The 72,089-nt window shown below is 42.2% G+C and overlaps 1 protein-coding gene and 1 long non-coding RNA gene across 2 annotated transcripts; both read right to left on the minus strand.

Annotated features, from left to right (window-relative positions):
• Positions 1 to 2,078: 2,078 nt before the first annotated feature.
• BMP2 (bone morphogenetic protein 2) lies at positions 2,079 to 13,133 on the minus strand. The gene is made up of 3 exons (XM_008539269.2): positions 12,998 to 13,133; positions 11,513 to 11,862; positions 2,079 to 4,083 (listed from the first exon to the last, which is right to left on the minus strand). Exons 2-3 carry the CDS (start codon positions 11,853 to 11,855, stop codon positions 3,239 to 3,241), a joined length of 1,188 nt encoding a protein of 395 aa, XP_008537491.2. The 5' UTR covers positions 11,856 to 11,862; positions 12,998 to 13,133; the 3' UTR covers positions 2,079 to 3,238.
• A 1,521-nt stretch (positions 13,134 to 14,654) lies between these two features.
• LOC139078169 (uncharacterized) lies at positions 14,655 to 54,290 on the minus strand. Its single transcript, XR_011530982.1, has 4 exons — positions 52,103 to 54,290; positions 48,692 to 48,946; positions 23,757 to 23,977; positions 14,655 to 15,374 (listed from the first exon to the last, which is right to left on the minus strand). It is a non-coding gene; the product is annotated as an uncharacterized lncRNA (long non-coding RNA).
• Between the last annotated feature and the right edge of the window lie 17,799 nt (positions 54,291 to 72,089).

Genomic DNA, 72,089 nt, shown 5'->3' on the forward strand with positions numbered 1-72,089 from the left:
CTGCAGGCGGCCCAGTGTTTCGTTGGTTCGAATCCTGGGCGCGGACATGGCACTGCTCATCAAACCACGCTGAGGCAGCGTCCCACATGCCACAACTAGAAGGACCCACAACGAAGAATATACAACTATGTACTGGGGGGCTTTGGGGAGAAAAAAGGAAAAATAAAATCTTAAAAAAAAAAAAAAAAAAAAAAGTTCTTTGAATTGCACATTTTTCCACCTCTAATAAAATATGGAGGGAAAAAATATGGGACATTTAGATTATCTAGTGATTATATAGCTTGCAACATAGACCAGATTTACAGATCATCCCTCCACTTGGCCTCTGGAAGTACAATTTAAAGTAGTGACTGGGTAGGAATTATGAAAAGATGGAAGCACAGATAAATTTGTAAACCACTCCTCCTCCCCTCCCCAATTTTGTAGGCAAAAAATGAGCAGAACAATCTGGACCCCGCCATACATGTTAAAGCCATGCCAAGGAGGCCGTCATGCAGTCCAGAAAAGCACAAAACCAGATGATACAATTTAATCAATTTAGAAAGGTGATCCCCCCAATTGAGAAACTACTATTTTTTTTAAAGCCGAGTCTAAAAGGATTCGAAGGTTCCTACAGAATAGTGACTGAAGATTCAAGATTCAGTGTCATGGGTTATTCATGATACTTTTTTTCTCAGAATGAAGATGGTGAGTCAAAATGTCTATAAGATGGTAGAATGTATGTAAGCAGACTGTTTCTCAAATGAGCCGCCAAGAGGGTCAGAGTCCTCAATGATTACAAAATCTCTGGAACTAAACTGAAACTGAAAATGCCATCATCTATACATGTGTAATATATATTACATATATCTTCAATGTATATTTACACATATTACATATTACATATGTATATATATTTACACATATATATTTGTGTGTATATTACATATATATAAAAAACATGCAAGAGAACACATTTGAGTTGATACCATTGAAAACAATTTTAACCAAGAAAATCAGAACCAGTGAAGCAGAGAAATCAAGAATGGATACAACTGCCAAATGGATGGAAGTTCTTGTGCTATACTCTCCCACTCTCATTTAGAGTCTTTAGAGATGGGAAAACATGGATTACTATTTTCTAAGATGTCAAATCTGTGCAGTCTGTCCCACATTTACATGGCAAGAGAGTGTAGAATGGCTGGAGTACAGATGATTTTGCCCTCCAAAGTTGGGTCTCATACTGATTCTCCCCTATGCCAGAGCAACAGGGACAAGGATAAAAAGAGACTAAAGATTTTTAAAGTGGGAGGAGTAAAAGATAACTAGTATCCATTTAAAAATATGATCTACATAATCTCAAGGCAAGGGTTAAACCTATCACACCCAAAATGTAACTACATTCACGGTCATCCCGTTAATCCCTGCGCAGAATCTGATTATAACAGTCTGTTCCTTTACTGACACAGTATCTTTGCAGCCAATTCCAAGGCAGGGCTAGGAAAGGAGATTAGAACTAGGCCTCACCAAGCATAGCAGGGTCAAAGGTGACACAAAGTCCTAGAAACTGACCTAAAATACTCCCAGTAAAATAGCGGGGAGTTGTGAGTTCCCTGGCTGTCCAAACATACCTACTGAACTCTTCTTTGGGTCTGATTTCAGCCCAGAGCCCAGGAGCCATGCCACTGGTAAGCATTCGTTCTGAGCTGCCTAATTTGACTTCATTGTGCTTGGGCGTCAGTCCAACTGGCAGATGTCCTTGTAGAGGCTGATCTCAGACACTCTCCCTTTCTAATTTTTTGGCACCGTCGCCTCTGTTGCATGGGATATCATCTCTGAAACTTTGAGTTCCCCAGGTTTTGCTTGTTTTGTAGCTTTGGTTTCTCTTAAATCTTTCTGCCCCAAAGAGGCTCATGTGAAATGCTAAATCACTGGTAATTCCTTTGGTGCAAATATGAATTACCAAAGGACTTGCTTGCAAATTTCCAACCACTCCTTGCCTTTTCCCCACCTCCCTCCGAAATAACTTCAGAAGCAAAAATGCAAACACAAGGTGATCATTGTGAACGCTGTACAAACGCACCATTTTCTCTTATAGGTTGGATTTTATAGAATGAAATGCCAGAGCTTTGATATTTATTATCTGAAATAGGTTTAACATTTGGAGAAATGTGTTCAAACACACAACCTTGGAAAGAAAAGCAAGCCGATCGAACAGAGAACAGGGGGTGGGCGGAAAACATGATGGGCACAATTTCGCTATGTGTTGGGCAAAGTTAGAAAATTAGGTCCTTCTGAGCATAAAGAGCTCCCAGATGAGGTAAAAGTTAAATCCAAATCAATTTCCAACCCTCCATGAGGGCCACTAGATATCAGTTTTAAATATACATGACCACGATATCAATAATGAAGAAATCTTATGTTTTATTTAATACTTTGGCCAGACCAGCCCCTTTGAAGGGATCACTAGAGTTGAGGAAAGAAGAACAAACCATCATTCACTTTCCTGCAGGTTCGTCATTTGCCGAATTATTTCTATTGGTCCTGCTTGATTCTTTCTGCAAATTAAGGCGTGGGGAGAGGGTTTCTATGTTAGATTAGCAATGGCTGGTTCTTACCCAAATATTCCGCCTAACAAGGACGTAAGTTCTCATGGACTGGACAACCACTCCGCAGCATTCCTGAGAATTGAATAATATAATAATCTTGAAAGTCAGCAGAGTGGATTATCCACTTTTTTTTTTCTGGACTTGAACTTGTGACCTTAACAGTAGCACTGCAAAAAAGCAAATGTGCTAAGCACTTTGCCAGAGTAACCTTCCATGTAGACTTTTCATCTTAAATACACACAACTGAAAAACAACTACAATTTTTGGAAAATTATGTACAAACCCAATACTTCTTTTGATTACATATAAATACAAATTAGCTATTTTTCCTAAAAAGTGGTTATAATAGTAAATAAATACAAAATAAATCTGACCATTATACTTCATGTGCTGGGGTTGAACCCATATAAAATGTACAACTAAATACATTTTAAAATCTTTAAGGAATAATTCTCTGATTAAAATATTTGTTTTCCCAACTTCTTTTCGTAGATATAAATATATTTTCAAAATAGCTGTGTTTTTTTTTTTCTCCATTCCATTCCATAAATAAAGTCTTCATTGGGAAATATTAAAGTGTCAACTTGGTTTTGCTTTTTTTTTGCTTTTTTCTAAAATATATATATATATATTTATTTTATTTTGCTGTGCTAACGACACCCACAACCCTCCACAACCATGTCCTGATAGTTCTTTAGTACGACCTTTTCATTTTCGTCAAGGTACAGCATGGAGATGGCGCTGAGCTCTGTTGGGACACAGCACGCCTTGGGAATCTTAGAGTTAACTGAGTTGACCAACGTCTGAACAATGGCGTGGTTAGTGGAGTTCAGGTGATCGGCCAGGGGAAAAGGACACTCCCCATGGCAGTAAAAGGCATGATAGCCCGGGGGGGCTACGATCCAGTCATTCCACCCCACGTCACTGAAGTCCACGTACAAAGGGTGTCTCTTACAGCTGGATTTAAGGCGTTTCCGCTGTTTATGCTTTGCTTGACGCTTCTCTCGTTTGTGGAGAGGATGTCCTTTCCCATCGTGGCCAAAAGTTACCAGCAATGGCCTTATTTGTGACCAGCTATGCTCATCTTGGTGCAAAGACCTGCTAATCCTAACGTGTCTCTTGGAGGCACCTCGGTTCTCCTCTAAGTGGGCCACTTCTACCACAAATCCATGGTTGGCGAGGCCCTGGGCAGTCCACCTCATCACAGCAGGGGTGACGTCAAATCTCTCCCACCTGCTTGCGTTCTGGTTCACCAGCCTGGTGTCCAAAAGTCTGGTCACCGGGAACTTCGAGTTGGCTGTTGCAGGTTTTATAATTTCATAAATATTAATTCGGTGATGGAAATTGCTATTGTTTTCCCAAGGGTCTTGCATCTGTTCCCGAAAAACCTGAAGTTCTGCTGAGGTGATAAACTCCTCAGTGGGGATAGAAGTCAAATTAAAGAAGAATCGCCGGGTTGTTTTTCCACTCATTTCTGGCAGTTCTTCCAAAGATTCTAATTTGATATAAAAAGGTGGAAAAAAGAAGGAAAATCATTCAGTGAGATCAGTAAAGACAATCTGATTACATATTAGAATTTGGAAACCTCACTTCAGGGTTTGACTTCACCCATGTTAAAATCTGCAACTAGAAAATAAAACTTTCCCCTTTAGATAAAAAAAGGATTCTCTCCTTTCTGTACGTTTATGGGAACATGCAACATGAAACAAAATTTCACAGTTTATTGTTATGTTTCCAATCCAATCCATGTACAGTGCAACCAGGTGGCTGTAATAATGGGGGAAATGGTGAAGCACTTCTTTGGAATTCACAGACTTTAGGGCAAAAGAAAAAAAAGTCAGCACTATAGTTAGTAGAGGTCTAATGAGTGAGGATTTGAGGAAATTATTGCATTTCTTAAAAAGAAAAAGGCTTTAATGTCAATCCCTTAAGCGGTATTCTAAAACATTACTCTGCAATTTAGATGATTTACAAATCTCGATATACAGATTTCAGGTTCCTAATTAAAGACTCCGAAACTCAACATCAACGATGACATTTTGCAAAGCACACCCTACTATTTTACTCAAAGGTCCAGAGACAAAGGCATTTACAGGGATGTGCTTCTTTGGGAACGTAAGAGTGGTCCTAGGACACTGCAGTAATTAAGGCGAGACAATTTCAAAAGAAATAACTTCCAAATTTTGCCTGTTCTCTCACCTCCTTATGACCTCAAAAATCAAAATCTCATTTTAGATGCTTTTGGGAGAAAAAAAAATGACTCTCTTCTGTTTGTAATTCCTTTATATTTTTTAAAAAAATATACAACTATCCAATAATAGGCTGCAAAACAGATTCAAAACCAAAAAACAATTTTTGTAAAAATCTACAAAAATACTGTTATGATATTCATGATGTAAGGGATAATCTCATCATTCTATACCTATTATCATTATTTCAAAACAGTCATTGAAGTGGGCTGCGCATAAAAGTTCCTTCTGACTGAAGATTCCTTAATTTCAATTTTAAGGAGTCCTGCTTCCCAAGCAAACGAAAACATGACATAGCACCTTGAATGCTGTAGTCTGCAAATCATTAAAGGTACACGCATTATTAAATCGATGGAAAACAGCACTAGGATTTGAGATTCGGGGGTTTATTTTCTTCTAGCTTTACCACATCCTGTCCTTTTCCTCTCCAAAAAATTTACCTGCTTCATTCAGGATCTAACCTAAGTGCTAACAAAATCTATTTGGCCACAGTTCCACCTCCTCACCAAAAGGGGAAACCATATTTTCGTTAATTTTATGATTGTATTTCCTCTAAATCAAACAGCTATACTTTGTTCACAGTATGAGACGCCTCAGCAGAGGAGAATCACCTCAGATCACTCCGTCGACGCTTCCACCTGTGTAAACCTTCATCATCAAAGCCGCAGTCATCATTGTAAGCTTCGTGGAAGCACCGAGTTCAACCAGGGCACTTTAAACCAAATTATAGAGTGATGCTTTAAGGTGATGCTTCTCAAACTTTAACCTCCACACAAAACACCCAGAACACCTTAAATCTGCAAATGCAGATTCTGATTCAGTGGGTCTGGAGTGGGGCCGGAGAGTCAGAATTTTTAGCAAGCTCCCCCGGTGAGGCGATGCTGGGAGCTGGGGGACTGCCCTTGGAGTGTAAAGGTTTTAAAGGATGCTTTGCATATTCAAGTATAGATTGCCAGGAGCATATTTTAAAGTGCTTTTTTGTCAAATGACTTAAAAATGAGTAGAAGACCCATTAGCGCTGGCCAAGGAATGAGAGTTGAGGCCATGGGCGGGCAGCCGGGGACGCAGAAGAGATCTAAAGCTCATCTACTTGGATATCAAGACTCTCGGGCCAAAAAGTGTGCCCTCCATGGTCCCCTCGTGCCTGCTAATCCACACCTGTTGGGGACACCTTTCGGGAGTCATCCACATTCTAAACTTCACTGTAAGCTAAGGTACTTCAGCTGAGGCACTATTTTTAAAATAACCCTCCCACCAGTGGAACCAGGCCCCTCACTGGCTCCAGCAAGCAGCAAGGATTGTATTTAGCTCCTTCTTTCCTCTTCTCCCTGCAATTCAGGAGCCCTCTGATGTTTCCACCAAAGGCATTCTTTCAGCAGAGAAGCCAACAGCTACCAGGACAAAAAGGAGCGAGGTAAAAATCAGCAGCATCTCCCAGACTCAATGACACAAAGCCAGACCTGGGCCTGAGCGACTGACTTCTCTGATACCAGCACACCTAAGAACACTCTCTTCTCTTTTAAAGAAGGGGAAGGTTAGGAAAATTATCCAGAGCATTCGCTGAACAGCTATACTAATGAAGGTGCCCAGAGAAATCACAATGGCAACAAAAACCCTGAACTCAAATCCATAAATAAGAAAAAGAAATTATAAACACACAGACACAGGGACACACACAGACAGCCAGAGGATGACAATGAAGGGACAGTCTCCAAGGAAGGATGGGAGACAGGTAAATGAAGCAAAGAAAATGGGTATAAAAGAGGCATAAAATAGAACAATAACCCTCCAAAAGATAAGTATGAAGATGATATTGAATCATATAAAATTGCCACCGTTCAACCAGATTTGACCCATAAAAACAGCAATTGCATGGGCTTCAAAATCTTAATGGAAGTAGCTGAAAGGATAATCATTTAGCAACCTTAGAGAAGGAGGAAAATTGCACATTAAATAATAACAAGTAACGGGAAGACCTTTCTCCAACTTTCCAGCTGCATCTCAGTCAACCTGTTCCTTGAAGGATCCTTATCCCTCCTTAAGACAAGGGCCTCCATGACCAATGGCACCCCTGACTGCAGACTCAGGTCACAGAGGGAAGTCAGAAGTTCACAGAAAGCCCCAAACCCAGGAAAACAACCGCCCGAGGTTAGACGGCCATCTTTCCCTTTGATCTCCAAGGAGGCAGCGTGAATCTTTTCTTGAGGGTAGAAGAAACAAAGTCTATTTGATATAAAGTAAATTAAAGAAAAACCTTCTGCAAATTATCACAGCAAGCCTGGGGATTCTGATAATACAGAGCATCTACCTAAGTAGGTAATGGATGCTTTTCTGGAGGTTTACACAGTTGTCTATTCTCTATAAATAACCCTTGTTGAATAATTTGAACCTGACAATGGATTTGAGGAGTCCAGCCTATTTTAGAACTGAGTTCCTGAACCCCAAAGTTCTCAGCCAAACAAAGGTAGGCATGGATGCAAAAATGTGGGGTAGTTAAGAAAAACAAGGCAACAATGACATTTGACCTCTCCTCCCAAAGTCAAGTTCTAACTTAATCATCTACATCTTGTCAATTATTCATCTATATCAAAATTATCCAAAAGATGACACTGACTTCCTTCAGCCAGCCCAGGTCCAACCCTTCCCTAGACGAGGGGAGAACGCAACACAAAAGAAGGAAGTCATCGTGATCATGACAGCTAGTGTGCCGAACACCTTTTTGTGCCACATCTGGCACTGACAGCTTTATATAAATTATCTCAGAACAAATTGATTAAGAGGAAGGAACTGTTATCATCTCCGCTTTGTAAATGACAGTTGGAGCTCAGACAGGTTATGTGACTTTCCTAAGGTCACAGAGCTGGGAAATGAAGAGCAGAACTATGAACTAGAGTCTACTGCAGTTCCCAAGTTTCTGGCCACTAGACGGCACTACATAACATACAGGAGGAGTCAAAAACTCAAACAAGTCAAAACCATGAGGGACACATCGATGTTTAATACAACGATACTCATAGGGTGAGTTCTTCCCCAACTAAAGGGACGGAAATATACTACTCAAATTTGGTGGAGAGCAGACAAAACTACAAGAGCAGGAGAGCAGAGTGGCAGGGCCCGCTGGGACACGTAGATCTTGTTTGGAACCACTGATATTTTGTGGCTGCATTTCTGTCCTACATTACGGCAATTTTTGGCAAAAAAGTGAGTTATTTCTATGTTTTGAGAATTTTGCCACACTCTGGGCAAAAAAAGGTCCACTAACGAAACAACCTCAAGGGGGGTTGTTCTAGAAAATCACTAAGGTTGGAAATCACTGCCCTGAAATAAAATGAAATGAAAGTGACTTAGAATAATGAACAGTATTTTCTAGAATACAAAATAATGGTTATAGAATTGATACATCAAGGAGAAAAAAGACAAAATACGAAAGGTTAAAAGGAATCCGTTCTGTTTTTGTTCTTTAAAGACAATAAAGGAGATGGCAGCTAAAGGGAAGAGGATGGTCATCATCACTACCCCCGATTTGTCTCTGCCCACCCTTGGCCCCAGTGCCTTGGAATGAGGGCATGCTCTCTTATTGTCTTCTGAGTACTTAGTGAAATACACAAAGGGCAAGTTTAAAAAAAGAGACAAAACAGCTCAATGAGAAGGGATCAAGAGAGAATGCAGAGGAACCACGCAAAAAGAGGCAGAACAGAAAATGTTAGTGCATGAACCATCATTGGGCACCAAAGCCACAATCTCTATGAGCATTTCCAAATAGCAGGCTGCTCTATTTAATGGGGCCCTTCATAATCACTCTCAAATGTAGGGGAATGCCAGGGAAACACACCAGGTAGGTACTGGTTTTGGGGGTGCATGTGTCCAAACGCTTTGGCTGCACTGGGAATTTGTGATACAAGTTCTCCTTCACGGGGCAATGGTTGTTTCTTGAACTTTCCTATTATGTGGATATTTTCACGATAATTACATTGGTGGGAACAGGGTTAATCTCCATTTCAAAGCTTTAGTCATAGAGGCAAATAATTCAGTTATTTCATGCAAAAAGAAGACTGTGTCCTTAAGAGCCTGGAGAGCAAGCACGTGATCCTTCTATATTCCGATCTGACAGGAAAGCATAAAGACTTTTTTGCAGGGCTGATGAAGTCAACCAATTTCAATGTGTTTTTAACTAAGGGAAAGCACAAAACACTCTTTCCAGTCGGAGAAGTGATTTTTCTATGCTCAGTGGCAGTTTTCAAGGACCTATGTGGCTGAAGTACTTTTTAATGACTGAAAAAAGAAAATTTTCACAGCACTCGGACTCTGGCAGATGAAAGCCATTGTAGAAAGAAGACAGTTTCACAAGAGAAATGACAACTGCTAATTTTGTCTCAGATCGCCTACCAGGTGGTCACATTATCTTCACACATGGGTTGAAAGAACTCCATCATGATGTCTCTTGTCTCATAATTTCACCAAACCATCCAGAACCTACCCACCAATAAAACCAACAGGTATTTCTTATAATGAGGTCTTGTGGTCCTTTAGCAAATAAATGCCCGTTAATGCTGTAGGAACCAAATTCTGCTCTTAAGCCAGCAGCTTAGTCACATGGTTTACTAAAAGATTTTTAGTGCCATGCATGCCACATAGATATTTATAAAAACCAAATCCTGCCTTACACAAAAGAAGAAATGGTCTTCAAAAAGTGTAATATGTGACCTAATGATGATACACAGTCATAACAAGAAAAGAAATGGATTTGTTGAAATTTGGGGCAAAAATTACATAGCTTTTCTCTATCATCTAATTGCATTAAGACCTGAAGTTACCGCAAGTTGATTTTAAGGAAGCTGGAAACTTCTGTACTATTTTGCACATAACATTTACACTTTTAAAGATATAAATTCTGACTTACAAATTCAAGCATGCTATTTAAGTTAAAATAAGACACTCAAATAATTCGCAGCCTGTTCAGTTTTGATCAAGCCACTTCTAGAGGAAGAAACGTGCAGACTCCACGGAAGGAGTCCTCACGCAGCTGAATGTTGTAGGTGTCAAATGACTTAAAAGTTCTTCCCTTTAAGTTATCAGAGACACACAGTAGCTTCCTGGCCTTAAAAATAAAGTTAAGAATGGTTTCCATGCTAAATTTCCAGGAAAGGTGGCTAACACAGCCATTCCTGTTACTTTTCTCTCCAGAAAAACTATTCTCATCAGCATGAGCTGGGAACGACGAGCTAGGTCTCAAATCATCCCAGCGCTACGCTGACAGGATGTACACGACGAAAAGTTCTCTACATATGACAACTTCTGCTTTCCCTCGATGAGGCCTAAAGGAGTAAAATGAGATCTTACTGCCTTTCAAATCTGACTCTCCCAGCAGAGAGCACCTCACTTAGAAATGTGCTGGAGAATTTATTGATTATCAGTTCTGTGTCCCCTTCATAATGTATGGCTTCCTTGATGAAGAAATACCTTTTGTTATGTGACCTGCCTTTGGGACTACCTCTCACTATCAAGTGCTGTTCTCACAAGGCTAGGTCATCTTACACACTGGGAGAAAATGTGTGGCTGTGACATTTCTGATTTGTGTATATCAGAGCGCAGATTTCCACTTGAAATTTACCAGCTCATCAGGGCAAGGCAACAGAAAGGGAACCTCACTCCCATCTCCCCAATATCCTACCAGTGGTTGCCCTGTGATATACAGCTCTGTGCCCTTCTCTAGAACTTGAAGGAAACCTGTGCTCTTATTTATAATGTATTAAGCCAAAGGGGCATATAAAAGTATAGAAAAAGAATTGAGATGGAACATGTTTTTAACTAATTGCTCTAACAACTTGGGTACAACAGATTTCAATAGCTGCTCTAAGACATTTCAAATCCACTAAATGCCTTTCTGATGAAACAAGCAGAAATATCCTACCTTAGAAAAACCACATCCAGTATCATAAAAGAAAAAAAAGGTCCACAATGCACATGAAGGAAAACAGGCAGCTGCTGCAAAAGCTTTTATCTGAAGGCTTGCCTTGTCTCTACTGGGGAGTTCATCTCAGATTTAAGCACAAGACAAGAAAGTCATTGTGGAAACAGTAAGATTGATTGTGGAATTGATCTCCCACGGGGATTAGATAGGGATTCAAAATCTTCCCAACCAGGCCCAGATCAACTGTAAATTAGAAAGACTTTGGGGCCCTGGGCTTTGATTTTTCAATACTATCTCTGAAAATTCTGCCCTTGACTCTGTCTAGTCTGAAAGCCCAGCCGAAGCAGGAGCAGCAGATTTATAGAGTGAAGGTTTCCAAACAGACTTCAAGAGATCCCAATCGCCCCCTCCTTCTCTTCTTCCCCTGTGGAATTCTTGCACGGTTAGCTGACTAGGGGCAAGCCTTTCGCCCTCATCTTCCCCATCACTTGATTTCTCTCCAATTCCTGGAGGAGGAGTCGCTCTTCTGGCTGCAAGCCAGGAAAAGGGTGAGGATTTACCAAAGGGGAATCCCTGGCTCCCCCGCCACACAGGCAGCGCGTGAAAGCCAGGTTCCAAAAGGTTCTTCCAGAGGCAAGCATGGAAATGTCTCTGGCGCCCTGGCCAGGCTGCCCTTCCAGGGATGCCTGCCGTCCGCCCAGGCGGGCGCTCCACGGGCTGCCTCCCCGCCCCGTCTCCGCCCCCCTCCCTGCCCCTCGCCTCACCTTCGTGGTGGAAGCTGCGCACCGTGTTGGCGAGGCTGGCCGCCCTCTCCAGCCGGTGGTCCGGGGAGGGCGCATCCGGCTGGCCCGAGTGCCTGCGGTACAGGTCCAGCATGTAGGGGGGCACCACGGCGTCCCTGCTGGGGGTGGGTCTCTGCTTCAGGCCGAACATGCTGAGCAGCCGCAACTCGAACTCGCTCAGGACGTCGTCCGAGGGCTGCGACGAGGAGCGGCCCGTCGACGCCGCGAACTTCCTCCGGCCCAGCTCGGGTATGAGGCCGGCCGCGCCGCCCAGGAGGACCTGGGGAAGCAGCAACGCTAGAAGACAGTGGGTCCCGGCCACCATGGTCGACCTGCGGACAGGGCCGACGTGAGTCACCGAGCTCCCCGCCCAGCCCTCCCCCTTCCGCCCCCGCGGCCCCGGCTCCCGCTCGGTCCGCTTGCTTCCTCCTCCAGGGTTCCCACCTGGCTTGCAACAGTTGCGAGGCTACTTCGGAGGAGCTGAAGCCCGAACGTTTCTGAACCAGAAGGCTTCCCCTTTCCATCCCACTCTCAATCCGTCTGACGTGATTTGCACACACCCCACCCCCACCCCCACCAGCGCACCAGCGTCAATGGCTGTCACCTTTTTTTCTGTGACACTCGCGCCGACAGCCAGTTAAGGGAACCTGAGGAAACCACCGCTTGGTCTGACACCCCACCGTCCTCTAAACAAACCCAGACACACACTGCCCAGCTCTCGCTTGCATAGAAAGACGCACGAATGGTGCATGTGACTTCCTCAGAGGCACCGTATAGAACTTCCTGATACACACAGTCTATAACTTCCAGACCCAGGAAACTCAAGGCCACAACTTCCGAAGCCACTTGCAACTTGTGGCCCACGCCTCTAACTTCAGGGGTGTCAGGACGGGCCACTCCATCCCCCAACCCCTCCTAATGAAGTCAAGATACACATGTATCTTCCTGGGATTACGTAAATGGCTAATAACTATTAATTCACGTGTCAGTAACAAGGTGGCACTGAAGTACTGCCCCCCTCACATTCCTGGAAACAAACTTCCAGTATTTTCCCAAATGGGACGTGGCGCTGAGTAGAGAGCAGGTCTCACGGAGAAAACCGAATGGAGAAAGGATCGCATCGCCATGGCAGGGCGTACAGGTTGGCAGCTAACGGGTAAAATCCAGGGGCCACCCTCTGGAAGGGATTTGACCTTTTTTTTTAATCATCTAAGTGTTAACAGCCCTAATAAAATGCCGAAAAGAGGGGAGGGAGGGGGGCGGAAGAGCGCGAGCCGGGAGGGCGAGGCTGACGGGTCGCCGGGGGCGGTAGGACTGGGGCATCCCCGCAGGGGCTCGGCTGCACGTGGACCCGATGCGGGGTCTGTTTACGTCCGGCCAGGCCGGGCCCCGGGAGGGGCTCAGCCGCCGCGGCCGTCCGGGCCCCGCCACCACCCCTCAGCCCAGCCCGGGGCCCACGTCCTCTACCTTTAGGAGACCGCAGCCCGTCTAAGAAGCACGCGGGGACACGTCCATTGAGAGAGCCTCCACATGGAAAAAGCTCTGGCCGAAGGTGCTGGCGCAGGGACCGGTTCCCTTCCCTCGCCTCCTCCTCCTCCTCCTCCCGGCGGCAGGCCGGGCAGTGCCTCTCTTCACGCCGGGAACGGCGTCTCGGGGCCGGGCCCAGCCGCGGAGTGGAGGGGCGGCGGGCTTCGGAGGCGGCGAGGCTGCGGCCGCTGGGGCGACGGCACCGGCGCAAAGTGGGGAGCGCAAGTTATTCTCCCTGCAAGTTCAAGAAGTCTCCAGCCAAGTGCTGACACACAACAACAGCGAGCAGGGGGAGGAGTGCGGGGCAGGGAAGGGAAGGGAGAAAGGAAAAGCTGCTGTGCTCGTCGTCCTTAGGAACCAGCGCCCGCGGGACGCGGGGCCCGGCGCGGGGCCGGCTCCGGGACTCGGGGGGCGAGGGTCGGGCGCTCCGCGCTAGCTCCGCCGCGGCCCATGGCTCGGGGCTGCCATCCTGGGCGACGCTGGGTCCGGGGAAGGGCGCAGCGGCGATCTCGGTGCCGGGCGAGCCGCCCCCCCGCATCACTCTGCCTTCCTCCAGCGCGCCCCCATTAGCGCTAGCCAGTTGAAACCACCGCGGCTCCGGCGCTCCGGCGTCCTCGGGCGCATTCTCCGGCGAGTCGAGCTGAGTCCCAGGCCGCCGAGGCGGGTGGCCGCGCTCTCCCCTCGCTCGCCTAGCCCCCAGGCCAAGCTGCGGTGCCCTTTGTGGCCAGTCTGGAGTCCGATCACACCTCGGCCGGCGCGTCCCAGGCCCCCGAGCTCCGGCGGGAGGGCATCGGCATCGCGGCGCTCGCGCTCGGCTCCCGGCTCCCCGTCGCTCTGCGCGCCGGTCCTCGGCTCTGGCGCGGCCCGGGCAGCCGAGGCCACGGCGCAGCGGCGCGCACGGCGGGGCGCTCCAGCCCGCGCGGGGTGTGCGGCGCGCGGGTGCCTCGGAGCCCCCGTAATCCGCGAGGCGCTCGCCCCGGGGTCGCTGCGGCGGCTGATGTCCGGCGGCGGCCAATCCCCAGCGGGTGTGGGAAGCGGAGCGGCGGGCGCAGCGCGAGCCGGGCGCAGCGGCGCGGCGGGGCGAGGACTCCGGCGGCGGCGGCGGCGCCGTGGCGCGGCGCTCGCGGCTTTTAAAGGGGACGCCGCCTGCCGTCTCCCTCCCGGCAGGCAGAACACCTCCCCCTCGGCGGCGCGGCTTGCCGGGGATCCCCGAGCGGGCGGGAGCGGCGCGCAGGGGTGTGGACCGAGCGCCGGGGCAGCCGCGGCGGGGTGGGGCCGAGGGCGGGGACGCGCGGCCGCCGTTGGGGGCGCTCGCGCCTCCAACCCCTGCACTCCAAGGGGAGGAAAACTGGAGCGCCAGACCCTCGCTGGGACTCCGGGGGCGAAATCCCAGACAAACACCGGGTAGAGCCTTTATTTCCTCACCCGGCCCGTTATTCAACTTTCAGTTTGAAGTTTTTCGGTCATAGACGATTGAAAAAAAAAAATGAACTTAGCCAAGTTCCAGGGCATCTTGGCATAGACTTGGGTAGACACTTCTGTGTTTCCCCGGAGTGGGAGGAGGATTAAAAGAAAACTAGAGATTGGAAACTGGGTGTTAAACTCTAACACACAGATATATGTATTACATATGCAAATATATGCATACGCACTTACATTTAGAGAAATATATGTATACATTTATATTTATATAAATACGCACGTATTTATTATATTCAGATATTTATGTAATATACTAATATACCCGCGTTTGTTTCTATAAATATACCCATATATAAATATACGCTAACGAAGGCACACATTTCTATACATATATGTCGATATATGTGAAATTGACGTCATCCTGCCGCACATGACTCGCACAATGTGCACTGTGTGTCTGCGGCAGCGTGAAGAGAGGATGTGAGGGGTTTTATTTCTTTTTATGGTAGCTATCACTTCATGCCTTGTGATATTTATCTCGCCCAGCTCAGAGGCAGGCGATTAGCAGCTCAGGGGAAGGCAAAATAATGTGGCGTGAGCCAAGCGTACAACAATTCCGCTTTGAGGCCTCAGCACTCTCCGCCCCACCCCCTTCCACCAGGCCCCAGCCTCAGCTCTAGGACTCGTGGTCAAGTCACTTGTCTTCCTCAACTGAAATAGTCCCCAAATCTGCGCCATGAGTTTTGAGGCCAAGGCTTTCCATTCCTCCTAGGATTCCAGAATCCTCCGTGCATAGCAGAACAAGGTTGCCTAAATGATCCCAGAAGCTACCGGCAGAAGATTTTCGGAAAAGCCAAATCGGCAAAATCAAATTTGCCTGCACAGAACCTTCAGCCTGCAAAGCAGAAGGAGAAAAGTCTGAATCGGGAGCTCATAACAATCTATTATACATGTGTATTATTTTTTCAGTTGGGAAACTAAAATAATTCTAGGTTCCGCTCACGTAAATCGGATTAGCAACCCACAGAGGGGAATTAGGCACTGCTGTTTCTGAAAGTATAAAGGTCAAATAAGGTATTTCGGAGGAAGCCTGCCTACTAGGAAAATAAATTGGGGGCGGGGGGCAAAATATTCAGGAACATGCTACTTTATTCACTGAAAATGAAGCGCTGTGGAAGTTGATTGTCACTCTGAATCACTGGACACCAAACTGGCGGGCATTAGAATATATTCTACTCGTAGACATTGTCAAAAAGTGTTTATTGTGCTTTTGAAACTATTTTCTTCTCTCTCAAGTTTAACTGAGAAGTTAACAATTGTTTCTGTCATCAGTGAGATTTAAGAAAAAACTTATATAAGACAAAAATCAGTATGTAACCTTTAAAGAGGAGAAAGTTGATAGCTGTTGGATGCTCTTCAAGTAAACATGGAAAATAAACCTCTGGGGCTGATATCAAGGATGCCTTGCAGCTTTAGGCCTTCATAACTTGTGAAATGGCAACCTTGTCAGTTTATCCAACAATCTTTGACAGTCAACAAGCTAAGCGGCTATTGGCTCCTCTGCACACTCTATGTCATTTTAGTGTCTCCCATCACCGTACCTCGTTTATGTAGGATACGTGATTCCTGAGGGGCAGACAGTTGCCTTTCCCAAGCGAAACTTCCTAAATTTTGATCCTATTTCTCTCTTAAGATGCAGGCTCTCTAGTTGTTTTTTAGAGATGGCTGCCCTCTTGTGGTGGAAATGAGTTCAAACGCTTGGGAGAAAGAAGTCAATAAATACAGAAGTAAATAAGTAAATAAATAAACAAACTCCAAAGACTGGTTTGGGGTACAAACTACAGGAAGACCATACCTACCCACTTTCCAGGCAATAGGAATGATTAAAAATGATACATTTAAGTGGAGATGACCTCTTTTTATTCTCTTTGCTAATAGCCACGTTCCCCCTGCAACTCAAAAAGCAGGGTTGTTACTCTGAGCGTATGTTTGCCTTGAAAATATCACTTACTGCTAGTCATGGTCAACTCTACTTTTTCCAAAGGTTCATTAAAAGTTTTTCAACCCATAAGGTGAGATTCATTCTTTTTGGGTGTATCAAATTTGGTCTCTCTGCCAGATGTGGGGAGTGACGAGAGTGGGGATGGGGGGTTGTTTAGGGGAGGGGTGATGGTAATGGCAAATTCAGCTACCTCAGAGGGGACAGGCAAGTGACGTAAAAGAGCAAAGCGTCCCAGGTAAGGATTCTATCTAAAGGAGGTTGCTGCTGTTCCCTTCTAATGAATTCTTGCCAGTTTTCCAAGGGATACCGGAAATCCACATTTGATTATGTGTGGACACGACCTGAGATGAAATTAAGTGCTTAAAGAGTCATACTTTGGCAACTTTTCCTTTAGCAGTTCAGCCCAGATAATGTTTAATTTTATTGCATCCTGCAGCTATTAGCATTCACCATTGTTCCTGGTAGGTTAACCATTATGCAAATTAACATTAAAATGATGATCCTCACATATTGTAAAGGTCACAGTGGGCATTAACTGATCCATCTACTTTATAATTGTCATTCCACTGAAACCCGTGGCAACTCCCCTGAGAAACCTCTTAGCTTTTTGGGTATCCATCACTTTGTTACTAGTGTGACACCCAAGACTAATTCTGCTTACTTCACGGATGAAGTTCTTTTGCAGGAACCAGGAGCCACAGCAAAAGAGCAGCACCTAGTCAATCACCCTTGTACCTGTTTGATGTATGATTAGATGTGGTAGGAAGGACGGGCAGGGCGGAGGGACGTATTTGTAAAACTAGCCCTAGCAGGCCAGGTCAGGGTTATTAATTTTAGGCAAATATTAACTACATCTTAACAATAAAGAGAGAATGAATTTTGCGAATTGACTAGATTTTAGGATGCACACAGTGGCATTCCATAAACATGTTGATCACAGCCCAACACATAGTTGAATGACTTAGACTCCAATTCTGGCTTGGCTGGCTGGTTGGATTTAGAAGTCATCTCATGGCCTCATCTGTCGATCAGGTTACATGTATGTTCTGCTGCCTCAGACGGCATGATGAAGGTCCAGAGCATAATGTGTGCGGACTTGGAGAATTTTAAAATGCTGTACAAACACAGAATCCTGACTGCTACTTACTCTGTGTACCTTTAAATTTATTTTTCAGCTTTCTGCCTAAAATACTATGGCCTGATTTTGAGAGATGGGACTTTGTATGCCGTTCTTTTTTTTTTTTTCTAACAGCTTTTATCACATTGCCAAACAATGGGTATTTCTCGTCAGAAAGGTCACCACTTGGGTTGATCTAAGGCAATAACAAATTCTTATAGACTCAGCTCCCTCCCTCATGAATGATATGTAGAGATGAATAGCCGATCTCACAGAGCTGTTGTGAAAAATAAATGAGAAGATATGTTTCAAGACAAAAAAAAGTTGCAAAATTTGAATTCAATACACATGCAAATTAAGATCATTGGTTCTTGGAAGACCGATTTTATGTTATTTTCTTTTGCATTTGGTAGATGCCAAAAATGAAAGTTAAATGAACACATGCTTCTGAAAAATAATTATGGTCTTCCAATAAGCAGTTTTAGATATCCATTAAATATTATCTCATTATCACGTATCAATATATTTGCATATCTTGTCAATGATATTTAAATGTTTTGATCTTGTATTAATGAGATTGTGAAGAGTCAATGATAGAATTTCTCTTTACATATCAAGTCTCCAAATATTCAATGAGTAGCTATTATGCCCATGGAACTATGTCACTTAGGTCCCAGGAAATACAAAGATACATAATCTCTGCATATAACGCATTTAGAATTTGGCAGAAGAGATGTGACATATTCCCAGGTAAATAAAGACATACAAGAGGAGAACTTTACCAGAAGTGAGAAACAAGTCCTGCAGATTTAATGGAGAGCAATCTCACTTCTGAAATGTGAACTCACTAAATCCATAAAAGGGAGAGAATTTGAGAGGGCTACTCAGGGTCAGTAGAATTTCCATAGGATCAGTAGGCATCTTTATGAACATCAGCATTAGCAGCAGCAGAATTTCCTCTAACACCTTTAGTTACTGAGTTTCATGTACTACCTTTCATGTAGTAAAAGTCTTTACTGTTTCATTTAACCCTCAGAAGAACCTTGCTCAGTGGGTGTTATTTACCCCCATTTTACAGATGAAGAAACTGTGCTAGAGAGCTATTTTCCCAAAGTCACACAAGAAAGTAGTACGGTCAGTAGTCTATTCTAGAACTTATGTTTTTGTTCCTTTGGGTCCCCCCCCCCACCCCCACCACCACCACTACCACCACATGCCAATGGTCTCTCACTTCCAGACAGTAGGAGCAACCCAAAGCCAAGACATCACATGGGAAAATGTAGAATTGTGTTTTGAGGAGCATGGGGTAGCTCAGATTTGGAGGTGGGTTTAGTTAGGGATAAGTAAACACCAGAAGTAAGTCTATTCTTCAGGTAGGGTCCCAGCAGGAAAGCGATGGCACATTCTTTAACAAAGAATTTAACAAAGTTTAACAAGGGGACATTGTACAAAGGTGTAGGCAGAGTGGAGGGAAAATGACAAGGGATAGTGAAGTACCCTGGCCCTACATTGGGAAGCCAAGCAAGGAGGCTTTACAGCCTGAGGTCTGCAGGGGCACAGGAGGAACAGTTGCGGGAGCCCTGAGAAAGCCTTGGCTGTAGAAGACAGCCATTGGCAGAAGTGTGTGTGGGGGGAGGGAGCGCTGGTACTGTGTCAGCTGGGAAGGAGCAGGCAGAGTGAACAAATATCTCAACCTTTCTTTTCGCCTACTCTCTGGACATCTGTTGATATCTCCCATTGGGCTCATTTGACTAGAAGGACAAGTGTATTAGTTATCTATTACTGTGTAACAAATTACCACTTAGGGGTTACTGCCCATTTATTATCTCACAGTTTCTGTGGGTCAAGAATCCATGCCTAGCTTAGCTGGTTCTCTACTCAGGCTCTTGCAAGGCTGAAGTAAAGGAGTTGGCTAGGGCTGCAGACTCATTTAAGGCTCAGGGTACTCTTCCAAGTTTATGGGGTTGTTGGCAGAATTCATTTCCTTGCATCTGTAGAACTCACTCGTTCATCATGATCACTGGATCACTTCCTTCATCAACTCCAGCAGGAGAACATCTTGCTGACTACCAGACCCTCTTCCGTAAGACTCACCCAATTATATTAGGCCCACTCAGGATCTCCCTTTTGATTAACTCAAAATTCACTTGGTTAGGGATCTTAATTACAACTGCAAAAATCCCGTCACCCGTTGCCTTATAACATGGGAGTAATATCCCATCATATTCATAGATCCAGATTATACTCAAGGTGAGGGGATTATGCAGAGGCTGGGGATCTCAGTCTATGCAGCCCATAGAGAGTCACCTCTCAGGCACAGAACAAGGTAAAGAGTGGATCTGGGGTACAAAGAGAGAATATCCAACCTAGTAAGTTTTGAAAGGTAAGCAAATTCCAGGACCTTGAGACTCTGAACTGCTATTCTAAGGAATTTGGACTCGATCCTGTATAAATGGGTCACTGTGAAACAGTTTCCCAGAAGAATGGCATATTTGGAGACGCATGTTAGGAAAAAAAAATCTCACGTTTGGTAGGGTGTAGTGGTGGGGAGTAGAGAGTATATAGAGAGAATGGAGATGAAGAGACTGGATAGCAGCTTTTGTAATTATACACCCAAGTGGTAATGGGAGCCTGAAGTCCACATGAAAAAGAAGCCAATGTGAAAGTTATAAGGCGATCAGATGGCCAGGTGTGGCATGGAGATGGGTAGTAGAGCTTTGGGGTGGGGAAGGATCAACAATATCTGTAGATTTTGGAGCACAGGTGACAAAAAACTAGTGGTGCCATTAACAGAGAGGAGTGTGGGCAGGAGCTGGATTGGAGAAGCAGGCGTGGTCCTTTCTGGAAGTACCTATGAGGTTCTGGTTAAATGTCCTCACGGAAGTGCAGAGCAGGTAATGAAGCACTGGTGTGGAGTTCAGGAAAAGGATTAGGGGACTGGGGTGCAGATTTCTGAGCCAAAGCTTAACTATTTGGAGAAGAAAAGATTGACCAGGAAGGACATAGATGTCACAGAAAAAGTTTCAGAGAATTGAAAAACAGACAATGCTCATTTGTTTTAGAATTCATAAGGGGGGATTTTTTCAGAAGGAGAGGGTGGCCCGCAGTCTTAAATATTGGTGAGGACAGGACTGATAGACTAAGAGTCAACAACAGCTCCTTGGTGATGTTTCCAGATCGCAGATACAGAAGAAGAATGAAGTGACAGCATAAATGAGTGAAAGAACATAAAGAGAAAGAATTATCAGCATGTGAAAAGTATCTCCAAATAGTTCATGAAATAGTTGAAGTCATCTGAAGGCCTTTAACAAAATCAATGAAGAGTTTGTACACTGTATTTGTGGGAGAATTTCTGTGTGGTCATTTACTTTTTACAAGAAGACTCCAGGAGAATAGTATATTTGTAAGTTCTCATTGACACCTGGGGATTCTTCATCTACTTAAAACTTGATTCGCATGTTTCTGCTCCTTTCACAATTTGCTGGATCACACGAAGCTTAGTAAGCCTGGAACAGTTACCTCGAAACTGTCAGTCATGTTCATCTCTCCACAGGGCCCTCCTGGGACCGACTGCAAATTCTTTTCATCTTGGTTATCTATGAATTCAGTAAGAGAATTTCGCAAAGGCAAGAGGGGTTTGAGGGCAGCGACTTTAGAATTAAGATAAAGATACTCAGATTGAACAACAGCAATACAAATGAATCACTTTGACCAGTAATATTCTCACCCCGGGCATATTTCACAAATTGGAAACAAAAGATTTTGCTTTCTGCCCTAATTAATGTAGAACTTGCTCATTGAGCAAATAACGTGAGGTTTACGTGACCTGAGAGATTTTGAGAAATATCATATTTCATCCTCTCATATTTACTGTACAATGACCACTCAATGGCACTGAAGACCACACGTAGCAGACATGTCAATGTCATCCCAGCCCGCTAGGCCTGACCACTCCCTTACACACGATTGCCGACTAAGACCTGCTCCCATCTGGGGGAGTTTGCTCTGCCCACATGTGCTGCTGGCCAGACGTGCTAGGGAATTAATACCTTCCAGAAGCAGCCCTCAACCACTGACCAATGGCAGTTAGCATATCAGTACCCCCCACTTTCTCATGCTTCTGGGCTAACTTTGGGGTGGGCTAATTAGGAGGTGCATGATCAAAGCTCTGGTCACCCACAGTGATAACTGGCTTGATAAATGCATCCTTTATTGGCTGCCTTCCCTTCCCTGCCTCACTTCTCCACTCCCGGAACTGTGTTTTCTCCACCTCCCTGTAACCTACTTGTACTCAAATCCTTGTCGTAGAGTCAGCTTCTGGAGGAGCCCAAGATAAACACTGGATATTCTACCGATCTGAGATGGTGCCTTTCTGAAGTGCCTCAAATTTAAGTCGTACTCTGCCAAGAATTAAATAAAATTGTTGTCTTTGGAGACCTATTTCCTGGGCTTTGTTCATTTATTCATTGAATGACTCTTACTTTTCCAGGCATTGCTAAGTTTCTGGGGCTACAAAGATGAATATGGCAAGTTACACAAATCAATCAAATAGAAGTTTACACAAGATACAAAGATTAAATCACGAATAGAGTCACTACCTCCCCCAGGAGGTCAGAGAAGGTTTCCTAGGAGGATATAATACTTGAGTTGAATCATGAAAACAGAGCAGGTGTTGGGCAGATAGGCAAGGGGGAAGGGAATTCTAGGCAGGAGGAACAGCAGGGGTAAAGGCAGGAAAGCATGAAACATCAAGATGCATTAAAGAAATGGCTGGCAATTTAGTGTGACTGGACAGGAGAGGAAGGGGGTGCCAGGATTTTGCTGGGCAAAGGAATTTGGACTTTTCCCCATAGGATCTACTATGAGAAAAACCTGTTTGGTAGAAGTGAGCATGATGGCTTGGAATAGTGCCAGATTGGAGGCAGAAGGACAAATTAAAAGGTGGTTGTAATTATTTAAGCAAGAGATGAGAGTCCTTGAACTCAGAAGAAGCAGAGGGTGACAGAGAAGGCTATAAGAGATCAAAAAGATAAGATCTAATGGCACTTAATGGCCCAAAGAGGATGACAAAGGAGTTGGAATGACATTAACCAGTGTAGAAAGTGCAGGAGGAGGAAGATGCTTAATTTACAAACATACAGAGATTGAGAAAATTCTTGAAAAAACTCATGTGGCTTCCAGAGTCTAAAATTTCAATTCCCAGCTATCAATGATTATGTGTTCAAGATTATTCCCCCAAGGTCATCCATGCCAGTAAGTATATATCCAGGTGTCACCTAAGTCTACCTACAATGGGAAACGAATCATTTTAAGCTTAGGGTGCTGTTTGTGTTTGAACAATTAATTAATAAAAAACCAATTCGCATGCATAAAGTAGCGAACAGATGGGCAATATCTGGTCTAATCCAGAGTAGAAAAAGTTATGACAGCTAAGGAAAACAGCTACCATTACACTAAATGCCTCAAAAATTAATGTTAACAATAGACCTCCTGCTTTTCCAACAATTAATTTTTGCTAACTTGGTATTGATTGAGCAACTTACTGTTTCAGTGTCTTATCAGACAAGTACACTCCTGTGTAGAAAAGAAGGAGATTTAGGGGAATCAGTTATTTTAATATGCTGATGAATAGAACTATCACAGGTACCATTTCAAAGGTGAAATCAAAATGCCATTTTACATTTTCCTTATTTATACATTACGCATAATTATAAGAAAATGTCACTGAACACAATTTAATCTATTTTTGAATATTTTAAGTTTGGTTAGGTTCCTATAATGAAAACCTCAGGACCATGTTTATGACCAAGTATTATCCTTGTACCAGCTATTAATCTAAAAATATACAGAAGTTGTGTCATATTTGTCCCAACCATTTGAGATAATACGCATTGCGGAGTATAGTTGTTGGAAAAGAGGAAGGAAGCAAAGAAGGAAGGAATAGGTTCTACTTGTTTTTGTTTATTTGTCTTAAAAGTAGTAAAAGGAATAAAGATCTTTGATTATTGGAGTGGTGTTGTTATTTGAATTCAGAGTAAGTCTGAGTTTGCTTGACTTTAGCTAGAGAGTTAACTGCGTCCCAAAGTGCCAAACATAGAGTCAGACAGAACCAGAACTATTTGGCTATTTTCAGGATAAGTACTTTTGCTGTATTTTACCTCGTTTATGTATTTGAAGTGATTTTCATCATGGAGCTACTGGGAGATGTCGGAATTGCATTCCCACACGTCCTCGTCCTCTTCGTTTTCAGCAACCAACCAATGAAGCCCTTTTAGATGGGAAGTAACTTTCAGATCAATCAACTCTTGTTTCATGTCCTACATCAGCAGTTAAAAATTGACACTGGCTGCTCCCTCCATTTTGCTAATTTCGCTCCTACCTGCAATTAAGCCACAAAAAGATTTGAATGGTAGCAGCTCACTTGTCTTTCCACTTCCTTTTGAAATAACTTGAGCAAGGTGGACTAAGCTTAAAAACGGATGACTAATTCTTCCATGAAATCCTGCTTTAAAGAACATTTTCAGAACTGTACTCTAAGTTCCTTTTCCTCTTGTGCTTCATACTGTTTTCTGAGCTCTGTGGTCTCTCCTCAAAGTCTACTGAATAGGAAAGCCTCCAGGGAGAGCTGTTTTTAACAAAGTTTAAAGATCTCACTTTGGAGAAGGCAAGTTCGGAGTTGAGGAAGTAGAACTAGTGGAAGAGGCCATTGTCCTGTCATCTGGACCAGGCCGCCATCAGCAAAGAAAGAGCATGCAGATGGGAAATATTTGCCTTGCTTAGTCCTCAGAACACTGCTCACAGAGTAAACCACAAGCATTGCTCCCACTTTACTGAATACGTTAGGAAATTCACTTCCATTTTAAAGTAAGAGAAATTTATAAACTATTAAAAATTGAATAATTATATCATATTTTATTTTAAATAATATCTTGAAACATTTTAATAGAGGAAAGTAAAGAAAGAACATTATAATGACTCATGATTCTCTCACCCAGATAATGTCTGCTAACTTTAAAAATAATAATCCACACATATGTTAAAAAAGTTTAAATAGTATCAAATCGTATAAAATGAAAACAAAGGTCTCTTTCCTTTTTTTCTACCTTGAATGACTTTTTCTAAAGGTAACCAGGGTTAAGGGATACACACGTAACACTATGGAAATCAAGACATTACACATATGCTAGCACATGTACATACACGTGTGTATGCAAATATTTTGCATAAAGAAGTGACATCACATACCGATATACATATGTTCCTAGTTTTTTTTATTTTTTAATAAATGTATCTTGGAGATTTTTCCACACAGATCTGTCTTATTGTTTTTAAGGGTAGTATTATTGCCATGATTTGTTTAATTTGTCCTTCCTTATGGACATTCGGATATTTCTAGTTTTTCGTTCTCTTATAAGAATGTTTCAATAATAAATTTATATAAAATTTTGCAAGTATATCCAGAGGTTACATCTCTAACAATAGATTTTCTGGGTTACAGTATGTGTATTAAAAAATTTTTTTCAAGGATTGTAGATGAACTGTCCTTCAAAACAGTGTACACTGGGGGGCCAGCCCTGTGGCCAAGTGGTTAAGCTCATGCGCTCCACTTCGGCGGCCCAGGGTTTCACCAGTTCGGATCCTGGGCGTGGACAAGGCACCGCTCATCGGGCTATGCTGAGGCAGCATCCCACACAGCACAACCAAAGGCACTCACTAGAATGTACAACTATGTACTGGAGGGCTTTGAGGGGAAGACAAAGGAGGAAAGAAAGTGTACACTGATTTATTCTACCAACAGAATCCTCATCAACCTTGGGTGTCATCAAACGTTGGAAAATGATTTAAGGTAAAAATAGCATCTCATTTTAATTTGCACTTCTTTTTATTATGAATGAAGTTGAAAAACTTTACCTTATACTTACGGAACCATTATATTTCAGGTTTTGATCAGATCTTTTACCCCTTTTTCTAGACTGCTTGCCTTTTTCTTAATGACTTAAAAGCAAGCAAACAAAATCATTATAATACTATTATCACACCTAAATTATTCTTATTAATTTTTACAGGTTATTTACATATTAAAGAAATTAGTCCTTTGTCAGAAATGTATTATAAATATTTCTCCATCTATTGACTGTCTTATGACTTTATGATGTATTCTTTCTGTATAAAAATTTCAAATATTTTAATAATTAAATGTATTAATCTTTAATTTTGTGACTTCTGTGCTGTATGTCTTACCTCAAAAGGACTTTTCATACTCCAAGATTATAAATTCACTAATGCTTTTTTACAATATTTTAATGGATTCATTATTTATCTTTAAATCTTTGACTCACTGGAATCTATTTGGGCTCGCTAGTTTCCCATTACATTTACTGAATTATCCATGTATTATTACTGATTTGAAATGACATCTTTATCATGTAATCTCCCATTTATATTTGGGATTCTCTCATTGATCTGTCCATCTATTTTTTTTTTTCTTATCTAATTGCTTGGACTAATCTCTTCCTACTAGCATACAGGGTCTTTAGGAGCAAGAATCTTAGATGCTTTGTTTGAATTTTTTCATATAATTCAGTTGCCATTAAATCTATATGCCCTCTTGGCTTGGTTTAGGATTTTTATGTCACCTCCCCTTTATCCTACCTCCATCCCAAATAACTTGAAGACATTAATTCACTAATTCTGACAATAAGATGTTGACATGGAGAAGTCTGAGGCCAGCTTGACTTTTACCTTTATACTCAACTTGCTCTTCTACTTGTATTCCTGAAGAAAATCATTTTAATCCTTGAAGTTGAAATTTTAGCATAATGTGTCTGTGTTTGTCATTATTTATTAGTTTATTCTAGAACACATTACATAACAAATTTAATAGATTTGTTAATTTAAATAATTTTCATTCAGGTAATATTTTCTTGTATTATATAGTTTAGTCCTCTTTTCTCTTCCATTTGTTAGGATTATTTGTCAGGTTCTTTATGAGAAGTTTTCTTTGCATTTTCCCTGGGCTGCCTTCATATCCTCTGAATGCACACTTCTCCAATTGGAGACAGGTGTCCACTTGCAATCTTTCCTCCATCTGTTTGACGTAGAGTAGGTGTGAGGGGTGCTTTTGGCAGATGGGAGGGTCATCAGAGTCTCTAGTTTCTCTGACTGTCACATCTCAAAGACATTGATGTGAGCAGGGTGCCCTTTCCTTTATTTGATCCTTGGTGATATATTTCTTTCTTTCCCTCTTTTTTTCTTATTCTTATCCTTTAAAAAAAAACCTTATTGCTCTGTTTCACTCTTCTATTTTACTTTAGACTAAGTATATTGACTATTTATTTACTGGGGGCTATTGCACATGCGTTCTGTAGCTTGGTTTAAAAGCAGATGCCACCATGAAAGAATAGCCTTATAATCCCCAAAAGCCTCAGAACCTCACTGACAATAAACGACTTCCCCAAGACCACTAGACATTATGTTGAAGTTAGGATGCATCCCACTTTCTCAGTTGTGGTAGCTAGAGAAATTATGTTGATAAACCGGTGAGAATACCAGAAGCAGACAATAGCATAAGTGATAACCATGTTTATTGAGCACTTACGATGTGTCAGTGATGCTTCTAAACACTGAGCATAAATGAACTCATTTGATCCACACAACACTCTAAAGTATATACTTTTATTATCCCCATTTTATAGAGGGAAAATAAAAAGCACAGAGAGGTAATCTGTCCAGAGCCACCCAGCTCCAAGTAGTAGAAACAGGATTTAAATCTCCCAGGTCCAATCCCAGAAGAGGGGGTCTTAACCCTCACCTTATGCTGCCTAAACCCCAGTCCAAGTCACAGGAAACTTTCTATACTGCACATGTGGCTTCAAAAGGAGTTTGACTGTCCTAGGAAGGCTGACACAGCTTTCCAATTAAGTCAACCTCATCAACTCCATCCATTCATTCAGATACTCCATGTACAATGCTCATGATGCCTGGGTTTATTCAAGTTCTTGCAGAATTGACTGGATGATTTAATTCATACTGGCCCATCCTTAATCAATAAAAACAACTGATAGCCTCTTTAACATTTTTGTCTGCACGTTTAGGAGTTGCCATAATAATGTAGCAGTGAACTGTTCTGTCGCAGCAGGCCGTCTTTTGTCTGCTTACACTTTGGTGAAAAAGAAAAGGACAGATTTGGCAGCCAGCCACGTAACAAGAATTAACCTTGGCCATGAAGGAGCAACAGATGAACCAGCCTCATCCTTCCAACATTTGCCCGTCTGCATGTGGAATTCCTGTCTTAGACCATGGCACAGAAGGAAATGCTCCACTTTTACAATTTTTCTCTATGTACCAATCAAATTGTTCCCTCAGGACACATCATAAAGAAATGTCATTGAATACCCTAATTGTGGGATTCACCAGAGCTATTTTTTAAAAAGCACATTGGTCACAAACTCAGATTTTAATCAAAAACAGAATTCTGGTGAGTTGAGTGGTTTTTTCAATATTTTTCAGCTTAAATTTTTTGATAGTCAGTGGCCCCATAAATTGAACCTGTATTCAAAGATTTGAGCTAAATTAGTTCAGCATTTTACAGTTAAGTTAAAATAGAAAACCTGCATTTTTCTCTGAGGACACACACGTGCGCACACACACACACACACACACACCCCAACATCACCTTACCAAAATACTTTTTTTCTTTCTCTCCACTGAGTATTACTCAAAAGTATCTGAAAGTTTAAAATTCAAAGTTGGCAGTTGTATAATCCTCCCAGGGGAGGAGATTCAGGAGAATTTGAAGAAAATTGGCTTAGCAATGTGTTTTGAATATAGGCAACAGAACATTTTCTATTTGGGTACAACTACATCAATGAAACTTGAGTCAGTGGAAGTCTTGTCCGATGCCATTTAGAAAGCTGTCAGAGCTAAGGGAGGCGTTAGAAGAATACCAGTTGGAACAGAGAACTGCCTTACGGAAAGACTCTATTTCCTTCCATTTCCTGCTGTAGATAAATGAGGACCAAATATAGGAAACCATAGGGTCATTTCAGCAAGTAAAAACCAACCCACTATTCTGGGTATCATATACTGTGGTTATTGCTGCTGAAACTTTGCTCACTGGGATGGCTTCAAAGCATGGCTGCAAATCTTTGACGCTTTGACACTCCCGTCACACTCCCGAATCTGAGTGGGCTTGTCACTGCTTCAACCAAGAGAGTACAGAGGAAGCTACACTAGGTGACTTCTGAGGCCAAATCATAAAAGGCCAGGTAGCTTCTACCCTGTTCACTGAAACACTCACTTCTGGAGCCCTGAGGTGCCAGGCAATAACTCTGACTACCCTGAGGTTGCCATATTGGAGAGGATGGCGTAACTTACTGGTTAAGAACACAGATTCTAGAACCAGACTGTGTGGGTTCAAATCCTGGCTCTACCAGCTATATAGCCTTTCATCAGTTACTTAATATCTCTGTGTCTCAGTTTCCCCATTTATAAAATAGGGAGAAATAATAATCTAGTGCATACCACCCGTTGTCTTCCCTGTGCCTTATACAGCTGTTTAACATGCAACAACATCAAATGTGTTAATAGTTTAGAACAGTGCTGGCGAATAACAGACACTATGGAAGTATTTGTTAAATAAAACATGCATGTCCTTTCAGATGTGTCTTGCAGGTTTAGAAGCAGATTGCACACAATGCAATTCAAAAGCAAATCATTCTGCATTTTGGATCTCAGAGAACAGGTCCTCACGGCAGGCAGCACAGCAAGCGAAAAGGTTGTTTAAAGCTCTGATGAACTTGAGCAATTCAGACCAAAGAAAATGCTAGTGTCTAAAAAGCAGGGATGCTTCTGCAAAACCTCTTTTGATTGCATTTCGCTTCCTACATTCCGGGCTGATGTTTGCTGTGTTTACATCATTGAACCAGGCACTTCCCTACTCATGTCCTTGCACTGAGTAAGATACTTGAACTTATAAAATTTACAAGTCTAAAATAGTTACCAGCATGTACTCCCCCACTCCACAGCTTGCCTCACCCTGTGAGGGATTAGGTTATAAAAATGAATGAAATCATCACTTCTGTTTACTGGATAATCCCAAAGCTAAAATAAAAAAAAGCAAAGGAGACAGAAAAAAACATTTAAGGAAAAATGAAGACATATGGGTACAGAGAGACGTCACTAGATATCTTGCAGGGTAAATTACTGGCAAACACATCACAGCCTGATCGTCTGTGGTTTTTCTTCATTCATTTTTTAAATGAAAATAAATTAAAAAGGAGGTAAAATTTGCTCATCAAAGTCCATTTAAAATATAAAGTCAATTAGCTAATGCAAATAAATAAATATACATGTTTTCAGAAATACCTAACATGCTAGTCATTTGACAGTCTGCAATAGTTCCTACATACTGTCTGGAAACTACAATTCCCAGGCTCTCTTGCACCTTGACTTCTTGGTAGATTCAGTCAAAGGGAGGCTCTGATGGAAGACTGGGGGATGGGAGATGGGAGAAGCTAGGATATTTCTTCCCTGCTCTCTCTCCTTCAGACTGCATCTCTGGTGATGGCTATAGTCTCTATGATTTCAACTTTCACTGGGAAGACCTTGTCATGGTTGTAGCTTCCAATAGATGCACCCAGATTCTGGTCCTGGCAACATTTCCTTCTGCTAACTTTAAGGGTGGTATCTGCTTCTTGCTACTATGCATCTCTGGAGTGCTTCACCATCCCCTGTAGAGTTTCTTATCTCCTCATCTCTGTCATCAAGTCCCTCTATTAAATCCCTTCTGTTTGAGACACCTAGAGTGATTCCAGTTTTCCTGACTGGACCCTCATAAAGACCCATAAGCAGTTTGTTTGTTTCCGATCTAAAAAGTACAAGAGGAGTATTATTTTATTGACCTGATTTTTCGTAGACAGCCTATACCAGTTACCTATATTAAAAATGTTATGACACTCATACTAATTTTTATTTTCTCTTAAGCTAACTTAGCTATGTTTGTGATATACATAGGAGTAATTCTAGTTGCTGACATGAGAGTTGAGTTGCGCAAGAGAATTATCTATTCAGATGCAATCAAATCCTTTTTAATTCACCTTCCTACGGACTCCTCATTGCACATTCTCTGTTTTTGTCATACCAGCTATGCAGTATGTCAAACTTATGAATGGCATATGATGCATAAAAACTCGTTACCCATTAGAAAAAGCTACTCTCACTACCATGATTTGGCAGGTAATAAATCTTTAACACTGATGTTTCTTTTCCTCAAGTAATATTTTTATTAACCTCAGGACCACCAAGACCTGGTAGGAATCCTTTCCCATAAACCAGTTTATCCACTTGCATGGTATCAATTTACAGGCCTGGATATAGAATTTGGGTGCCAGGCTCCACCGGGAAATGCCGCTGCACCCTCAGGGCTCAGAGCGTCAGTAGAGAAGCTGGGATCTGCAGTTAGAGCTGACTGTTTGCACGGAGGCTTTATTGCAGCTGCAGACTTAGCACATATGAAAAGGTTTTCTGTGCTCAGTTTCTGGACGAGGCAGATTGCATCACCAGGAATTCCTGTCCTCTAACACATAGTGACCAACACGCCTTAATAAGCATTTGCCTTTTTATTTTCAGGTCAATAACGTCATGCTTTCTGTTCATTATGGAATTATTTTTTTAAATCTTTTTTTTTAAACTAGAGGGAAAGACATAAAATAATAATTCCAGTGCTGTGGCTCTGGTATGCCCTGTGCACCAGTGGTCAGCCAGTGTAACTCAATGATGGGCAATGCTCAGGTTTAAACAAGGCAGGGTTTCCAAGGCACAGCATCTGGCAAGACGGGTTGTTGTCAGGGGAAGGAGCTTGTGTATCCTTCCATGAGGTAGATGCTCTTGGAGGGGGTGGGAAATTGGCCCCATGCTGTCAAATACAGCATCCTCTTAGCAAAGGAGTCAAGGGTTCAAAGTTAATGCACTTTGGTTGGAAACACTGACAGCAGAGCCTGAGGGAAGCAGATGCAGCAAACAGGATGCAGACCATCTCAGAAAGCCAGAGGATGTGAGTGTAGCCAGCAGGCCAACGCCAGAACAATAACAGCCTCAATCAGACAGTGCCAAGGTAGAAGGAGGGGAGATAGAGGCAGCAGACTAGCTCACAGGCTATAAGTGAGGTGGGCCAAGAGGGAGCTAAGCTCAGGGGAAGGCTGCTTCTGGAATATCGTTCTCCCCCGACCCAACCTAACTTCAGAGTTATCCTGTTTCCTTAAGGCACTCAGACACCAGAAGGTTGGGAAATGTCCCTTCCAGGAGCAGGAGCCACAGGGCTGCTCTGAAATGCCTTAAAGTACTGAAGGTTGTCTTCTGGTGTATCCAGTTCTTCATGCAGATCTCTTATTGGAGAAGCCTTTATCCGTACAATGAAAAACAATAATTTAGGTGGGTTTTCTCAGCCGGTCAATGGATTGTGCGATTTTCCTTAGTGTTTAGTACACGTTATGTTGTTCTCAATGAATCTAGATGAGTGCTTACAAATCAGCAATCAACTCACACTACTAGTAAAGAGGCACCTGGGAAATGCTTAGAGATCACAGGAGCCAGAGGTTTTCCATGGCTGTGCCAAGATGACTGAGAATCAAAGATAAGTTAGAGTTTTGTGAACTGGCAATACAATTACAGAGATTTTTTCACACTCTAATAGCAAAATGCACAAGAAGGGAGTTAAGTCGTCTAAACAGAGACTGGATGTCAAAGAAGGGCATTCTTGGGTAACTATCAGTGTGTGTGTATGTGTCTGGGGGTGTGTAAGAGTGGTAGTGTCTGTGCATAGGGGTGATGAGGAAGAGGTGAGCCTGAGGGGTAGGAAGAAGGTGATTAGGAGCCAAGATTGCCCCAGAAAGTACTTAAGTACCTTCTTAGTGGCTTCTAGAACATTCTACAGTTTCTGTACTTTTATCATTGTAGAAGGACATCAGAGGAGCCATCTCTCTTCTCCTTATTCCATGTAAAACTCTGCCCAGTGGCCTGTCATTCATGGACTCATTGAGTCTAGCAGCTGCTAACTTGCAGTTAGTAGGTGATATCTAGCTTAAAAGATATTAGATTTGGCCTATGAAGTACTTTTTAACTTTTGCAAATTTGTTGCCAGTATCTAAATTTTTGAAAATCTCCCATAAAAACCCAGAATTTTGGCTTTTTGAAAGAGAGAGAAAATTTGACAACACCAGGTTTTCACTTCCACATAGCATCAATGTGCTGGGCCCAAACAGTGGAGTATTCCTCTAAACAGAATACATGGTTCCCAGTTTTACACAGAGGCCACTACTCCCCATTGTCTCCTTGGCTTCTGTTGCCATTTATCATCACACTTACAACATCGTTTTCCTTAATAAAGAATAAAATAAAAGTAAAATATGTTTTGTATGAATATCTCTACCAAATGTAGGAAACGGAGATAGACGTAGAGCATCTATGCACGCCAAGGGATGTTTTCTTACACCTGTTTTACTTCAGTCATGTACGTTACCTGCATGGCTGATGATGGCATTTGAGTTTGAAAGCCTGAATTAGACTTATGTATAATAGAAGGGTACAAACGACAGTGAGCTTGACAGTGGTCAATCTGTGGTACAAACATGATCACTTAGGAGAGCGTCATTACTTCTGTCCTTGTTCTATAGACAGTACGTGGATATAGACATCAAAAATCTATGAGATGACTGAGCTCAAGAATCTATCTGCTCAGATCATTAGGATTTATTTGAACCATCAACCCTCCTCCTGAATTTTTGTAAGAAATTATTCCTGGAAATAGCTCTTAAAGGCTAAATGATACTATCCTTACTGAACTGTGTGAATGACAACAGAATTTTGTAATAAACAGTGAGTTGAGGAAAGAGTCAATGACCTCAGAATCTAACAGGTTTGTAGAGACCCAGGTGAGAGAAGAAGCTGTTCCTGTCAGTCAAGACTTCTCAGCATACGGGGGCACGTGCTGCCTCAGTAGATGAGATTGTGTTTAAGTGGCTTTCCCAGAGCTATAAAATGTCTCTTTTTGAAAACAGATGGAAACCTTGTACTGAGGAACTCTGAGAACTTTAATACATTTCAGGTCCTGCAGATTTTTTTTAATAGACTACAGAAGTAGTTCAAAGGGGAGGAGAATGCTATTAGAATGGACAATTAAAGACCCCTAAAATATGAAACACACACATGCACAGACAAAGGCAATGACATCTACCAAAAGAAACATTTTCATAGAGAGGGAAAGTAAAGCAAAGGCAAGTACTGCATAAGACCAATACAAATCAATCAGGTAACAAGGGACCTTTCTCCCTGGGTAGTTTGGGGGACTACAAAATCATAGGATAATAGGCATTCTGCCAATCTCAGGTCTAAGCATTTTTTTCAATGCATTACATCAAATTTAAAGCATAATGAAGCCCAAGAACCCAACACACCTGCTCACACTGAGATCTTTCCCCCACTCTTGACAATTACATTTTTGAATAATTTCTTAGTCTGGATCTTCTACAGAAAAGAGAGGCCAAGAGGTGGATTCAACAGACTTAGCATAAGCTTGAAAATTCAAATGCTGGTTCGTTATTCTCCGTTTGTTTCCACCAGCTGCTTCCTACCCTCTGAATTCATATTCCTCTTGGCTCTATCTTGCTTTGTGTCCCATAAGGTGATGTCTATGGCTGGAATCATCCCATTCCTTGTGTCCTCTGGCTTCTGGGCGGAATGGCAGAAGGCTCGCGGGCAGGAGAGAGATGCAGAGGCTGCTATTTATTTCCCCACACTCTCCCGGCTGGGCCTCACGTTTGAGGGTGGGTCCTACACCTATGCTGCAGTTCCCCTGGGGCTGCCCTTCTTGGCGTTACTGCTCCCTTCCCTTGCACCTTCAGAACCCAGGTGGTAAGGTTCCTTCCTGTTGGTGAATCCTGGGTATCTCAATATCCCTTATCTGTTCCCTTAACTATCCAGCTATCTTTACTCTCTCTGTAATCAAACCTTCTGTACGGCCTACCTGCTCTTGCTGGGACCCTGACAGGTGTAATTTCATTTGCTAGAAGTCCTGGACAACTTCCTAAGTGTTTGTGGCTTTATGATCAACAATAATGATCATTCTGATAATAGGTGACAATAGTTCAAGTTAGTTGAGAACTTTCTGTAGGCCAGGCAGTGTATTTTATATGCACTGTCCCATTTAAGCCTCACATTGACCCAAGAGGTAAGATACTATTTTTATCATCTCTATTTGCATATAGGAAAATTGAAGCTAAGAGAGAATAAATGATTTGTTTATGGTTCCACAGCAACTAAGGGACTGACCTGAGGCTCAAACTCAGGTTTCTCTGAAGCTGTCATAGAAAGACAAAGTGGACAAAAGAGTTGTCCTGAAATCTCTGAGAGGCTGCTATGAAGGAAGATTTGGACTTTTCCTACGTAAGGTCAAAGGGCAGAATGACCCCCAAAGGGTAGAAGGACTGGTGTGCTGATAAATGTTTAACAATCGGCTCCCAGTGCAGAGGGCAGGGAGAGAAGGCCTGATTTGCAGCTTTTGGAAATTTCTGTGGTGCAAACACACCCACCATAGCTGATTTCATTTCTGGAGGTAACCAGAAGCTCAATGAGCTGTCGTGGACCTCATAGAGGGAATTCCTGAACTTGATAGGCCCTGAGTTAACCTCTTAGGTCATGTCTAACTCTCACATTGATAGATTTGTGTCAAGGTTATGGGATTCTACATGGGAGGGCAGGAAGAAAGAGTTCAGGATTTGGAGCTACACAAACCCAGGATTCTTATCCCAACTTCAAAGAGCTGGGTTGACCTTGAATAAGATATTAAACTACTCTGAGCCTTTGTTTTCTCATCTGTGTAGAATGGAGATAATAATACCTCTTCCTCTCAGTACATGATTAAATGACAGAGCCTTGGAAAAGCCATCAAATGCATTTTTCATGTCTCTCCCTCTTAACATTCATTCCTCGCCGATTGGGGTAAAGAGCAAACATCTACTATATGGCAATTACTTTATAAACAATCTTGTTACAGGATTAACATCCAAGATTCCTACTTCATGGTTTGACCTTTGGTATTGAAAAATGTATATAATACATTGAGCTGAATTATAATGTAGGTCTGCTAAAATTGGCTGAAAATTAAAAAAAGAGAGAGAAAAAAAGGAAGTCTCCCAGAACCTTGACCACTAAATCTAACTAAGGGCTGCGGAACCTTTTCGAGATACTCCTATCAGAAGTCCAGCCAGCTGGAATGTGTTTGTAACCCTGCCGCCAGTGTACCATTATCAGAGGAAATAAACGAATAACCTGCCAAATTGGTTGTGGACACATCAACCCACATGGGCACAGCACAGTAATGTTCAAGAAGAAGAAAAATAGAGGCAACCATTCCAAGCCCTGAGTCACTTTAAGGGGCAAAGTCAGTACGTGACCTCAGAGCATGCCTGTCCATTGAAAATGGCTGCAGAAAACCTCCAGGTAAGAGCAAGAAAGCCCTAAGACAAATCCCTTCCCTTATTCACTCTTCTCAGAGCCCTTCTGGAAGCAGAAATTTCTGAACTTTAATCACAACTTAAGAGCCAACAGGGATGCCCCTTGCATCATCTGCACTCATGGTACCTCCCTTGGTCATAGTGGGCTAAACAGATAGAGAGACGGAGATTACACAGAAGGCTGTGGATTAGCTTTGCCTCAAAGAAGAGTTTGCTGTCAAGGGAGCTAGTTAGGCTTCAAAAAAGACATTATTCTTAATCTTATTTCAAAAAAGTTATTTTTTTTGAAAAAGTTATTAAATGTACTTCAAAAGTCACCACCTAATTTAGGATACTGCTTGATTTCAGAGAGGCTGATGAGGAACGACTGGCCAATCCTAGACCAAATTAAAGGTCTACAAAGCTGTTTGAGCTTTATCTTCTTACAAGACGAAGAGATTGAGACTGCTCCAAAGAAGAAGGGCATGGAGAAAGGAATGGGCTTTTTCAGCACCTACAATGTGCCAGGCACTTTGCTATGTTTTCTTGTTGAGTCTTCACTACAAGTCTATTCTTCTTTTCCTGTATATGTGGAAATTGAGGCTCAGAATCATAAAGTAACTTCTTAAGATTACAAACAACCATATTGGTAGGTACGAGATTCAAATCCAGCTCTAATTTCATTTCATTTCAATCCAGCTCTTTTTTTTTTTTTTTTTTTTTTTACCACATTACTCAATTTCCTGCCCTATTTAACTTCTTGAGTCTTGAGTGGTATTAATCAGTATCAGGCAACTAGGCTAAAGCTCTTGGACATCAGAACGATTGGGTAAAAAGTTCAAAGTCCAGTCCAATCAGGGCATAGCCCATGTCCATCTGAACTCAGCCCTGTGAGTTTGTGTGGGTACACATGGCCTGCTGAGCTGGACTCTGTTCTCAAGGGACTCTGCCTCCAGTTGACAAGACAGAATAACACAAAGAAATACTTAGAGCATAACACTACCCAGTAGCTACACAGGTGTACATGGGGTGGCTCCATGTATAAGTTCAACAAGAGCTCAACAAAAGGGAAAGTCCATGTGGGTGGGTAGAGGAGGAGATGTGGGAACATGAGTATAGAAAACACAGGCTTTGTAGAGGGAAGACTTGATGGGCAGGTTGGCTCTTGTTAGGTTAAAGGATGATTAAAAATCAAAGCACAGAAATGAAAATGAATGAGTGTGGGACATGCAAAGTAAAATCACACTGTAATAGCACTACATACCCCCCAGAAGAGCTAAAATAAACACTGAAAATATCAAGTACTGACAAGGATGTGGAGCAACAGGAACTCTCATGCATTGCTAGCGGGAGTATCAGTTGGTTACAGCCACTTTGGAAATCTGACAGTTTATACTAAGATTAATCACAAGCACACCCAAATACAGCAATTCCTCTCTTCAGAATAAGTCCAGCAAAGATGTGGACATATATTCACCAAAAGATATGCACTAGAATGTTCATAGTAGCACTCTTCATAATAGCCCCACTGGAAATTGCCCTAATACCTATCAGCAGTAGAATGGATATATAATTTTTAGTGCACTCACATCATGGAATATCAATGGCAAAGAGACTGGACAATCTACAACACAATATTGAGTGAAAGAAACCAGACACACAAAAATATATTCTATATGATTCTATTTATAGGAATTTTTAAAAATATTAAACTCCCTATGGCATTAGAATTGAAGAGAGTGGTTACCCTTGGGGAGACAGTGATTGAAAGCAGGTGTAAGGGGGGCTTCTAGTGTGCTATCGATGTTTCATTTCACAATCTGGATGCTTCCTACATAGGTGTGTTCAGTTTGTGAAAATTCACCAAACTCTATAATTATGATAACTGCAATCCTATGTAGATGATATGTCAATAAAAGGTTAAAAATATTAATATGTGTGTAGGTGACAATCCAGACTAGAATGGATTGTGCTCTAATTCCTATCATTGTCTAGATGCTCTTGTTAACTGGGAAGGGAGGCTAGCCTTGAAGAAAGATGTTCGTCATCTTTGTAGGCCCCACAGTCATGATGTTGCTCCTGGTGAGTTACTGAAAATCTAGCAATACAACCAGATAAGTGTGTATATGTTTCTACAAGAAGAAAAGTCACTTCCTCTTCTACTCCCCCTACCTTCTTCCTCCCACATTTCAAGTCCCCAATCAGCCTCCCACTGAGTATTCCTTAACCTCCTAAATCAATACATCTTGATCTAAACCTAATAGGAAGGAATGTTTGCTTTTGTATCTAGGTTCAAAGTACAGGCTACAGTAGTTGGCTTTAAGTTTATGTTATAGGCTTAATTTTCTTGCTCAAAACGGAATGAGGAATACATTAAGGCTGGGAAAGGGAAAAAAAACATGATTGATGAACTGGCTTATATGACTACAGTTCTTTTAACAACAAAAATATTTGGTACGTTCCCTTATTATTGAGATCAAGCAATAGGCCTGGATCTAAATGACACAAAAATGGTTTGAATTAGAGTCAAATAATTGCCATTCTGAGTGAATATAAACTTTTTTGAGGGGGGTGGGGAATGGGAATAAAAAATAACTAATAAACTCTGAAGCAAAGCTCACTTCTGAGACTTAAGCTTCAAAGCTTTTAAAAAAGAGGCTTTTTTCCCCCTTAAGAGAGAGAGAGTGAGATGCACGCAGCAGGAGGAGTGGTTTTCCCAAGCTGATTTTTTCTTACGGGGTGACCCGGCCTGGGTCGGAATGTTACCATGTGATCAGCGCAGACCATGGCAGCAACACAGGCTCAGCACAGAAGTCAGGACTTTCTGCAGCATCATTAAAATAATTGGGAGAGAAAAAAAATGTTAAGCTCCACAAGCTTGAATCACAAGCCTCTTGGAAAGGTTAATAAGCTTGCTGCTCTGCACCCTCCTCCCCTCTCTTCAATGCCTTGCCTCCCCCACCCTTCCCACTTGCAGTGACAGACTGGTTATCAGTTGGGAAAGGAAGATTCAGAATAAAGCCTTTGTTTTCAATAGCTGAATGGCTCCCATTCCACCACTGATGTTGCAGCATTCTTGTTTATGACTACACCATGGAGAGGAGATCCAAAAGGAAATCTGTTTTTGTTCTCACGACTGGCAGACTCCTGGGGTCCAAAAGGAAGTCAGGGCTGCAGTACGAAGGTGTATTTGACAAGAGGAAAGGAGAGGAACTGGGTGAGTGGGGTGGAGGCAATACACAGACTGAGGTTGGACACTATTAATGAGAGGCAAGCAGCATAGATCCAGCAACGGGGGACAAGAACCTCCTTTAACTAGAAAAGCAGAAGCAATTGTAGTACAACTCACAGAGAAAGTGTTGAAAGTAAACTCAACTGCTGTGGGTGGTATGCCAGCTGGAGGAGGGCAGCAACTGGATAACTGGATTTGTGTCAGGAAAAAGAGAGACAGAACAGAGAAAGAGAGAGAGAGACAGGGAAAGGGAGAATAGCAAGGGATTGCTCTTTCTTCTTCCTCACTCCTATCTGGTCCTGGAATACTCTGCAGTCAAAGGTAGATAGCCTTTGGCAGCATACTCTGGCCTAGGCTACCATTATCCCCTCTCTTCCACCAAAGCCCTAAGCTTGAGACTGGGGTCAAGGTATGGTTAGTAACAAGGGAACAGTTCCCCATTCCTCTTCATCATCAATGAGCTTAAGTAAGTATAGTTGGTGCCAATGCCAGTTACTAACAGAGGCCAAGAAGGAAGTGTGCCTTCCCCAGAGAGACAATGGGTTTTCCAATTTTGTTGAAACTGGTTGATTTTGGTGAGCAGAGCCCCTAAAGGAAAGAAAGAGAAACTTAGTCCTTAAGAAAGCTATTTCAGAAACCATGTTCAGGGGAGCAACAGGTCCACAAAGGAAATTCTTACTTTCCTATGCTAAATGAAAGCTCTCCTTAATGAGTGAGAATCGAAATGTTGACAACTGTTTGGAGTTGGAGCTCATCTTTCACAAAGGCCATGCTCCCTGACAGTTACAGTTGACTTCTTCCTGAACTCAGCCTTCTCAGCTAAGCATAGTATCAAGGAAGCCATCACTGGGAGGCACATTTGGACCTCTCCAACCGAAGTGTTTGCTCAGTTGATTAGCCTCTTATGCTTTGCTCCATTCCACATCCTAATCTCAATGACCACATGCCATCATCCTCTTTTGGGGGCAATTATTCTCTTCCAATCCTGCAGAATGACAGTGTTTGTTAACTGATATAAAAACAACCCCAAAATATTAATCCTTGAATGTTTATTTCTCATTCACAGGAAGCCTTCCAGGTGATCAGTCAGTGACCCAGGCTCTTTCCACCTTGTGGCTCTGCCCTTATTTGGGGTCTTGGAGTCCTCCTCGTTTAAGTACTGAATGGGAAGATAGCCCATTTAGTAGAAAAGGCACCAGTGTGTTACCCCCTTTGGAAGTGATACACATAATCTCTACTGTATTCCATTGGGGAAACTTAGTCACATGGCCCAACCTAGACACAAGAGGGACTGGGAAATGTGGCCCCTCTCTAGGAAGGGACCTTCCAGTCTAACAGCAGCTTTGCTCTAAAACCATGACTCTTTGGTAGACAACTAGCCATGCTTCCTAGAGGAAGTTATGTTATGTATGACTTCCCATCAGCCATGGCTGATTGAACCAGAGGTATGCACTTGCCCTGATCACAGACTAGTCACAGGCACCAGTTGTGGCCCATTGCAAAAATATATGCCCCAACTGGCAGAATGACTTCTAGCTGAGTCAATAGATGACGTATTTGAGGAATTTGAACTGCCAAATATGGAAAGCAGAGAGTCAAGTGGAGAAACAGACAAGCAAAAAGCAATGGACTCCCAATCATGGCAGAGTACAGGGAGAGATATCTACAAAGTCCTACTGATAAACACTTTTCCAGTTCTAGCATTCACAAGACTGCCTGTTGTTGAAGTCACATAGTCAAACATTTTTTTGACTATTGATTTCTTTTTTACCTTATTATTACTACTTCCCTAGTCAATGTTTTAAACAGAAAATAATAGTATTTTTGGTAAATTGGTTCACTGTTCTCAATTCCCATGTCCTTCCTGTTTCAGAACTATATGTTTACACTCTTTGCCATGTAACTTTCTATTTCACCTCCCTAGAGTTGAGCTCGATTTCCGTGTCCATTGATGGTGGAGTGACCATGTGACTAACTTTAATCAATGAAACAGTGGATGACTGTGCGCCAGGTCTCAGAAAAGGCTGTTTCACTCACCCCCTTCCACTCCTGTGATCTCAATGAGAAAAGCACTACCCATGTAGCAACAGCCCCATCAGCCTGAGCCCTAAAATATGACACGTGGAGTAGATTTGAACCAAATCCAAAGCTTGAGCCAAGCCTAGTCAACCCGCAGCCCAAAGGAAAACAGTCCCAGCTGACCCACAGACCCATGAGTAAGAAACAAATGCTGTTGTAAGCCCCTGAGATTTGGAGTGGTTTGTTATGCAGCTTTATTGTGGCAAGAGATGATTAATACAGTGCTGAAAAGCAAATGTTTTTGCTACTTAACTCAACTGTATACATCTGCACTTTGTGAGCAACTACTATGAACGTTTCATATACCATATTATTATTTTTGATCCCACGTAAATAAATAATCCTTGCTTTAGCCCAAAGAGCAACCTCTATCCTCTATGGCTAGCAAAATTGAGGTTCTTATCACAGATGAGGAAAAAAGTCACTGCTTACCACTAACAAAACGGATTCATTTTTTTTCAGACCAACAACCACATTTATTAAAGTTTAAAGATTTAAGACTTGTCCAAGGACTTTTCATACAGCTCATGCACTCATCAATTATGTATTGCAAAAGAGGGGTCACCATTTCTCTTTTGTCTCACTAACTAGACTTGATTTCTCAGTCCTGGCCAAGACCAAAGATCTCTTTGCTCAATTCTCTATCTGGTTTCTAGGTAAACAAGAGAAACAATTCAACAGTTGTAAAAGAATGACACCATCATTTCCTCAGATGCCTCTCATTCTCTGAGCGTCAGTCACAACTTCTGTTTGTGACACACAAGGAACATGGCACTAGAAAGAATGCTGAAGGGAGTAGGAGGATGGGCGGTATGTTGATGGTATTTACGTTAAAAGGACTTGCAATTCCTGAAGCAAATTATAAATGTGTTTCCATTGTTTATGCCTTAAACTAGAAGACAGTGTTCGAGTCCTTTATTTCTGTGTCACGGTAAAAATATGATTACACAGATGAGGAATCTTTGGGTTAGAAGTGTGCTGAGATGTATTTTGATCCAGGTACGTCCTCAAAATGAAATGCTCAGGTCTCTATTCAATTTAATCAGTTACTACAGAACTCCACCTGACATTTTAGCTGAACATTTTGCCAAGACCAGAAATGGCAAATACATAATGTCGGAGCTGACACTCCACTGCCCATCCCCTTCCCCACTCAGTACAAAAGCACCCACCATGGCAGACATTACTAATCAACTCCTAGCCCTCTTTCCTGCTAAGCCTGGAAGTGGCATCAGGTTCCTTGTTAGTACTAAACTGCCAGCAGTCACTACTAATCGCTGGAGTCGGTACCTGAGATGATAACTAGTTACCTTGCTTGACCTAGATATTTTGTGCATTTCTAATATCATCGTATGTGCTATCTACATTCTACCTTCTGTCAATCTCCAGTTTGTAAACCAATTTTAATATAAAAGTAATGCAGCCATAAAAGGACAAATTAGAAAACAGATAATACTCTGAATACACATTCCTTTTTTTTTTTTTGACCTGAGACTGTCTAAAGATGGCAATACCACAGGATAAACAAAGGGTCAGGGAGAATCAAAATTAGTGATTAAAGAGAACCAAGGAAATTAACAGGACACAGATCTCCTTGGTCTGTTAGAAAAATTCCTTAAGAAACAGGTCCATTCACTGCAGCTTCACAGAAAGTAGTGGAAAGGCCGTAACTGTGGCAGAAATGGTCTCCCTGATTTAGCTACACATTGGGGGAATCTGGCCCAAAAACAAGTGGCTCTGCTCTTTGGGCAGAAAAACAAATTTTGTGTTGTGACTGTGTGAAATTACTCATAGTAGACACAGTATAGTTTCAGACCAACTGGGGAAAATGTGTTAAAGAGAAAATACATATTAGCATAAGTGACTCATAGGTGTTTTCAGACTGAGCGAAATACACAAATCTGGATTTATCAGTTCAGGGCTCCCTATGATTTCCTTCGCCTCTTCCCCCCTGCCAGGCACCCCCTCCAATGTTCCCTTTTCTCCTATTCTGAATGCATCAGTGTCCTGGAAATTCTGGCAACCCTCCTAGGCCAGCTGCTGCCTCTGACCTGACATTCCCAGCCTTCTGCAAGGTCACAGGACATGCTGTATTCTGGGATTCTTCTAATGGAAGATGGGAAGGGCTTGAAACTACGTGTCCCCACGACCCTATGAGTCCCTGGCTGGCAGGCCCAGTTTACAAATGCAGGCTTTAACTTCCAGCCCTACAACGGAGGCTCCTGGATTTGAATTAAACATAATTCCTAATTGATAAATTTAGTACTCCATTCAGCTCAACCGACAAAATAGCTCACGGAATAAATATTAACATTCTTACTTTCTAAAGGAGAAAAATATAGACAGGAATCTTGGATAGGAGTGTTTGAGTTTAGATAAAATGAATTTAATGCATTATTCTCATATTCCACAAACAGGAATTGTTGCCTCAAATGAAGAATGTGCACATATGTCTCACACCTTCTTAAAGCTCCTCTTCAGCTTTCCTACAGCCCTGACTACTTGGTTTTAAGAGGACTAATGTTAGAGTGATGTTGGCAGTCCTCTGCCAATTATATCTATTGGCCTTCTAAGGAAAGGCCTCATCCTTTACTCACCCACAAATTCACTGGGCACCCCCAGAAGTGTGGTTGTGGGCACATAGCCAGTGTCCAGTCATTCTTTTCTGGCTACATCAATAATTGGAGCCTGATCACAATTCTGTTTGGCACAGGGCACATCAACAGTGAGAGATGTCATGCCTGCTGGTGAGAGACCAGCAGGGAACTCATACTCCCCACCCCATTTCCTTCCTTTTCTCCTTTTGGAGAGAAAAGTGGCGAAAGAGTTGGAGAGTATCCACAGGTCAATAAGAAGAAAACAAGCAAAGAAGACAAAAATAAATAAATAAGTGAATAGGGGAAAATGGGGGAGATTGGAGTTGTCAGAAAGGAGGAACTCTCAAGTCTGGCACAGACTCAAACCTGGAAACCCAGTGAGGTTTGCCCATCACTAATGATCACATAATAATATGTTCCCAGGGGAGGGGCTGGGAGAGGCTATTAAAATACCACAACTCTGGTGCTCTATGGGAGAGGAGCTTTCTGAAACGTGGTCCCTGTCAGGCTTCCCTTGGGAGTCAAAGGGAAAAAAACAACTGTAGTTTGGCTCCTGCAAGGTGAAGGGTTGGGAAAACTAGCTGAGAAGGCTTCTCTCCCCAGCCCAGGGTTGGACATGCCTGTATTCTCCTTGTATAATTTAGATGTGGTGATGGGCCAGCTTGTTAAGTGTGCTGGCTGGCTCACTGGGTGACTGGCAGGCAGCCGTAAGTGAGCGGAAACTAAACCATTTGTGGGGTATGAGGTGGCCAAAGTAGCCAGAATCAGGCTTTTGTGATGTCTTCAATCAAAACAGTTATTTCAAAAGATGTTGGCGACTCTGCGTTTCCTTCTAGGGAGATACGACTCTCCAGTGAAGTACACGTGGGTCTTCGGGCATCTTGACTGGTCACTGCGGCCGAAGGAAAGCCCTAATTTGACCATATCCTATGGGTTACATGTGGTAGGGCTCAGTAAAACTTTCCTTTTTAATCAACTTTATTGAAGTATAATTTAATACAATTAAATTACCCATTTTAAGTGTACAGTTCAAAGAGTTTTGACAAATGTATACACCCATGTAACCACAAGTGAAATCAAGACAGAACATTTCCATCACCCTAAAACATTCCTGCGTGAGTTTTTTCAGTCAACACTGTCCTCCAACCCCAAGAAACCGATGATCTCTTCTGTCACTATAAATTAGTTTTGCCTCCTCCAGAATTTCATACCAATAGAATCATATAGTATGTATCCTTTTGCATTTGGCTTCTTTTGCTTAGGACAATGTTTTTGAGTTTCATTGATATTATAGGTATCTAGACACCTTTTATTTTGATTGCTTGGTAGTATTTCAGGGTATGAATATACCTGTTGCTGGACATTTGGGGTTTTTTTAATGGAAGTAAGATACAGTCTTACAAGAGGTCAAGAGAGTAGAGAAAACAGAAAAAGAGGTTAAGACAGTTATAGAAATATGGGTAAAAGAATTAAACTGACACTTCACAAAGACAATATCCAAATATCCAACATTTTCAAATTAAAACTAAAATGAGTTACCATCATACCTTCACCAGAATGGCTGAAATGAAAAACACTGACATACCTAGTGTTGGCAAGGATGTAGGGCAAACAAAACTCTCACACTGTGCTTCGAGTACTGTAAACTGATATCGCCATTTCTGAAAACGGTTTGGCATTATCTACTAAAACATAACACACGTAAACCTGAGATCTGGCAATTCCACTCCTAGATTTAGGTACAATACTATAGAAATACACATATATGTGCACCAAGGGACATATGCTAGAATGTTCATAGCAGCACTATTCAAAATAACCCCAAACTGAAAATTATTTCAGTATCCATCAACACTAGAATGTACAAATTTATATCATAGACTACTATGTGGGGAGGAGAGTGAACATAATCCATACAAAAACACATACATCACATAAAAGTACACATATTTCATAAACATGTTGAGCAAAAGAAGCTAGATACAAAAGAGTACATACTGTATGATCTGTTTGCATACAGTTCCAAAACTCATCTATAGTGTTAGAAGTTAAGATAATGGTTACCCTCAGTAAGGACAGTGACAGGAAGGGAGTACAGCAGGAACTCCCATGAGGCTGGTAATGGTCTGTTTATTGATCTGGCTGCACAGGTGTGATCAGTTTATGAAAATTCATCAATTTCTGCACTTAATAATTTGTGCACTCTTTCTGTATGTTATTCAATAAAGGGTATCAAAATGTAGGAAAGCTTTCATATTCTTAATATTCCACCCTCATTTACACACACACACATACACACACAAATATGCACACACACACACATCACAGGAACTGAGAAATCGTTGGCCAGGCATGCTGCCAACTGTGGTTCATAAAATGGGGTCATGGGGCAGGAGCAGGAGCCTAGCAGTCCAAGTCACTGTCAAGGAGGCCAAAAAGTTGTCACACTAGATTGAGGTGTGCTAGGTAAGCCATCGAGACCTACTTGTAAGTGGAGATCCTGTGATAACTAAATAATCATGTATCATAAAAACTGGTGTGATCTTTGGAAATGTCCATGAGGGTTCTGGTCCTCATTTCAGCAGGACAAAAAAGGAGACAAGGCAAATTGAACTCATCAGCTCATGATCTCCACTAATCCCTCACACCAGTTAGTCTTTGGTCCCGGTTTTTCAGAAAGTTAATTAAGCGGGGTCAAGAAAACTAATGGAAAGTTTGCAGTCATGGTTGTAAGCCAAATGGAGCAATCTGAATGGTCATATAAAGTACTCATTCCTTAAAATATCTCCTCCAATATTGTCTGAAACAGTACTATTGTAGATAAACTCATTTTGGTTAAGGCTTTTCATCTGTGAAAAAAATGGCTCATTTTTGAAAAGAATTACCGGTCATAACTAGCCAACATTCCCACTCCTTATTCCAATGGTGCCAAATTTAACCTAGTCTCCAGGCCAGACGGCAGGAGACTAGGTAAAATTTGCAACTATGGTTGTTGCTAGAGGCACTCAACTCTCCTAGACCTGCAGGCCTGGGTGGATGTAAAACAGGCAAACACACAACATTTTTCTGTCCCTTTTTTTCCTCAATATATGCAAGACACTTTGGAATCCTTCAAAGGAACTGTAAAATTAAAGAAATTACAAAAAAAAAATTTTAATGATAAGTATACAAAATACTCATGTCTGATTCTTAAATACCTAAGGGATGCCTGGTTTCCCTCTTTGTTTTGCTTCTACTCCAGTAAACAGCTTTAGATCGGTGAAATGAATCCTTGAGTTTGCATCAAAAGACGTGGATCTGAAGCCTCGGTCTTAGGTTAGTGTTGTGTGAGCTTAGACAGGACCCTCAGTCCTCACCAGCCTCAGTTCTCTCATCTGCTAATGATGGGTGACGGGAGACTTAAACGAGCTAAGCTGTGTGCAGGTGTCCTCTGAATTGTAAAATGTACTGCATCAGGGCTCTCATAGTGTGGCCTCTGGAACAGCAATGTCACTATTATCTGGCGTTTTTTAGAAATGCAATTTCTCAGCCCTACTGAATTGGAAACTCAGGCGAGGGGGCCCAAGAATCTGTGTTTTAACAAGCCCTCTAGGTGATTCCGATGCTCCATCAAGTTTGAGAGCCACTGTACTCCTCAGCCACATGCCTGCTTTTAACTAGAAAATTTCTCTTGTCTCCTGAGGTCTTGTCACAGACCCTAACTAGACTACTTTGTCTTCCCAGAAAGTAGGGGAAGGAAGCTTTTGCCTTTCTCCCCTGGTTCTTCCCTAATTCCTCCATTGAGGGTGGCAAGTGACTTACTTCATGGTGAGATGGGGCAGAGTCTGTTCTCCACATGGACTGGGCTCTTGGCTCTGTCTCTGGCAGTTCCCTGCTCACAGCAGCTCAATGAATTTATTTTGCTTCCCTAGAGCAAGCACGCCAGGTGCAGGTCAGCTGCGGCCGGCCTTTTCCGACAGGCCTAGAAATTTGGGGGCTTATCCCTGGGATGTGAGCCAGGCAGGCAGTAACCACCAGTGCATCTGCCCAGCTGGTGTCTGCTCCATGAACCCAGGCTTCCTGCAGGTGAGTTCTCAATGAGGAAGTGAAGGAGCAAGGGGGCAGCTCACCTTTGCCTTCGGGCCCAAGCCATGCCTTCCTCAAATACAAAATACCAGAAATCCTCCATTTGGAGGTCAAAACTCTGATACTGGATTGAATTCTTGTCTCTTGGATCTGTTCTCAATTGACTCAAACGAAGAGAGAAAGAGAGGCAGGATTAATTGGCACCTCAAACCCCAAAGTTCATCTACTACAACAGACCAGCCCTGGGGACTAACTTTGAGGTTGGCTCTAACGGTGAGCACCATCTTTTCTGATAACCTCTGCAGGGTTCTGTCCCACTTTATCAGTCCAGTCTTACATGTTCTCACTTTGTTCCATATTCTCGTCTGTTGGACCAAAAAGCTACTTTTTGCTTCTCTTGTATTGTGGAAAAGATGAACACATGTCAAGTCCACTGAATGCTCCCCAGTCTACTCAAGCCCCTTTCCAACTCCACTTCTCAACTCTTCCCACGTTGCAAAAAATCTCATCTCTGGTCTTGGTCCCTACTCTAGTAGAAGTTTCTGCCATCAAAACCTGTTATCTATAGCTGTAAAATAAATCACCCCAGAGCTTAATGGCTTAAAACAACAACAATAATATTCTTTGCTTACACATTTGTAATTTGAGCAGGACTTGATGGGGCAGGCCATTTCTTCTCCATGTGTCTTTAGTTGAGTGGCTTGACTAGGCCTGGAAGATGTACTCATAAGATGGTTCACTCACATGGTTGGCAAATTGGTGCTGGCTGTCAGCAGGGAGCTCAGCTGGGGATATGAGCCAGGAAACTTTCTTCCTTTCCACAGAGCCTTTCCATGAGCTACTTGGATTTCATCACAGCATGTGGCTAGGTTCCAAGAGTGAGCATCCTAAGAGAACATGCATTTTTCAGTTCACAGCATTTTTCAGACCTGTCTTTGGAAATCACGTAGCATCATTTCTACCATATTCTATTGGTCAAGAGTTGCAGCAAAATTTGTCCAGATACAAGGGGGAGGGTACACAGACTCTTGATGGAGGGTGGCAAGGTTCTAGAAAAGCATGGGGGATGGGAGACATTGTTGGGGTCATCTTTAGAAAATTAAATCTGCCACTGAATTCTCTCACAGCATCTTTAATATAATTTCAGTAAAATGCAAATATTCCTGGAAATGTAATATGAAAAACTATTACTGGTCATTAATGTGCTACTGAAGATGTATTTATTAGGCATTCAGCTAAAAGGAAAAAAGATATACACTGATTAAAGGTAATGACAATAGCTTTCAGTTTTGAGTACTTACCAGATGTCAAGGACTGTGCTACACAATTTACATGTGCTACCTTACTATACGCTTGTAACAAACCTATGAGGTAGTTATTACTATTCTCAACTGACAACTGAGAATTCTAAACTTAGAGAGGTTTGGGAAACTGGTCTGAGGCCACACAGTTTGGAAGAGGTAGAGCTGGGATTCCAGCTCAACTAGTCTGTTTTCAACTCCTCAATCTGATTTTGAGCCCTCTCTCTACCTGCCAAGCAGAACTTAAAAAAAAAAAAAAGCTTCCATTTTGAAGTAATTTCACGGTTACAGAAAAGTTGCAAAAATAGTACAAAGAGTTCCTGTATATCCTTCACCCAGCCGCCCCTAATGTTAACTCTTTATATGACCATGATACAATGATTAAAACAGGGGAGTTGACGTTGGCACAACAGTAACTCAACCATAGATGTTTTCGAATTTCACCAATTTTCCCAGTAATGTCCCCTTTATGTCCCAGGATCGAATCTAAGATCCCACATTGCATTTAGTTGTTATGTCTCCTTGGTTTCCCCCAATCTGTGACAGTTCTTCAGTCCTCCGTTGCCTTTCATGATATTTTCACTTTTGAAAAGTACTGCCCAGTTATTTTGCAGAATGTCTCTCCATTTGAGTTTGTCTGATTTTTTTCTTGTGATTAGATTGAAGTTATGAATTTTTGTCAGAAATACCGAAAAAGTGATGTTGTATCCTCCTTAGTACACCATGTCAGAGGGTACATCGTGATAATGTCTTATTACTAATGTGAACTTTGAGCACTTACCAAAGAGCATTTTTAAAGAAAGAGGTGAGAGAAAATGAAACATATGAATTTGACATGGCAGTAGGCAATTCTATGCAGAAATGCTGTTATGAATAGGGGGATGAATAATTATAATGAGCCTTCACGTGCCAAGCATGAAATGTATCACTTTATTAAAATTTACTAATTGAATATCCAGAAGAACTGCCTAAGATGTGGACGACTTCTTTGGGCACTGGTCTCCGTGGCCTTGTAGGGAATCTGGTGACAGAGGAAACTTGTGAGTGTCAACACCCATTCTTGCGGGTGTCAGGGAAGTCAAAGTGGAAAGAGGGTACGTCTAGAGAGAATCTGGATGTTATAAAATCAGATCATTGTTTCAGGCCACTAGCTGAACCCTAGCTACTGAAATTTCAGTCCTTTGTGCACATAGCTTCCCCTCCATTGTTCCACTGAGAAACAGCCTGGCAGGAAAGGAAGGAGGCCAGGGTTTGTGGCCTGGAGACCTGGCTCTGCACACTAGCATCCTCACTTACTACCATGAAAAGGATCTCTCCAGCCCCATCTCCATTTGTAAAATGCTGATGCCTGCCTTTCAGCAGGAAGGCTGTGAGCACAGTGCTGCAAGGACAATGCTGAGCACTTTCTATTCTGCTAATACTCAATACATGGAAGCTGGTTTTCATAGAGCAGCAATGTGGTATTAAAAAAAAACCCAGAATTTTAGAGTTGGACACTCCTATCTCTCAGACTCAGCTCCACTTCTTTCTAACTAGATGACTTAGTAAGTTATGAAACTCATAACATCAATTTCTGGAAAATGTTGAGAATCCCTAGTTTGTAGGCTATGGTAATAATAGTGTTAAAAATGTTCCTGGTATATAACAGGTGTCCAAAGCCAGTAATCTATATTTTTATTATTGTTGATTACATCTTTAGCTAGTTAGTTCTAATCTTGGCCTCTTTCCACGCAAAATCCTCCCTTTAGGGTGCCCTCGTGACCAGGAACCCAACTATGTGGGTTCTTGGCTCTTGAATTGGATTCCTAAGAGGAACTGAAGGATTCAAGGGAAATCCACGGATCTCCCTGCTATCAGGATACAGCAACAATGAGATTTTCTTTGAAATGGCAGAACCCTTAGCACCAGGGCAAGGAAGGGAACTTTCTTATGACTCAGCAGTGATTTGCCTCCAAATTCTCAAAATGTTTGCAAACTTTTATACTCTCTATGGATACACAGGTCTTGGTACATTTCTAGAGGAAGTATCGATGCCGAATGTAGGCAGTTTGGAAATGGCTACTTGCCGAGATGATTAAGGTTTTATGACAACAGTTCAACTGGAATGGATTTTCTTCCTAGTCATATAATTGCTGGTGGCATTTCGAACTGGAAGGGAAGTCTTGGATTAAAATGAAACAAAGCTGTTGAGGAGAACATCTTCAGCCAGACTGGAATTTGGGTTGAGGATTACTCGTGTGAGAGTGAGGGGGGTACAAGTTGTACAAATTGATGTCTCTTCTACACAAATGGATATGAAAACGAACCATGGTGTTCATATTTTTTTTGATTGTAGGGTAAGCGTAAGTCACCAAGAAGGTCAAGACTTGGGTTCCAGACCCCTTTCTGCCATTTACTTGTTATATGACACTGGAAAGGTTGCACTACCTCTCTTTGACTTGCTTTTCTCATCGAGAAATTTGTGAGGCCAGTCCGGTGGCGTAGTGGTTAAGTTCACGCACTCTGTTTCAGTGGCCCGGGGTTTGCAGGTTCAGATCCCAGGCACAGACCTAGCACTGCCTGTCAAGCCATGCTGTGGCAGTGTCCCACATAAAATAGGGGAAGATTGGCTTAGATGTTAGCTCAGCAGCAGTCTTCTTCAAGCAAAAAGAGAAAGATTGGCAATAGATGTTAACTCAGGGCCAATCTTCCGTACCCCCAACCCCCCAAAAAAAGTTACATAGAAATCGGTGAGAACAATACCTATGTACTTGAACACTATGAATATATCATCTGTAACCTCAAGGTGACTGTGGCCAATAGATGCACATGGTGGGTGCTTAAGAAGCACTTGATGAGTTTGGGAGAATTCAAACCTAGTCCCTGCTTGGTCTGGTTGGCCTTGGGCACATCTCTGGGCCTTCCCTGTAAGAGAAAGGTATTGAGCATTAAAGTCTGCAAGGGCTGCTCTGTCTCCAGATATCTCTGTATCTTGGTCTTCATGGCTGTGCCCACATATGTACTTCTATGAGCATTCCACCATAGCTGCCAAGTACGCATTCTGCAGTACCAATCACTTGTCTCGAAGATACATCCTTTCGGCCAGATTGAAAGCCTAATGTCCTTTGCTTTGTAACCTTCAGAAGCCAAGCGCTTCCCAGGAAAATGCAAATAATGGAACATAAGGTTTCCACTGCAGCTGCGTTTAACACAACAAGCAAAAGCATTTTATTCAATCAAATGAGAATCTGTAATTTCTCTCTCTCCTTAAAGCAGTTATAACTACTACATATCTCAAGGGAGTTTCCTTAGAATTTCCAGAAATATTTACCTCAAAGTAGAGCTCAAATCTTTAAAACAAGTAAGATTTGCAATGTATACCAGACCAGCAAGGACAATTCTTACAAGTTAGTTTCATGAAGTGCATTCTTAGAGGAATGTTCCTTCATTCAAGACAAGTTATAGGAAGGGAGATGTTACTACAGTGAATACACATTTCCTGCATCTTCATAAGTGGCAGAATTCTGCTAATCTCTCAAACTGATGGAGATTTGCAGCCAGGAGAAAAATAATCCTATTCTAACTAAAGTTACAACAAAGAAAGCGCACCTTTCAAAAACTACATTTTTGCTTTTCAAAATGTCTTTCAGTGTATTAGTCTCCTAGAGCTGCTGGAACAAGGTACCATAGACTGGGTGGATTAAAAACAACAGAAATTTATTCTCTCACAGTTCTGGAGTTAGAATTCCAAAATGAAGATGTTGGCAGGGCCATGCTCCCTCTGAAACCTGTGGGGGACAATCCTTTGTTGCTTCCTAGCTTCCGGCAGTTGCCAGCAATCCTTGGCATTCCTTGGCTTGCAGCTGCAGCACTTGAATCTCTGCCTGCACCATCTCCTGGCTTTCGGTGTGTGTGTGTCTCTTCTCTTCTTATAAGGACAAAGTGTTACTGGATTAAGGGCCAATGTTACTCCAGTATGACCGGATCTTAACCACATCTGCAAAGAATCTATTTCCAAAGGTCACATGCTGAGGTACTGGGGCTAAGGATTTCAACATAACTTTTTAGGGCACACAATTGAAACCATAACATTCACATAACTGAAAACACATATTCAATTGGGAAAATAAAGTTGGGCACATTTGCAAGGAGTTGGAGAAACAAAAAAAGTAAACAATGGATATACGCTAGCCAACATATTTCATATGATGATCATACAACTATACAATTTACTCTTTAAAGGGACAGTGAAGATCTATTGGCTTAAATTTTTATCCAGTGTATGTACTTTTCCATAGGGTATTTTTTGGGTGATCATTTAGATTCTGCTTGAAAACTTCAACAGTGTTGAAAGTTGGTTGTTTCATGAAGACTATTATTCTGTTGTTGAACTTTCTACATTGTAAAAGATTCTTTTCTTAAGTGAGCAAAAATCTGCCTCCTAGGATCATCCAGCTACTGTTAGGAATCTTGCTCTCTAGACTAATCCAGGGCCTGGAGATGTCACCCGACCCCCTCATGAGAATCTCCCTAATATTTGATGAGAGTTAGGAGTGCTGTGTTGTGTGCTCTTAGTTTCTTATCTTCTGGTCCACATGACTTAGCTGCAGTGGGACGTAGTATCCAGAACCATTCTAGGCACTCTCCTATTCGTGTCACCCTAAACCTAGATTAGCCAAGTATAACCTGACCCGAATCTGGGCAGAAATGGGCTCAGCATAGGTAATGGATCCCTTCTCTCAAACATCTCCATTTTCCTTCTCAAAGTCACAAGGTGTTCTCATTTTCAACGATATCTGCAGTACTGGACAATGTGTCCACCTCTCTTTGGAATGTCTTCTCCTTTGACTTGCATTATAACTGGTTGATTTCTCTGGTTCTCCTCTTTACCTCTCTGAGACTACCATTAAGCTACTTCTTTACTTCCTTCTTTGGTTTCTCTTTCCCCTCCAATTAGAAATTGAGTGTGTTATCTGATCTTCATACATAATCTCAACTATTCCCACTGTGCTAAAATGCATTATTTGTTTGTAATGTTTTATTCCCTCCCATGCCCTTGCCATGCTTCCCCACACTGTAGACTTCAGGCTTGGCCATGTGACTTGCTTTGGCCAATGGAATGTGAGTGGTTATTACATATATCACATCTGAGCACAGGCTTTAAATGTGCTTGTGTGGTTGGCTCCATTCCTCCTCTTATTCTGACCTTTCACCATAAGAACAGAATGTATCAGATCCACATGTAGCCTGGAACAGAGCAGCAGAATCACAGAGCTACAGCTGACTTGCAGGTGACATGTTCGGTGAGCAACAATCGGCTTTTATTTGTTATAAGCCATTGAGACTTGGGGAATGTTTGTTATGCAGCATAATCTAGTGAAGTATGACAAACCCAATCACTCTCAAATCTACCATGGCTTCTTTCCAGCACCACACAGCCCATATTTCTAACTGTATGTTTTGTTGGCATCTCAAACCTAGTTTGTTTAAAAATTAACTCATCAGGGTTTTGCTTTTTTTTCTTTTCCCTCAAAGAAGTTCCTCCTTCTGACTTCCCTATTTCTATAAATATGACCTTGATCCTTGTAGTAACTTGGACTTCAAACTTTGGAATCAGCTTCTAATCTCTCTCCTTCTCACTACTTCCACATTTAGTTAACTGCCAAGCCTGCTGAATTTTTCCCTTTATTTCAATAAATGTTTATGAAAACCTACTATAGATCTATCATGGTCTTTGTCTCTGTGGGATTTAAAGATGAATAAGACACAGCCCTTGCCCTCCAGAAGTCTTCAGTGGGTCTGGAAGCAGGATCATAAAGATGACTTCAGCACTATACAATTCATGCTGTGATAAAATTATCTTGTAGGTGGAGAGGAGAGGCACTTAGCTCAACCTGGACATTCACGGAAGGCTGCCCGGGGGAAACGATGCCTAAGCTAGCGTTTCAGGGATGAGTAAGCAGTATTGAAGAAAGGAGGATGGGCACATGGCAAGCAGACAGACTATTCTGAGGAGAATCAGGAAGGCATGATTGAGTGTGGTGGATTTGAGGAGCTACATGTAGATCAATATTATCTGAGCATAAATTGTGAGGTTAAGGGTGGTAGGAGATGAGATGGGAGAATTCAGCAGGGTCTAGGCCACGGAGAAGTTTGTACACCATGTCACGCAGCTTAGAGTTCAGCCTACAGAGTTTGGGAAGAGAGGCACGGTCAGGTCTTGCCTCCGTAGTAGGGAGGGTAGATTATTTTTTATTTTGATTAAAACAGTAAACATTCTATAGCACCTATTACATGCCAGATGCCATTCTAAGTGCTGTATAAACATTAGCTCATTTAGTTCTCCTAACGGCCTTAGTAGAAATGCACTACGATGATTTACCATTTTATATATTAAGCAAGACAGGGAGAAAGGAATGAAGAAACTTGTCCCTGGACATACGGCTAAGAAGTGTGAGAGCCCAGGCAATTTGTCCTCAAAGTTCAAATGCTGAACCACTACGCTGTTAGTTACGACCGGATGTGGAGAGACAAGTTGGAAGGTGATTGCAAAATGTTAGATGAACTAGGTAGGAATAGTTTGGACGTCACAAGGATTAGATTTAGGATGTTTTTATGTGGGTAGATAAGAAGGACTTGAGGTTGATTGGATGAAGGAGGGCTCAGAAGAGGAAGGAGTCAGTCTCAACTTGGAAGTTTCTGGTTTGGCTGGTACTGTAGGTAGTGTCTAAGTGAGATGTGGACTATAGGGGGAGGAGCAGGTTTGTAAGAAAGACAATAAATTCTGTTTGGGATATGTTGAGTAGAGCAAGCCAGATGACAGTAGGTTGAGAAATGACTTAGAGGAAAGAAGATGGAGATGGCAAGCTCCCATTATCACCACGTTAGTTCAGGTACTTTTATCTCACACCTGAAATGCATGACAATAGCCTCCTAACAGGTTCGTCTAATCACTGTTCCTCCCTACTCCAATAAATTCCACACTCCACATTAATCTTCTGAATGTGCATTTCGATTACACCTTTCTCTACCTCATCAAGGCTCCCCACTACCCTCCCAATATCTTTCACCTCCCCAGTGTGGCTTCAAAGTCTCAAAAAATCAACCTCCACCTACATTTCTAGTCTTTTTTTTCCTCCATTTCTCCATGCAAAGCCCATCATCTAGCTTTACGCTCCCAGACATTCTTTGTTTTCCTATGGTTTTGTATTTTTTGTATGTCACCTCCCTCTCCCAATGTCTAACTAATACAAACCCTGCCTTATTTCAAGACTCATATAAAACACCCTTCTTTCATAAATCTTCCCTAATTACTCCAGCCAGAAGTGGCCTTTCCTATCTCTGCCCCAGCCATCTCACCTTGAACAGGCCAATGCACAATGGCCATGTAACTGAAGGATTCATTTCCTATTACAAGACTGAAGCATTTTGTGCACATTTTATATTCTATCTATAAATATGTATAAAATTAATACATTCATCAAGATAAAGGTTAAAAGTCATGTCTTTGGGTGTACCAAACTTAAAAACAGCTTACCTTGGGGCTTCACAGACCAATAGCCATCTTTTCCCTACACAATCTTATTGAAAGGTACATCAGTTGACATTGCTTCTATCTTTATTATCTCAAACATAATATGGAAGGGATGGGGGGGAGGGGGGACTCATGCCTCTTGAGTAGAAGAGGTTCCATAAATTCCACAAAATTTTGAAAGCAGTATGTTAACAGGATGGTTTCTCAGACTATGAAGAAAAGATTTACAAGAAGCAATATGATAGCAGACGTAAGAAGGAGTGAGAAGGGTCATTAACTTCCACCCAAGTTTTCCAGCTCAAATCAGCCTCAAGTTCCTTCCTTCCTGCAAAATCACAGAACCCATTTTGGCAGTACCAGTCACTGGAAGCCAAGATGCACATTGCTTGAAATGTTGCATGTGTGATTGTTTTGCACGGTTATTTCAGCTTTCAAATGTGCATGCGTAGTCTCCCAGAGTAGATCCTAAGAGATGTGGGAACAGAGATTTACCTCCAGGCTGTGGGCTCCCTATAGGACCTAGAGAAGGAAGACTTAGAGGAGGTGCTTTATGGAGGTTTACCGTACGAATCCCAGTCATCCCTAAAATCCCAGGCATGTTTCTCAGGATCAGAATCTTCCGTGAGAAGAAAATAGTATTCCTAGTGAAATAATCATCTTTTAGTTATGTATTTTAAAGAAATTGTGATCCATGTTTTAAAAAAAGTAGTATATTATTTATTTTCATCCTGGGCCGTTCCTGGGGAAGTTGTGTGTGTGTGTGTGATTCAGCTCCAGATTTCTACACAGCCATGCATTCCTTGTCTATAGCAGTCCTAAAGAAATTCCCTTTCCCACAACTGTATTTAAATGAGGCACTGGCTAAAATCGGATATCATTATCCTAAGCTTCAGCTCACACTTAATGAAAGATCCAGTATAAATTATTTACTGAATGTCATACTTCAGGTTTTAAATTCAATATATTGTGATACATACACTACATAATTTAAGAGGTGGACAAATTACAATATGGCACCTGCCCATGCTTCTCCATTGGGTCATTTCTGCCGCCTCTGTTAAAGTCTCCCTCCCATCAATAATTTAGCAGAGACCCTCCAATTCTCTCCTTAAAAATAAGCCAGTATCCAAAAACCTGCAAGGCAAAGCGATCTGTTTAACTTGGGACAAATCTCATATGCTGAATGATTTAACAGTCCAGTTCTAAGCGTCAGTAAGTCACTGAAATGTTGTGAGCAGAGGATCAAATGTGAGAACAGAAGGCTTCCCCAACAAGCTGTACTGTGCGTCTTTTGGTCACTGCTTTGGGTGTATGAGATTTTTTTGACTGCACTTAACCCCCAGTCTGTTCCCCTCTTGTGGGCCAGAATCCATTCTGCCTGTCTTGCCTGCTACTTTGCTTTTTCTCTTTCCTCTGTTTTCTTTCCCATTAGTAATTATTTATTAGTCTCTGAGGTGCAGCCCAGGATTTTGCACGGTATTTCTCCCACTTCCTCCAGCCCATTTGGTCACTGTTGAATGTTCAGAGAGGAGGGTAGGCTTTGACATGTCCGTTATGTGGAGCTGGAGCCGTACACTGGAAAAGCTATACAATTACCGGTTCCTTGGCATCATTTCTTCTCAGCTCTTTGGCCAGGAGGGACTGACTGGCTGAGGAGGAAGTGTGGTTCGATGCTTAGAACACACAGTGGTGGAGAAGTCTGAGTTCTGGCTCTGTCTCCTGGCTCCCCCACCAACTCCAGGTCTGAAAGCAATGCACCCCTTAGGAAATTTTTTGTTGCTGCTCTCTCTCTCTGAAGTCAAGGTAAGGAAGCTGTTGGTCACCAACACTCTTTCACCTCACATAAACGAATGTAAGACAAGAACCGATTCACTGAGCCTCCAAGGAATTAAAACTGATATTTTTATGATACTGATTCGAGAGTACCATTTTATTACTCCCTGGAGAAGTTTAATTTCTCAAGTGGGCATAGACAGAGAACTAGGATCATCGGAAACAACTTATATTCACCCTTCCCTTTCCCCTCTGTAATCACCCTGACTATTTTTACAGTAGTGCTTCTAGAATTCTAATTGGCACACAAATTACCTGGCGATCTCATTAATGTGCTGATTTTGATTCAGTAGGTCTGGGCTGGGGCCTGAGATCCTGCATTTCTAACAAGTTCCCAGGCAATGCCCATGCTGCTGGTCTTAGACCACACTTAGAGCAACTAGGTGTTCGAGAATTCTCCAGCGCCCCAGCTGTTTCTTTCCCCACCACATCTAGACTGTCTTCTCTGGCCACTGCTCCTTTTCTCTCCACTCTCCATCAAAATGTAACCATCCTATGTCCCATTGTCTCAGATCCTCTTTGCTATGGTATCATGATAGTAACTTTTTCATGGCTCCAAAACATTTTCACCCTTGAATAAAAAAGCTCCTCCCTCTCTGAAGCTCAAGCCACATAACTATATCACCACCTCCCTGCCTTTGTCATTGTCATTTGTGATCTGATCTATCCCCTCATTTGGTAGAGATTGGCACTGAATCATACCATTGCCTCCAGTCTACCTCTTGTGATCAGTCTGCAATATCCAGATAGCCAGCCCCTCCAATACCTGCCCTCCCAATTTCCTTACTTATTTTTTAAAAATAAAAACGAACTTTACTTCCACTCCACTGCAGCCACCTATTCTAAGACTTGGCCAGAACCGCTACGTATCAGAGAATTTAAACCCTGATATCCCACTCCCTGACCTGCTGTCCTTCCAAATCTCTTCTGCTCTCCCTCTGGTGATCTTTGATCTTTCATGCCTCTATCCTGGATGTCTGCATTGTCTCCTGACCTCTTGTCCCTGTGTCCATAGCCTGGGTCTGCTATATGATTGTCCCAACTCTTCTATGACAAGTACACTAAAGTTTCTTGTGTTCCTATTTTTTCCATGTTGCATCTGGAGCAATACCATCATTTGCCCTTATTTTCCCCAAACCTGGGAAACTGAACATGGCTGGAGGAAACTGCCCAGTTGCGCCAACTACTGTCACTCAAAACACATTGTCTTAACCTCCACTGGGCCTTTATACAACTTGACAATTCATTCATTCACAGGTGTTCAGTTCCTTAAACCACTCTTCCAGACTCTCACCCCCTCCTCAGATCTCCAGTTCAGTCCATGTCCACGTTCCTAATCTCAGTGAATAGCCTTGCTTCTATTACATTAAAATTAGAGAAGCTCCCCTAGGGGAACTCCTTCTATCTTCTACTGTCTATAAGCTTATCTTCACCCACACCCATCTTTACTTCCTCTTTCCTCTACATTCTCACATGATGAGGTGTCTCTCCTTCTGTTAAGGCCAGAGCTAATCACCTCTACAGTGATCACTTCTCCTCTTCTCCTTGTCTCATCCCATTTTTTCCGTCACATCAATATTCCCACCACCTTCCTCATTCTCAAACTCTGCCTCCCTCCGCCCACCTCTTCCCACACCTGAAACTTATTATATGTAATTCTCTCATGTAATTCTCCAGCCTCGTCTCCCACAGTTCCCTGCCCCGCACATTCTGATTTCCACTCTTTTCACACTATGCTGTTTCACGCCTTGGTAATTTTGCAGAAGCTGTCCCTTTAACTGGAATATTCTTTCTCTGCTTTCCAGTCTAGAAAACTTCTACTCATCTTATAAGACTCAAATTGGGTGCTGCCTTCAGCACTCAACTTCATGACTCCCATAACCTGAGTCAGTTTTGCTTCCAGGTTGCCATCCACACTTTAAGGTTGCCATAGCAACCTTATTTTACTTCCTATATTTTATCATAAATTATTTATGTGGCTGTCTCCCTTATAGACTAGGAGCTCCTTGAGGGCAAGAACTCCTGCTCTATTCATTTTTGTATTCCGAATGACTGGAACAGTCCTGGAACAATGTGGTTGAGAAATAAATACTGGTTAACTGAGTGAATTAATGAATAGGAATTCCTCATAAAATGAACATATTAGCATTCATCACCTTGGTTTCAATGGCTTCATTTCACAGACCTCTTTTGGGGCATATATACATTTTATCACAGGGCTTGTTTTAAAGCTCACTCAACAATAATAACAATAAAATTTTCAACACAACACCAACTAAGCACTATGCTAGATGACTTAGACACGTTATGCCATTAATCCTTGTGGACAGCACTCTGAAGGCAGTACTATTATCATAAGTTTAGAGGTGAGGAGCTGAGAATCAGAGAGGTTCAGCAACATACCCAATGTCACATAACCAGGAGGTTGCAGAGCTGGTCTTTGAACCTCAGCCAGGCTGGCGGAAAGATTCATGCCCTGAGGCCCACATGTTACTTCCCTCTTAGGCCCTGGCTGCTCTTTCCGAGGCAAGGGGAATGAAAGTCTCCTTTGCCTGGTGACAATGGGATGGCTTACCTTAGCCATTCATTTCAGAGGCTGCTTTATATGTTGACTTTCTAGACTCTGGAACCAAGAGAAAATAGAGTTAAAAAGACTTAATTAAGGGATACCGCCTGATTGTTGTTTTTCTGTCAGTTAAATTGAGTAATATTTGCTTAAAGCACAGAATTACAATACAATTCTTACTGAAGTCTACTTGACTTGATGCTAAATATTTACCTCATGTCCTTTTATAGGACCACTACTATTTCCAAACCTTGTCCAGCTGTCCCTGGTCTTCAATGTTAAGGCATTATCGTGCCTGTTGGAATGTTAACAACATAATTCTTTAGGTGATAATACTTAAATCTGAATTTTACTTCCTACTCAACCCACATGTGAAGCCTGTATTCACTTGTCACAAGTATCTCACTTATTTAAATTGAAAAACAAAATCTGTGTACCTAATAAGTAAAAGCATACATGTATATGTGCATTTTAATAGAAATAAAACCTGAACAGAAAAGATGAAGTATAGATCATTTTGAATTGTCTGAATATTCATTAGGGGTCTAGGTTAAATTACTCTTGAATGTATATCTTCTGTATGTACTACCATAAATGTTATATTTGTCTTATTGTTGGTAGGGTTTTTAAATCTCTAATATGAGAGTGAATCCTCCTGTGGAATTTTACATGTCCTCCCAAAGGGCTAATTTATCACTGAGGAACATCCTCTGGTTTGTTAAACGTGAAGTGCTTCCAGGATGCAATTGAGACCATCTCAATGGATAATTCACTTTTAAACCTTTTGACTTTAGCTTTCTCATTTCCTGAAATTAAGGCGTATACAGGAACAAGTCCTTTACTGGCTCATTTCAGAGAGTTATCACCTTCTCAGGAATACATATGAAACAAGCTTCCCAGCCCGTGCTAAGCAGAGCACTCCTAAACCTCTGCAGGCAAAGCAGAAGACCAGCTGCTCTTTTCAGGTTACTTCTAGATCTGGGGTTCTAGAATTCAGTGGAGGAGATGGCTGTAAGGAATATGGACATGAGGGAAAAGCAACTCTTGAGATCACTGATCTTGAGGATCCCTGGATGTTTGTCTCCATGATAGCACTTTGATAACAGTTGGTGTTTGAATTAAATCTAGAATGCCTTACTCTTTACCTGTATTGCTAAATCCTATTTCTTAGTGTAAACAGGGTCTATCTGTGAGTGTTCTTTTTCCATTTGAGGTAAAAATATTCCAATTGTGACATCACCATTGGTTGCTGAGGAAAGGATTAGGTTATCACAAATACAGTCTTATCGCCCTGGAATGAAATGATGGAGCAAATGAAAGCACAAGGAACAAAATGCTTGTTTCCTTCATAAATTCTTAGCCTTCCAGGTGGAGTGCAATAAAGATGACCTATGGAAAAGGAGGCTTCAGTTCAAGTTCTCTGGGAGAGGCTAGAAAAGTAGCAAATTAACCTGTCTGATACCTTATCAGGCAGTTTTGAGTAATCAGCTAAGTTAACATTCTTGCCTTCTACAAATCATTAAATCATACACTGTGGACCCGGAAATCTCCTAGTTCCTCCACTATAAGGTATGGCTGGAATGTGAGGAAACGTCAGATTAGGAAGACTTTTCCCAACAAAAGAGAGTTAGTGATTCTCTTGGAATTTTAACCCTTTTTAATCTGAGTAAAGTCCGTTCCAGTTAGAGGAAGAAGGCAAATTGCTCCCAATCTACGGTACTGTTTGATGGGTTAAATTGGGACCTAATGGAATTGCACTAAGAGCTCTAAAGGGAACAATGGTTTACACAATGCCAACACCTTTATAACCCCAGAATGTCATGCGTAGAAAAACACGATACCGGACATGGAAAGTGTGTTAAGCTTGGGCTCATTCTTCATGGTTTCAGTTAAAGAGCAGCAGGAGGGATTGGCTTGTAGAAAACCTATTCCCGCTCGCCCCTCCCCCCACCCTGCCCCTTACCAAGATCCTGCTTTTTAGGGAATTAATTGATGATATAAATTTTAACTCTTGCCACAACTTCTCCATACCTCTGAGAAATCCAATACAAAGCCTGGAGATACCAAAACCTATTAGACATAGCACAAACAACAACAGCAAATTAAGAACTACCAAATGGTGCCCGGGCAAACACATCAAGAAGAACTCTATCCTTCCACAACTGGCTCAGCTTGGGGCTCTTGTAAAGTAGACTGGATAAGTTCTTGCTGAATAGTTAAGTATTTCTCTATCCACTGAGTTGCTGAGGATAAATCTTCTGCTTGTAAAAAAAATGGGTATCTGAATTACATACAGAAACCATGCAGCTTTGTGCCCTCTTATGTTGGGCACTCAGGCTTGAGTTCCCGTCCCAGAGGCTAGCAGAGCCTGGAATGGCTCTCCCAGGAGATTTCCATCTCCCGGGCACGCTTTGGCTGGGGGAGATCTGATTAAAATTAATACCAAGGGTAGCTTTCAAAGGAAGACAAATAATAAAAGTATAACCCAAGATGGTGGACTTTTAGCAAATAGGGACTATGTCTTATTTATCTTTCTGTCTCTTTTAAGGTGACGATAGCCAAATGTCTGGCTCAAAACCTCCCTTAGTGTCTGGTTGGCAGGGATGGGCAGCTCTTCTGCTTTCCACTGGGCAGTGAGCACATGAGCTGGCGGTATGAACAGCTAATAGCTGAGATATGAGCTGTTAGTTAGGGTTAGTTGAGATAACTCCACCAGCTACTCCAGCATCCAGTCTACCCACACCAGTTCCGTCCAAGACAGATGGCCTATTACAAGTCTCAGCAGCAGCAGAGTGGGGAATGAATGCATCAGCCTCCTTAAGCTCTACACACTCTGTACTGAGGGCTTCTGCCTTTACACTCTTAATTTTGCCAGTCTTCACCCCAAAGAGCTGTGCTTTAGGAACTCTGGAGTTTCATTCTAAACCAGAAAGACCACAATGCTGGCACTTTTCTCCCTAAATGTCCCACTTCCAAACCTCACTTAGCACATTTGAGAGGTTACAATCTTCAATCCTGCCTGAGTTTCCCAGGGCCATTCAGACACAGTTGCAGTTATCTATGGCTGTGTGGTTCATATTGCCTGGGTACAGAGTGGCTTAAAATAAGCATCATTTTATTGCTCATGATCCTTTGGGTCAGGAATTTGGGCAGGGATGAATGGGATAGCTTGTCTCTGCTTCATGGGGACTTGGCTGGACTCATCCATGCAGCTGCGCTCAGCTGTCAGCTGGGCTAGGCTGGAGGATCCAAGATGGCCCCAGTGCTGGCTGCCTACTGGAACACCCTGGTTCTCCTCCTCCTGGCCTCTTCTCAAGAGACCTCTACATGGTCTCTCATCCTTCAGGGCCTCTCTCTCCACGTGACCTCTCTCTCAGCAGGATAGCTTAGAGTTTTTCATGTGGTGCTGCAGAGCTACAAGAGTTAAAGCAGAAGTTACAAGGTCTCTTAAGGCCTGAGTTTGGCAATCCCAGAACGTTCCCCTCTGCAGCATTCAACTGGTCAGAGCAAATCCCTAGGTCAGCCCAGATTTAAGAGTTGAGGAAGCAGACTCCCCCTCTTGACGGGAAGAGCAGCATGCATGTGCAGACTTGGGAGGAGTTGTGGGCTGTCATCTTTATAGGCAATCTACCACAGACCCTGTGGTTTGGACGGCTGCTTTCTGTAGCCAGGCTGATATGTAAGGTAGCCCCTAAATTCTTGCCTTGCCCAATCTCAGTTTCTCTCTTCACCAGACTAGGTACCTAATATGCCTTAGCTGAAACCTAGCGTACTCAAGACACGGCCTGGGGCAGACCCTGGGTATACACGCTCATGGGACATTCACTATTCACGTGGTGGAAAGGGAATTCAGAGCTTATGTCTTCCAAAGACATCCAGACCATTTCCTAAAACTGTGGTGGGGAGTGATCCCCACTCTCCCTCCCTATCTCCAGTCATGATCTTCAGTCTGGGTCACTCCGCAGACATTGGTATGGACATGGGCCATTGAGTGTTCTCCACCCTTACTCTCTCAACTCAGAGTTTAAGTGTCCTTTTCAGTTGCTCTGTATGTCCCAGCCCCATTCCAGGATCTACAGTGTCAGCCTGTACCACCTGTCCTTTCCCTAAAGTCTGTCCCTTGGGTAAAAATGCCTGTGTGGCAAGTTATATGAGGTGGAGAATGGGAAATGCAAACTGATTAGAATGTATGGGTTCAGCTCCACCTTGACACTGACCCTTTGTCCCCACGTCCTCATCCTGCAACCTTAAGTCAAATTCCAAGAGATGATCTTTACTCTCTACAGAGAAGGCCTATGATGGACACATCCCTTAGGATGCTGTTTTGTACATACAAGTGGATAAAAGGTCACATGCTTTGAATGTAACTTCAGACTTTGAGCAGGATGGTGACTGAGGAGGATTATAGGACAATAAAAAAATCAGGATGTGGCATCAAGGAAAACACATTGAAATAGTATCTGAAAATAACATGTCTGATGCGCATGTAGAGATAAATCTATACTGGACATAAATTTCACTCACATTTTTGCTCAAATACACATGCTTCCTCTACACTAGTTCACATGGCACAGTGGTTCCTAAGGGTCACAGACCATGTTAGAAATATAGTGAAAGGAGGATAAACTATCTCCCCAGAAAAAAATGCACAAGTGGATAACATTCATTTTCAAGACCTTTGCAGATCCCCTGAGTTTTATCATCCATGAACTTCTTGTAAAGAATTCTAGATGAAATGAGATGTGGCTTTTTGGAAAATCTCAAGGAAGATGGCAATAACTTAGGTAATTTTATTGGGGATTACGTAGTCAGGACACATGTATCTTCCTTCAGCATTCCATTTTAATTAATGTCTCACGTGGATCTTATTAAATAGGTGACCTCCTGCCCTTTGGTCATCTCCACCTTTCTTTCGAAAGATCTGATGGAAGTGTCCTGTAATAACTATGCAAGCTTTCAGGCCAGTGCCCCTTCCTTGGGGGGGAGAAAGCCGTCTTAATCTATGCCTCACATGCATCATAGTTCTGAGTTTTGTAAGAGGAGGATCCTATCCTGGAGGGATTTGGTGACTATCCAATTTTCACATGAGCATAATAAACTGAAATTACCAGTTACTAGACATCCTGTCTATTGTCCAGAGAGATACACAATATTCTAGGGGAACAGAGACAAATCTGCAAAAGGTCATGTGTAGTGTGGGCATTTCTGAAGTCAGGTACTAAGTCCATTTTGATGGGTAATGTGTGCAGATGCTCTGCTCGTAATGATTCACCATTTCTGTGGAGGTCTAAGTAGAGTCATGAAATGTAACGTGATGGTTAAATCGGAAAGCAATTGAGATTTCCCAAGCATTGCTCAGCAACTCTTCTTATGTATATATTTCAAGGGCAATGTCCAGTCCAGAGAAATCCAATTGTTAAAGTGGCCTTCACACCACACATTTTACAAATTTGTCTCACTTCTAAATTATCTTTGGCTTGATCCTGACTATGGAGAGGAAAATAAAATAATGTAATAACACCCTGGGCAGGTAGAGTGTCTTTTATCAGTGATCTCATAACACCTCATAAGCATTAATTACTTCTCCAAACATGCTGGGAGGGAGATGTGGTTATGACCATCGTGCTGATGAGGAAGCAGATGCTGGGTCAGGGATCGGTGACTTATGATAAACCACACATTCTTGACCAGGTCTGGATAAGGAAGGAGGAAAAACAGCCAACTCCAAGACAGAGTGTTCAAACTACTTGATCGGGTGTGCTCATCAATTGCCGGTCAACCCTACCCTGGCCCATCCACCATCACCACTTCCTGTTTCTTCCTTATCTGATCATCTTTAGTCTCATCAGCAGGTAATATAAGTTCCTCACTGAAGCAGATGTTGTCCAAGATGTTGTCATAAACTGGGTTTCCTGCAAACCAAATAAAAAGGAATCAGGGAAAATTGAGTATAACACATTTCTCAGGCCTTCCAGAGGATTCATTTTAAGGAGAGGCTGAGCTGTAAATATCAGACTATAATCATACCCGCTGTAGCCCTTGAAGACTCAATTTTCAATGAGTTGCTCTTCCTGTGGGCACTAATGAGAAGATGCTATCTGGCCCCATGATGTTCCCATACGTTGAGTGAAGTGCAGCTAATTTTAGCCTTTCTTGTGGCACATTCCACACCATAACCTGGGTAGGCACTAGGTTAAGAAAGGAACTTCTGCTCATAGGGTGTGCTTGCTACAGTTTTCCCCTTTTTCTCCTTCATCCTCATTAATCCTCTAGTTTTCCAAACTTTCTCAGTAAAACACACTCAAGCCTCAGTTGGGGATTAACATCAGAGCTAGGACAAGGCCACATCAATGCTCACAAGGACCATTTTATCAAGGAAAATTCCAGAAGCTCCCTAACCTGTTAGAGCCCTTCAGTGGACAACACCTCTCTTTTTGGTATTAATATATCAAACCTTTGATAAAGCCAAAAAATATGTATCATTCTGGATATTTCTGTTTCCTGCACATCTTTTTGTGCCTTCTACAAAATAGGCAATAGGCAAGAGATTAGGACTTAAACAACGATAACTACTGTGGAATGAAATGTGGATGACAAAATAAAATCATGATAAGTTAGTTCCATGTCACGTCACTAAAGAGAAAGGTTACACATAACTGGGAAAAAAATCTTTTTTCCATTGACCCACTCTAAACAAGCCATGACTTCACCGGGGCTGGATATCTGGTAAATTCCACTAGAATATCATGCTCTGGAATTTAGGAATTAGAGGAAGGGGTCAGAGGAAATTTTAAAATAGCCCAAGAGGGTGGCGAAGCCTGGTTCACAGATCTGCTGCACTGTGTAACCCACAGCCCTCTGGGAGCTGTCGCAGTGATGTGTTCTACTTTTCTATTTCGAGCCTGTGACTCACATTACAAATATTGACTTCTATTTCTCTATTAGCATCAGATTTTTTCTTGAATCCTCCAAATTGACTTTGACTATAACTTTGGTTAATATTAAACCTCTTGGGTCAACACATTTTTATAGCTGTGAGCTGCTCCAACCACATGGAGTGGGGATTGGCAAAGAAGCCTTACAACCAGGAGCAGGACATGGAGAAGGCTCCTTGCAGGCCCCCGCCCCCCACCCCTCATCCTCCAACTACCCCAAACACTTCTTCTGGCAGATTCATCTTCCTCAAAGCATGGGTGGGGTCATGGTTTCCCAGCGTAAAAGCCTTCCATGACACCCCATTGCCAAGAGAGGAAGGTCTGAATTCCATATCCCAGCACTCATGGGTACAGAAAGACCCTACCTTGTCAAAACCCAAAGACTTCACCAAACACATCACCTCCACACACATACATAATCTCTCCCTGGCTTTAATCTTCTAAGCACTTTGGGTCTTTCATATGATACATAAGTAAACTTGTACATAAGTAAATTCTCACTCAGCTTCTCCTGTCTCCTCCATCATAAGCTCTGACATACTCATCTTTGAAACCTCTATACACCTAGCACAAGAACCAAGCAGATGGAAGATGATAAATAAACATTTGCCAAGCTGAACTGTCTCAAGCTTTATCTATTTCCTTTAGGCACATGATTAATAGTCACATGAAGTAGTTAAAATAGCCACATTGCAAGGTGGCTGGAGCAAGACGTCTTAGGGAAAATCAGGTAGTTTTTGCTAATGTCCAGCTAAAAGAACAAGTAATAGTATTACTCTTCACCTTATCTGGGATAATAAATTATAGCCAAACTTGCAAAAAACATGAAAATATAAGTCAGAGAGAGCAATAAAAATAGAAACCCACAGGGAACATAACATCCTAACAGTATTTCTACAATGAGGTCTTTTGGGGATACACTAAAGAACAGAATTAGGGCATGAGGGTATTTTTCCCTTGCCTTTGTCTATTTTCTCGTGGGTAACTATACAGAGAAAACAGCAGAAAAGCTGGAAGAACAGGAGAAAAATTAAAAAGAAGGAAAGCAACCTAAAAACCGGTATCTCGTACAGAAAAAAAGGAACCCCTTGACAACATAAAGTGAATTTGACTTCTCTCTTTCACTGAACTGGAAATAACCAGACAAAGCCCAAGCCCTTTGTTTGCAGGGGAGGCAATAAGGGCCAGGGGGACCAAATTATTTCAATTCCTCAGTGTACAAGAACTTCAGCTGAAGGCAGGCATCTTGACCATGACATCCGGGCATCTTAATCAAGTTCATTTAAAAAATAATTGGGCATCCGTGCTGCTGGGGTCCCTCCACCCCACAAGTGTTTATTACGTCTTTATTCAACATCAGGCAGCATTATAGGTGCTGGGGATACAGAAGGGAATTTTTTATTTTGCCAAAATATAGCCAAAGACCTAGATATGCCCTTTCTATGCTAAGGAGCCAAAGAAAAGGCTGAATGATTCTAAAAGTTGGTTTGTATGTAGCATTCTCAGCAAAGTTGGGCAAGACCTCTAATTTCCCAAAGGTTTGATGAATATCTTTAACTCATAAGTTACTGCCCACGCCCAATCATTAACTTGCTTTTGCACAAATGTGGCTATGGTTTAAGAAAAGGCAAGGAGGGATTTCCAATCAATTGACAGTAATATCAGCCTCTTCGGCCATGTAGGCCAAAAAGCGTGTGCAGGTGCAGGCAGGTTCCTGTGCACACTGATTCATCTGTCATCCACTCTCTAGTGTTTCTGCAATAAAAATAACTGACCCAATGCAATGTGGGCCTTCCATCAGCTGCTTTTTATCAAACTTGCTTTTTTGAAACTCTAATACCCATTTGGTTTTAGAAAAATAAAGGGAGCAGGAGGCTTTTTGACAATCAACCTTTCCAGAAGGTCTGTGAGTGATTTGTGTGTTTTCTCCTGGTTTCTAATAATGGACAAACAAGGGACGTATGTTTCCATTTTATCATATCGCTGTGGATGTTGAAAATCCATATTTTCCTGTTGCTAAAACTTAACACACACAAAAAAACCTAAAACCCCCTCAAAAGGAAAGCAGCAACACTTCTCTTATGATTCATTTACAATGTCAATTGAAAGACTTGTTTCTTCAGAAGGTATACTTTAAAAAGGAAAAACAACTGAAGATTCTAAAACAAAATAAAAATCTTGCCACACATTTTAAGAGCAAGAGCATATCATTATAAGACCAAGAGAAAATGTTGCTCACCAAAATAAATCCATTCATTTGTTGGTACGTTCTCACTCTCCTTCTTTCTCTCAAAGCAAAAAACTGTACCGTCTTCGTCTTTCAATATGGGCACGTGCAGAAGGTTTGTGACAAAACTGAAAACTGAATATTTACTTAGGTTTGTCAGCAATCTAGTCTGAAGTGTGAATACACTCGTCTACCAGGAATAAGTAAATCTTCCTAAAAGGAGTTAACCTTTCTTCAGACATTCAACAATAGGCCCTTATCCGATACAATTTTGGACCATTTTAAATAGTATCATCAACAATAACAATAGTTAACATTTACTGAGTGCTTACTAAGTGTCAGGCACTTTAAGTACTTCTGATGCACTGTTTCACGGACCCTCACATGCTCTCACTGAGCATGAACCATGAGCTTCCATCATTTCACAGATGAGAAAATAATATTTCCTCAGTGTTAATTCAAACTGGAGCAGGTGGCAGGACAAATTTAGAGGCAAAACATAAAGTCTGAATCCTTAGCAAAGAAACTCCTATCCCCAGCACCTTGGATTTGAATTTACTTTGCTTCCTAGAGCATAAGGGAGAAAAACAGAAGGAGTGAGTTTGAGGAGTCATGATGGCCAGCTCTGAAGAGTCCTGAGAAAGCCAGACAAAAGCTGTGAGTGACGGGAGGACACGCTCTGGGCCTCACCCCTCACCACTGCACCCCCAGTGCAAGGCGCATCCCTGGCATTTAGTGTATTTAATATAGATTTACTTGGTGGAGGAAAGATTGCCTCTCTCTTGCATGCTAAAGTGACTTCTGCAAGATTCAAAACCTCTGCTTCTAATGGTAGATGCCCCTCAGGACGAGAGAGAGAAACTGATCACTGGTGGAGAGAACAGGGAGAGATTGAGAAGATACTAAATTAGAGCACTGTTATGAGTACTTCTGTTTAACCTGGTTCTTCCTGGGAGTATTAAAGAAGTGGGAGCGTGCCATGGGAGCGTGGGACTCTGCCTTTAGGCAGAGTCAGGTGATGGACATGCCTCCCTCTGGGCTCAGGCAATCTATCCACTAACGCCTGTGACTTCAAGGCTGTCGAAAAGCCTTCACAACTTCTCACTTACAAGCACTAAATCGGTGCGATTAGCCCATGATCTATGTGGGATTAAATGCTCAGCTTCCCTTTCCTGATTTATCCCTGCTCATGAGATCCGCAGGCCAAAAATACACTGTCCCTGCTGCCAACAAGGCCGCGGAGCCCCTTCGTGGTTACTGCCCTCCCAATGCCCTTCCCGTTTTTGAAGATTTGCTATCAGAAGTTTCTTTCCTGTTGAGCCTTCTAACTCATCAGTTAGCACGGGAAAAAGGTCCAGCAACCAGCTGTGTCCCTCGTGCTTCCTGTGGGCCCCACCCCTGGCCTTAAGCTCCCATCTTGCATACTGGCCAGACTCCCTGTCTCGTTTTGCCCTCTCTGCACCTAGCACTGTATTCCCCAAGAGAAGACACACCCTCTGGCTTCTCAGGGTCCCTACTCTGGCTGCCCATTGGACCAAAATCATCCCTTAAATCAAGTCTTTCTACACTTTTCATCACACACATCTCATCGAAAGAAAGTATGAGCATCCAGTGTGCAGTTTCTAGATCCTGCTTCCAGATATGGGACCACAGGT

This window comes from Equus przewalskii, chromosome 21, assembly GCF_037783145.1.
Source record: "Equus przewalskii isolate Varuska chromosome 21, EquPr2, whole genome shotgun sequence".
NCBI classification, from domain to species: Eukaryota; Metazoa; Chordata; class Mammalia; order Perissodactyla; family Equidae; genus Equus; species Equus przewalskii.

Excerpts from the sequence above, each read along its gene's own strand:
- BMP2 (XM_008539269.2), bottom strand. The coding sequence starts at position 11,855 with ATGGTGGCCGGGACCCACTGTCTTCTAGCGTTGCTGCTTCCCCAGGTC. Across the intron at positions 4,084-11,512 it reads GCGCAGCTTCCACCACGAAG|AATCTTTGGAAGAACTGCCA; the intron begins GTGAGGCGAGGG and ends ATATCAAATTAG.